Source organism: Acipenser ruthenus, chromosome 18 (assembly GCF_902713425.1).
Source record: "Acipenser ruthenus chromosome 18, fAciRut3.2 maternal haplotype, whole genome shotgun sequence".
In the NCBI taxonomy this organism is placed as follows: domain Eukaryota; kingdom Metazoa; phylum Chordata; class Actinopteri; order Acipenseriformes; family Acipenseridae; genus Acipenser; species Acipenser ruthenus.
Window position 1 is genome coordinate 766053 of NC_081206.1, and position 71126 is coordinate 837178.

General features: G+C 44.6%; 3 protein-coding genes and 1 long non-coding RNA gene across 4 annotated transcripts; 2 read left to right on the forward strand and 2 right to left on the reverse strand.

Moving 5' to 3' along the window:
• Positions 1-14779: 14779 nt before the first annotated feature.
• Positions 14780-18160, reverse strand: LOC131698554 (uncharacterized). Its single transcript, XR_009307632.1, has 3 exons — positions 18029-18160; positions 16978-17144; positions 14780-15375 (listed from the first exon to the last, which is right to left on the reverse strand). It is a non-coding gene; the product is annotated as an uncharacterized LOC131698554 (long non-coding RNA).
• LOC117432310 (ubiquinol-cytochrome-c reductase complex assembly factor 1-like) lies at positions 18160-35696 on the forward strand. Its single transcript, XM_058990665.1, has 9 exons — positions 18160-18417; positions 19726-19830; positions 20197-20304; positions 21123-21195; positions 21912-21969; positions 24322-24430; positions 29077-29154; positions 29823-29936; positions 32973-35696. Exons 1-9 carry the CDS (start codon positions 18340-18342, stop codon positions 33105-33107), a joined length of 858 nt encoding a protein of 285 aa, XP_058846648.1. The 5' UTR covers positions 18160-18339; the 3' UTR covers positions 33108-35696.
• Positions 35697-39251: 3555 nt separating this feature from the next.
• On the forward strand, positions 39252-45683 carry LOC117431586 (protein FAM83A-like). Its single transcript, XM_058990666.1, has 4 exons — positions 39252-40061; positions 41784-41951; positions 42356-42480; positions 44056-45683. The coding sequence occupies exons 1-4, from the start codon at positions 39534-39536 to the stop codon at positions 44990-44992; spliced, it is 1758 nt and encodes a 585-aa protein (XP_058846649.1). The 5' UTR covers positions 39252-39533; the 3' UTR covers positions 44993-45683.
• Positions 45684-47122: 1439 nt separating this feature from the next.
• LOC117431593 (annexin A13-like) lies at positions 47123-55039 on the reverse strand. The gene is made up of 11 exons (XM_058990667.1): positions 54881-55039; positions 51917-51992; positions 51574-51668; positions 50942-51112; positions 50613-50646; positions 50261-50340; positions 49756-49824; positions 49382-49483; positions 49172-49247; positions 48387-48499; positions 47123-48176 (listed from the first exon to the last, which is right to left on the reverse strand). The coding sequence occupies exons 1-11, from the start codon at positions 54893-54895 to the stop codon at positions 48057-48059; spliced, it is 951 nt and encodes a 316-aa protein (XP_058846650.1). The 5' UTR covers positions 54896-55039; the 3' UTR covers positions 47123-48056.
• Between the last annotated feature and the right edge of the window lie 16087 nt (positions 55040-71126).

Genomic DNA, 71126 nt, shown 5'->3' on the forward strand with positions numbered 1-71126 from the left:
TTTTATCATGGCGCACCACAGCATGTTTAAGTACTCTGTATTAAAGGAGCCTCTTTAACAGAGAAAAACTACAATGTGTTACCATTTTATTTTGCATGGCATAAGTATTTCATTGATATGCAATCACCCATTCGCTGAAGGTCAGGCACATGTTAATGAGCCATCATTAGCCATGCAAATACTGTCATCACAATCCTGGAGCTGTCGTCCACATGTAGGGTAAATGTGTTTCAAGCTCCAGCAATTATTTAGGACATCAAAAACAGCTATTTAAAATATTGGTTAGTAAGCTCTGAAACAATAGTCTACTGCTATCTTATCATTTCTTTATACAGTAACATTTCCCTATTTCATATCTATTGACTGATTAAGAATATGTAAAGCTGAGGAACATGAAGTCACTTTGAGACTTGAACTTGGTTTCAGGAGACTAGGTTTCAGGCCAGTGCATGGCGCACCAGGGGGGACTTGGGGTTTGATACATCAACGTTGTCTCAAACTAGGTCTCCCGGTCTCCTGGAACCAGGTTTCAAGCCACTGTTCCTGAAAAAGTGGCTTGGTGTTCCCTCAGCTTCACTGAACTTCTGATAATGGGTATTGAATATCAATGAAATGCCATGCAATAGAAAGCGTTGCCAGAGGGGCTTGTTAGGGAGTGATCCGAAGCGCCTGCTTGGACTCCTCCTCACACTCAGTCCCGGAGGGCTCTTCTCTCCAGGTAAACGAGAACTCATTTGAAGTCCTGTTTCCTTGGGCTCTTACATCATTTCTATACACATGCCTGTATTAGCGAATTCCTGCAGTACTAAACAGGTTAATAAATGAGCTGTTTCCTCGCTGCCCAAACAGAGCCTGTGCAAACACACATAAAAGGCGCACTGTGCCTTTAAGTGAAAAGATTTTCTTTGCCATCGAATGATGTCATTGTCCCTCTACTTGTTTTAACCTATCGGCTCGGCTGTTATTGCCCAATAGAGGCTAAGAAGGCTTAGCCTGCTCCAATAAATCTTGACCAGCTACGCATAATAATTTTTTATTAGACTTTTTTTTTTTCACTTTATAACTATTTTTCTGCCACCTACTGCCTCAAACTCCCCGGAGTTTAACAAAACCCGTATCATTTACAAAAGGTCAGGTGAAAGGGTTAGAAAGTGGGGGCTTTTTAAACGATGTGCCCACCCGGGAGACGTTCTGAATGCTGTAGCCTTGACTCACGCTTCAAGCACTGGGGTCATTTCTCTGAGAGAGCCGATTCAATGCCAGAAGGTTTCAAACCCCGCTCTGCCTTACTGCTCCCTGCATGCTCGCTCCAGCAAGACATGCCTGTGTGTGCAACTGCTGCTGCTGCAACCAAAGAAGAAGCCAAGCTGAGCAGAAAACCAAAGAGCAGCCGAATGGCAACTGGGTTTATTTAGCCTAAACAGTCATGAGATCCGGGGCTTCAGTGTTAGGCCTTCTTGAGCGAGCTCATTATGCAGGTATGTCATTGAATTATGTATTTATTTCATATAAATAGCTTTCCAGGAAAGAAACACCCTGAGCGCACACACACACACACACACACACACATATATATACTAGATGGAGAGACCTGCAAGACATGGCTCCCATTAGGACATTACTCCACATCGGAAAAGGACACACCATGGTATGGTTTGACTTCATGAAGGACATTAAGGTTTCCTGAAATGCTTTGCAGATTCTTTTCAGGTCGACCACAGTACTTAGTGCAAAACCAAAGTGAAACATTTATTCCCAGAACTATTAAACTGCTTCCTCAATAAGACTTGGTGCTGCGCGTTGTTTCTCACAGCATTCCACTGCTCCCAGTAAAACGGCCCTAGGAAGCTGGACTGACTCTGCCATTCTGTAATACCTTGAACATGTTGTTGTAATTTTTAATTTATGAGCTGCTTGACCCTTGAACCGTCTGTGCTGACATCACTCATCTAGCACACTTTATTGCACCTTGGACTTGTTTACATGGCTGGGTATACATTTTATCATTGACACTAATGTTGGACGATACAGAGACCTCTGTTTGGGATCCTGGACCAGCTCAGTTCAATGATGAAAGTTCTGCGCAGAGGCAGAGAGGACCCAGACACTGGAACACCATGAGCGGGCATTTCCATAAGTATGGGGGAGTTTGTTTGAGGCGCAGATGGGACGTCCCGCCCAATCTGAGTGCAGTAACACTTACTGAAAGAGGGGGCTGGAATATTCACTGCCCCCTGCAAGGTTTTAAATAAACATGCAGTCCTGCTCCCAGGACCAGCCCCCCTGTGTAACACTGTAAATAAACATGCAGTCCTGCTCCCAGGACCAGCCCCCCTGTGTAACACTGTAAATAAACATGCAGTCCTGCTCCCAGGACCAGCCCCCCTGTGTAACACTGTAAATAAACATGCAGTCCTGCTCCCAGGACCAGCCCCCCTGTGTAACACTGTAAATAAACATGCAGTCCTGCTCCCAGGACCAGCCCCCCTGTGTAACACTGTAAATAAACATGCAGTCCTGCTCCCAGGACCAGCCCCCCCTGTGTAACACTGTAAATAAACATGCAGTCCTGCTCCCAGGACCAGCCCGCCTGTGTAACACTGTAAATAAACATGCAGTCCTGCTCCCAGGACCAGCCCGCCTGTGTAACACTGTAAATAAACATGCAGTCCTGCTCCCAGGGCCAGCCCGCCTGTGTAACACTGTAAATAAACATGCAGTCCTGCTCCCAGGACCAGCCCCCCTGTGTAACACTGTAAATAAACATGCAGTCCTGCTCCCAGGACCAGCCCCCCTGTGTAACACTGTAAATAAACATGCAGTCCTGCTCCCAGGACCAGCCCCCCTGTGTAACACTGTAAATAAACATGCAGTCCTGCTCCCAGGACCAGCCCCCCTGTGTAACACTGTAAATAAACATGCAGTCCTGCTCCCAGGACCAGCCCCCCTGTGTAACACTGTAAATAAACATGCAGTCCTGCTCCCAGGGCCAGCCCGCCTGTGTAACACTGTAAATAAACATGCAGTCCTGCTCCCAGGACCAGCCCCCCTGTGTAACACTGTAAATAAACATGCAGTCCTGCTCCCAGGGCCAGCCCGCCTGTGTAACACTGTAAATAAACATGCAGTCCTGCTCCCAGGACCAGCCCCCCTGTGTAACACTGTAAATAAACATGCAGTCCTGCTCCCAGGACCAGCCCCCCTGTGTAACACTGTAAATAAATAATTTGATGTCAAGTCATGTCCTCATGAATTTTCACTCACGTTGGGATTAGAACAACATATCTGATCCTTTCATTGAAATATCCAGCTGTTGAAATCAATATAAATAGAGTAAGTGTAAGCATTCCAGACAGCGAGGCGCACGGGGGCGCAGGGTATACTTGTGGTGCCAGCACATTCTTATCAATCCTGCCCTGCTTGGGACACTACATACGTATCACTGCTGCACTGAAACTCTGGTGGAAGAACTAATCACAACTACACCCCCTAGTGGATGTACGGAACACTACAAGGAAATGAAAAAACTGCTTTTCAATTGAATACAAGTTTGAAGACTAAAAAAAGGCGCAGTGTCCTATCTGGGTAAATAAAAAAAATTTTTAAAAAAAGTTTCATTATCTAAACAAATACCCTGATGGATTTAAACGTCCCCAAACAGCAAAGTGCCAGACTGGGCAAACGTAGGGTACCTTCCTCGTCAGGGAAGTGAGGATACTCACCTTCAAATGGAATATTTCTAATTACCTGGACAGCCTCATTCTACTGGGCAGGAAATCCATACAGCAGGTCTCCCGTAGCTCGGCGATCGCCCGGGTGTTTGGTGGGTTCAAATCTCTGGGGAGTGATTACAGCTTCAGAAACGTTAAAGATCTGATGTCAGTTTTGCATCGTGTGTGATGGTCCAGCACCCACTGCCAACACAAGCAATACCTCATGCTCACCCTCAGCACCGAAACACACACACACTGAACTACACTAATCACACACACGCACACACAAGCACACACACAGTGTACTACACTAATCACACACACGTACGCACACACACACACACACACTGTACTACACTAATCACACACACGTACACACACACACACACATGCACACACACAGTGTACTACACTAATCACACACACGTACGCACACACACACACACACACTGTACTACACTAATCACACACACGTACGCACATACACACACACACACACACACAGTGTACTACACTAATCACACACACGTACGCACATACACACACACACACAGTGTACTACACTAATCACACACACGTACGCACATACACACACACACACACAGTGTACTACACTAATCACACACACGCACACACACACACACGCACACACACACACGCACACACACAGTGTACTACACTAATCACACACACGTACGCACACACACACACACACACAGTGTACTACACTAATCACACACACGCACACACACACACACGCACACACACAGTGTACTACACTAATCTACTCCAACATTGCACTACATGTTTTTTCTTTACTAGTTGCTTAAGCGTGGCATGGAGAGGACGAGGAGATCGTAGTCTGAGACGGGACACAATCTGTCAGTCAAGGGTTTTATACTAACCAGAGCATCTCATGTAATCTCAATTAGTTATAACTATTATGTCACCGGTGATTTCAGACTTTCTTTTTTTTTTTTTTTTGCAGTCCTGGATTTTAATAAAAAGTCAGTTATTATGTTGCTTTTGGACTTCAGCGAAATCAGTTATTCAGCGACGTGCTGTGAATGGGAGCCTTTGTGACGTGCTTATTTAAACCGCTATCGCAGGACGAGCGCAGTTCTGACCCCAGCCAGGCTCAAACTCAGGTGGAAAGCTGCGGTGTTAACTGGCTGTGGAACTAAGCTCTCTGATTAAGCTCAGTTTGACCCAGTCAGAATCTTATCTGAACAGGCTGGAACGGCCAGCCCAATCCTAGCCTGTCCGGTTTGAGTACCCTCCTCTTCACCCCCCTGTATCAGCGCTGAGACACATCACAGACACCCTAGAAGAGATCTAAATCAAAGTCAGAAAAAAAACACAAAACCAACACAGAACAGAAAACAAAGAGCTCTAGCTGTGAGCAGCTCTGAAGGCGTCTGGGTTGATCTGATTTATTTACTTGATTTATTGCAGCATGATGAGGAAAGCTGATAAAAGTACCAAGAGTCCGAGCTTCAATCGCATGTATAACCTGCTTGGATATACGTCATCAGTTTTACCTGTTTTTTTTCTTGGCAAGCAGCTGCAACTAAGGGGCCAGAGGAACTGTCCAGGCGTGCCGCTGCGGCTATCCACGGCTGTCCGTCCTGTTTCTACTCCCCATTATTTAGGACTTGAGATAAGTCACAATTTCCCCTCTGCAGTGACCCACCCCAGGCAAGGAAACGCTGAACAAATGAAGACAGGCTCAAACGAATCCATCAAGCTGAAGTCCGATGGCAATGCCAGCCAGTCAGGGAGCCAGGCGGCGTGGAGTTAACCAATGACTCATATTTTCTCCAAGTAATTACCGCAGCTCCTGTCCGCTTACCTAACCACACAACAATCTATCAACCTTATAATGAGCCAGACAAGAGCTCTCTTTCAAGGCCTGTTCGCCTGGACTCCTTGCAGGGAGGAAAGCAGTCACAGGGGCAAAACAGGAGCATTCAAACGCCGTGTGCAAACAAGCGGGGCTTTTGTTCTGTTAAAAAAAGCTCCTACAGCATGCAGGTCTGTATGTACTGTAGGACACACAAGCTGTTTGTTCCAGGACAGAATGCAATGTATCCGTGCTGTCTCTCTTTCTCGTTTCTCACCGAGCATGCAATACGATCTGTACTGAACCTCCTGATGGAGACATGCTTCAACACAACCCTGCAGAAACCCCGCAGAGCTCGATTTAACACGCTAGCAACACATACAGAGTGGCCCTGCCATGCACCGTGCACCGGCCTCTCTTCAACACATGGACAGCATAAGCCCATGCGTTTTGTCCATGTTTTAGAATCTGCTATTCAAAGCAGCTACAGAGAAGCAGGTCTTCCTTTAGGGTTTAATGCCTGTTTAATTTAGGCATGTCATTTCTGATGTGATCAGAATGCACTCAGCTTCCACTGAGTGAAAAGCTCAAGCAGGTGTCAGAAAGCACAGGTGTGACTATTCAGCATCTTATCCACCCCAGTACTGTGTCAGATACATTCTAATCTAAATCCCACAGTGATTTTACATAGCACATTTCTTTACTGAACAGCGAATAGCAAACCCCCCAAACTGTGTTGCGTTTTCAATCAGACAGCACTGTGCTAAGAGAGGACTTTTCTTATCCCATACTAGACTATATCTCCTGTTTCTTAAGAATAACTGACTGGAACAGAGCTAAAGCATTAGAAAAAGGCTTTAAAGCAATTCTGTTGAATAAAATCTACTTTGGTTACTGGTCTCATCTAATCTAGTTACCCAACAGCCTTCAAATTCAGTTGTGCTTGACTAATGCATTCAATTCAATCAAAGCGAAGATACTGACAAGAGTGCCACTTACTGACACACAATGATCTCAAATACTGCAACCTAATTGGCTGAGGCAGTATTATTATAATCGGTCTGCTGTACTTAAGGTATAAGCTGCTTATTAGTCCTCCAGAACCCTTTTCACATGTTACACTTCACGTAAAACTTAACAGAGAACAGAGACGTATTTGTGGTTTTCCTTCCCAAACATCGTTTTAAGCCGAGGACATTCCACTTTTGAAATCTTCAGGTTTACCAGCTTAGCCATCTCTTAGGTGGTTACGCGGATTTCCATTAAATAAAATAAATCTGTGCTCCACGCAGCAAGCTCTCTCTAACCTCTGGAGAGCGGCTATCATGCCAGAGCGCTGCAGAAACTTCTCAGAGCATTAAATCATGGAAGGTGTGATGGGATTGTTCATACAATCCTTAACGATCCTAACGAGGAGTAACGTGTGCATGCAAAAACAAAAACAAAGTACCTTTCTACTACGGGAAGGAATCCGTCATTCGTCACGCTTAACGACTCTGCTCTTAAGCAAAGGAGGAAAGCAGGCATTTCCCATTGGCACTGAAGACAATGATACTGTTTATTTTCAACTCTGTGGTTCTGGACACCTTTGTGTTCAAAGTGACTGAAGCTATTTCAGACTGGGGTCTATGGGAATTTCAAAGCAGTTTTATACCACTAGAACCCATAGAGTTTTAGCAACACTGTATCAGCCATTTATGTGTGCAGAAAAAGTGTGTTTCTTTACATGCACGAAATAGATTGCAGCATCAAGCAAATGCATACTCTGGTCTAGAGTCAGGAACGAGGAAATCAAAGAACGTGCTGTCGAAAAAATAGCTTTCTGATTGCATTAGCAGGCCAGCGTTTGCCTGGGATAGTAACTGAAGACAGCAGCAGCAGCAGCAGGAGTTCTTCCATTTAGTCTTCAGCTCTCGGCTCTAGTTTGACCACCTAAGGAATGACAGCCTCGTTAGTGGGTTTGTTTCATGGCACTTCGTTTCTTTAGCTTTTAGTGGAGCTCTGGGGCGTATTCAATGCACTGTTCCGCTGATCACAGGCTCCTCTCAGCCTTCTTCACGAGCACTTAAAGTAAATGTTCACATAAGATCAGGTATCCGTCTATTACAGAGTCACAGCAGCAATTCAAAGGAAATCTATTATGTGTCTTCCAAATTCTGGCTCCTCTAAAATCCATCCATCTTCCATAATCCTTCCACTGGTGGAAGAAAAGAAAACATGTCAGGAAACCTCTGCTTTTATCAGCAGCCTGTTGCAGTTAGGAGCTCGTTCAAGGCCAATTAGAGTCAGCATTTCTGCGAGACCCTGACATATTTCAAACGGAGACACTGAACTTCTTTTTCAGCGTAAAAGGCTGTGGTGCAGCATCTGAGGTTGCTCTTGGCAGGTGCTGCACACCAGTACACTGAGAGCGATCAAACAATAAAGGAAAGCGTTGGAAATGATGAGGTCTGTAGTAATAACACACAGAGCACCACAAAGCTAGCAAGTGCCAGAGCATGGAAGTGCTCTTGTGCTGGTACAACGAGCCTCAGAACTGTGCCTACACAGCAGAGTATTGTCCCAGTCTCAACCAGTCTGTAATAGTGATTCAGAAGCAGGGGAACTCAACTCTGTAATCTTCCTCTCTGTGCTCTCACTCTGTGCAGTTTCACAAATCCGCACTGCAGTTTTACTGTGTGGGGGTTTTGTTTTTTTAAATCAAAGCAGTTAGTTTAATGTCCAGAGGGCAAATGAATCATTCCCTCTGAGCTTTTGAGAAATACATAGTGTGTGTAGTCGTTAATTACTCATTATTTATTCAGTAATTACTCAAGTTAACAGAGTTCATATTCCCAAACACCGCTTTAGTACTGGGCTCCTTATGTTTCAGTAACAACTACGACTGCTTACTATTATTATTATTATTATTATTATTATTATTATTATTATTATTATTATTATTATTATTATTATTATTATTATTAATGCAGAATTAATGAATACCCTGTGACACTAACGTTCACAATAACGAAGTGACTTCAGTGAAATGGGGGCATTGTTTCAGTGATCCGATTTTCAACTTGCGAAACAAAGTAAGCACTTAAACAGTTTATTTTTCAAGTTGTGTTTAGAAACAGCCGGCATAGCTCTTGGAATGATCAGATTTAACTTTGATCCAAATCTGCCCAGACTGAGCTGTGTGCCAATCAAACAGCTGCATTAAGAGGGCAGACTCCTCTGCTATCAAATATTTGTTAAATTGAATAAATAATATCTTTTTTTTGTTTTCATTATTAGGGGTTATGGAACATGCAAAATAAATAGAGAAATAAATAAAAGGTTTCTTTTTGGTCAACCCATTTCTTTTTCACTTCAAATATTGATACATGAACTATTGCACGCTGGCAATGCATCAGCACACTATTCCAGGACAGTGTAACTACAGTCTTTCTATTGTAGCGTCTAGCTATGGAGCTGTGGTGGTGTCTCTTTCCGTTGTCTAGTCTCGTCACTGTTTGGAATTCAGTTCACACAAAACAGACACATATAACTGTTATTTAGCGGTGTTGTAAATGATGAAGAAGAAACCCTAATTTGATTCACTGGCGATGATAGCCTTTGCATTGAGTTTAGGTCATTTTAGCTTCCACGTTTAATTCTGATTGATGCATTTTTTATTTGGTGAAACAGCCTTCTCGAACAGGCCATGCCAAATTTAGATTCGATAGCCCGACTGACTAATGTGAAACCATTTTTTTTTCCTTTGCCCGTTATCGGTGGTGAAAGCCAGGTCTAGCTGTAGGCTCTGGTTCAAATGTGGTGGAGTTCTGAATACGACAAAGTTGGCCAGCCAGAAAGAAAAAAAAGATATGCCAAGTCATCTCACTTCGAGTCACTGAAACTGTAGCAACAGCGCAGGTTGACAGGAACACATATTGGCAGAAGGCTCTGGAAATGAGGAGCATCCAGATGTTCCTGCAGCCTCAGACTGCGCTCGTTGAAAACCTAGAAAGAAAGTGATGGTTGGCTGAACTTCCGACAGCAAAACAGAAACGCCCCTCCATGGGCAGCCAGGTGGCACTGATGTGACCCGGTGAGTCTGCCAGAAAGTCCAACTGAAGGGTTGTTCTGACCATTCTTGAATGATTACCACGCCATCCTCAGTTAATAACCAACGTGGACTTAGAAGAGAACTTGCAGGCAGCAGCTGTGACTTGAATAGTTCGGTGGCCGATCTCTCTGTTTACGCTGGACTACAATACCTTAGCTAAACTGTTTGAATTTAGATCTTGGGAACCAGGATTGAGAACTATGTGTCTTCCCCTTCTCTGTTACCACATTGAAATGAACGGAAGGAACGCAGACATTCTCACTAATGAGAATCAGATCACACAGAGCCCATTTACTGTCTTGTTGTCCGGTGTGTCAGCTGGAAGAAATGCTCTAGCCCCGAGCTCTAAAACACACGTCTCTGGAAGCCATATCTAGATAGTCCAGCCCTGCCAAGTTTCAGACGACTGGAAGCATATTTCAAATAAAGAATGAAATGCTGTTGCTTCTACAGACAATTGTCATTTCCATGTGTTTTCAGTTGAAATGTTTTGTTCCGCATGTTGGAAACAGTTCATATTTAAATGTCGTCACGCATTTTTTGAATCGTTTAAACTTTGAGCCGTCCCTGGCAAAATCTACCACTTTAAAACAATCATGGATTTCTGGTGATGTTAATCTGGGTATATATTTTTGGGCTCCATTTAATGCTCTGCTATTAAAACGTTTTTATTTCAATATAAATAATACAGAAACTTTATTTCATGGCTTTGTTTCTTTCCTCTGCGTAAAAGCTTGTCAACAGTTACAGTAAACAGCTGCATCTGCTAATCGGAGGAAGTTCGGAAAGCAGTGGCATCTCTTTATTCATTTATTCATTTATTTCCCCATACACTTCAATTAAGGTAGGCATCAGCAAGTACAGCTATGCAGTCAATTCACTGTTTTGGTGTATTCTTGACTTTGATGCATGTTGAATTTAAAGTTTACAAAGTGCTCAAGTTTGGTAAAACCACATCCCGTATATTATGTGACTCTTTAGCTTGGCTGTGTTTGTCTCGGCCGACACAGAAATATGCAGAGATGGCACACAGGCTGTTTAAAGGTGTTTTCCGGGTCAGTCTCCTCTGAGATTATTGCAGTTTTTTCTACAGTGACACATTTGTGTGCTACCTCAAGGAACTCAACAACAACAAACCGAGGCTTTAATGGGAGCGTTCCCCAGACTAAACGGAGCTGTGTAATTTATGACTGCTTTCTTACTCAGGCTTTCTCACAGAAACAGGAGTGGATCTAGGGAAGCTTTGTGTTTGCTCTCCGGTCTTCATCAATCACTGTTTATTAATCAAACACAGTCGTGTAAGTGATAGCGGGGTTCGCACAGGGAAAGAGGCTGGGAGGTGCAGAACAATGCACTTCATCTTGGTACAACTGGACTCACTAAGTTATGAAGCCACTGCCAGATCTTTGATTAATTCCATTCGGGTTGTTTTCCCTCGTAACAGTTTGTGTTTATGCAGTAACTATTGCTTTAAAATTCCCATTCGTCTTTCATAAAGATCCTTCTGTATCGGTTATTTGCTGAAACCCTTATGATTGTTTACCTCAGCTTCACTGTAGTGATTTCACACTCGTCAAGGAAGTACCAGGCTGCAGCGTGTGTGAGTGTGCTGCACACAGTCCTTCACAGCTGGGGCAGGCTCATAGCAAGGAGGTCTTCTCCACATCAGTCGGGACAGAGAAACAGCACTGTGGGTAAAATGAAACGTAGTCTGATCTAACTGGAAGGTCTCATCTCAGCAAAGTTGTTAAAAAGTAGCAGCCACAGGTTACTCTAGAGCACACGGACAGAATGATGTGTTTCTTCCATAATTCAACGCAGGTCCTGCTGGATACAGGAGATGAACCCTGCCACACCTGTGCGGCTTGCAGAATCCATATGATTAATGGCAGCGTGATTGGAATTTTAAATATTTATTGGTTCCAGACTGCTGAAATATAACAGAGGCGTGCTGAGCTCAAATCCTGTGCCCCTGGAGAATTTCCCTTTCATTTGTTTTTATTTCCTAAGTTCTCCCATCAGAAGCTTTCTTCACCCTTTTCTGAACACAATTTGAAACTTCTCTTTTTCTTGACGACAGCCATGACAAACAGAAGGATCTGCAGGATGCCCAGTGCTCACAGCTGTTGTCTGGCGGAGGCACAATGCTGTATATTACCGTCAAATTGGCTTTTCTTCGAGAAGCAGGGCTGGGGTGCTTTTGACGAGGGCTGTTTCGCCCTTGGCCTTGAAACGTGGCTGTGTGGAGACCCGCACCTGTATGATATTCATCATCACCCCCAGCCCCTGTCTTGTAATTGAGCTGTTCTTAAATCTCTTTCAAGCTGACTTCATATTCCACCACACGTTCATGGTTTCAGGATGAAAACGGAAAGCTGCTGTACAGAAGGGAAAGAAAATCTCTCCCAAAAAGACACTTGAGGCGTGTGCCACGGCCAGCTCAATCCTCGGATCCCGATCACATTCACTAACTTTGGGATGAACCTGCGCAACGCATATCATCATTGTGACGACCATTAGCATAGTTTTGAAATGATCAGGAGTCTGAAGCTGAATATATTGTTCCTCCTTTTTAGCTGCATGAACAACTACTGTTAGTAAACCTACAGACTCAGGTGTGACTCCTGGCACCTGCACGGTCACTTCAATAATATAACTGAGCAAGGGAAGTTCTGAAAAACCAGGGCTGGGTGCAGCAGGGCTGGTCCGAGCTTCTAACCCGTCAGAATCTGTACCAAAAGAGATCTTCTAGCACACTGTTACCTGAGCCTTTGGTATAACCTGAATCTGGATCCTGTAGTTATTCAATGCAGCTCAGTCTCTTAAAAATGGAACTGCTGCAAAATCTTAAGACTCTCCCCTCTCCCCTCTCCCATCTCCCAGCTCTCCTCGCTCTCTTCTCCCCTCTCCCCACTCTACTCTCCTCTTTCTCTCCACTCTCATCTCTCCTCTACCCGCTCCCCTCTCCCCTCTCCCCTCTCTCTGCACTCCTCTCTCCTCTCTTGGCTCTCCTGTCTCCTCTCCCCTCTCCCCTCTCATGTCTCCTCTCCCCCTCTCCCCCTCTCTTTAAGCTCTGAACAAACAGCAATTTTCAAAAGAAAATCAACAACATGGAGGAAGTTTCTCACCTACCATAAACAGCCTTTTAAGATCAGCTCGCACAGACAACTCAAACATTACCTTCCCCTGTCCCCCTCTGTGAAAACATCCCCGCTTCAAAGCCCCAAGTGTTTTCAGTGCTTTTACGTGTGCATGCTGTGTGGTACATGTGTTATTTTTCTCAATCTTTCATGCAGAAGTGCATTACATATTTTGTGATTTTTGGACAGGGCTAGGTCAGGAAAGCACCCCATGCTTGGATACCTTTGAACAATTTGTAGAGGCAGCGATGCACAGCTTTGCTTATTTTACAGCGTGGGAGCTGTGAAATGAGGTACTTATCCAGCATTCATCTCACGCGGGGCTCCTGCCAGTTAGCTGTCAGTTCCAGGGTTTCTTTTTTAATCTGCATTGATATTAGCATCACTTTTGGAACACTTGTCTTTCACTGTTCTGCTTTGCAGCTGGTGGTCCAAATTAAGGAGCGAATGAGAAATTGTTCCACTTATTCCATTGATAGTTTGACTGATTGCATTGTTACGGTGTATGAAAATCCAAAAATTCATATGGGGGGGGGGGGGGTTTGCACGCTGAAGCGGAACATTTAAAAATGCAGGTGTTTCTTTCATGTATGCTTTTATAATTCTTTCCAGATTAATTTGCTTTTACTATTCACGATATTAAGAATGAACTGGGAGGTCGGGGGGTATTCACAAAGCATTAACATGCCAGTAAATGCAATGCAGTCACACTTAATTAACACCCGAGTAATGCTTTCTGAATACAGAACGTGCCTATCTGCCTATGTGAATGGAAGGCCTTTGCTCATCTCTGTGAATTCCCGTTCCAACACTGTCCACTGGAATCCTATGAAATCCTAAACACCACTTCAACTTAGAGATCAGTGTGAAGCATGAAAGAAATAAAGGAAGAAAGGAAGAATGAAATAATGTGATTGAACTACAAAATCAAACAATCAATACATCTTCCAGTCTGTGATTGAACTACAAAATCAATCAACCAATACATCTTCCAGTCTGTGATTGAACTACAAAATCAATCAACCAATACATCTTCCAGTCTGTGATTGAACTACAAAATCAATCAATCAATCAACCAAAACACCTTCCAGTCTGTGATTGAACTACAAAATCAATCAATCAATACACCTTCCAGTCTGTGATTGAACTACAAAATCAATCAATCAATACATCTTCCAGTCTGTGATTGAACTACAAAATCAATCAATCAATACATCTTCCAGTCTGTGATTGAACTACAAAATCAATCAACCAATACATCTTCCAGTCTGTGATTGAACTACAAAATCAATCAATCAATCAACCAAAACACCTTCCAGTCTGTGATTGAACTACAAAATCAATCAATCAATACATCTTCCAGTCTGTGATTGAACTACAAAATCAATCAATCAATACATCTTCCAGTCTGTGATTGAACTACAAAATCAATCAATCAATACATCTTCCAGTCTGTGATTGAACTACAAAATCAATCAATCAATCAACCAAAACACCTTCCAGTCTGTGATTGAACTACAAAATCAATCAATCAATACATCTTCCAGTCTGTGATTGAACTACAAAATCAATCAATCAATACATCTTCCAGTCTGTGATTGAACTACAAAATCAATCAATCAATACATCTTCCAGTCTGTGATTGAACTACAAAATCAATCAATCAATCAACCAATACATCTTCCAGTCTGTGATTGAACTACAAAATCAATCAATCAATACATCTTCCAGTCTGTGATTGAACTACAAAATCAATCAATCAATACATCTTCCAGTCTGTGATTGAACTACAAAATCAATCAATCAATCAACCAAAACACCTTCCAGTCTGTGATTGAACTACAAAATCAATCAATCAATACATCTTCCAGTCTGTGATTGAACTACAAAATCAATCAATCAATACATCTTCCAGTCTGTGATTGAACTACAAAATCAATCAATCAATACATCTTCCAGTCTGTGATTGAACTACAAAATCAATCAATCAATCAACCAATACATCTTCCAGTCTGTGATTGAACTACAAAATCAATCAATCAATATGTCTTCCAGTCTGTGATTGAACTACAAAATCAATCAACCAATATATCTTCCAGTCTGTGAGTTGCAAATATCATGCTTTGTTGGAATGGCTGAAGCAATAATTAGAAAAGTTCAATGGAAAGGGACTAGTGTCTAAACAGAGCTCATTCAATGAGACGAGTAGGGAGGACTTCCGAACAGCGTGGTAGAGAGGCGAGGCTTTTCAACTCTGAGAAGGGGAGGCAGAAGAACACCATTACTGAAAGGAGCATTCCTGCTACGATTCTCCAGGAACTGTAAAGAAACTGAAACGGTCCCATCCAGGCACATGTTTGCATACAAAGTCTTTTTCCACATTTTGCAAGCGTAACAGACTGAAGCCGTGATGACAGAGGCCAGCCCCCGCTGGGAAGCGCAGTCTGGACTCTGTTACAGTTGCAACCCGTTTGTTTAACAATCCAAGCGGCAAAGGCCCTCTCTGTGCAGTCCGATAGAGCGGTGTGCAGCGGCGAGCCAGACGGCGCTGGAACAACTTTCACAATGTGCTTTTCACAATACGCTCTGGAATACAGATGACACGGGTTCAACAATCCTGCTGCTTGTCGTGTCCGTCACAATCATTTACTGGATTTCCCTTTTGGACACCACTTTATTTTCATTTTTAAACATTTTTAAACAGTTTGTGTGAGTCTGAGAAGCTGCCCTGCCAAAACTTGGAAAAAAAAAAACAATAAGATAGATACACAGATAGGAAACTTAACATGGTACAATTATACACACAGCGACTGAAGGGGATTATAAACAGACAGACTTTCCTTTCACTCTGGGTGCAAGCAGAAATAGAAAACAAAATGCACCTGAAATAACTCAACTTGAGACATACATTATTGTGAGAGAACATATTCTGAGCCATACATTATTGTACTTTATATATATATGTAACTCGAGTGGAAAATGTTAGCAAGTACTCCCAAGTTCGGATAAGGGAGCAATCAATTAAGGGGCTCAGGTTAAAGGCTGGCACAAACATACACACACTTACAATTTCAAAAGAAATACGAACCCCACACTGTTTCAATACACTCTTCTACATGTAAAGCAAGCCTTGTAGCTGCTGTTTATAAAACAATCTGCAAAAGGTACATGGAATGTGTCTCTAAAAGTGTATTTATTTGAAAAAGCATTACGAACATGAAGACACCCATCGCAGTACTTGATCTAATGAAGTAAGCCTGCTGTATTTTTTTTTTCTTTAAAGCTAAACATAATGATTATTCAGGGAATCTCAGGGGGGTGGACGGGGGGGGGGGGGGGGGGGCTGGTGATTTAGGAGTTTAAGAGAAAGAGAAAAATAAACAGAGTTCAATCAAAGTGAAGCAGGGGGGGTGGAAACATGACATCATGCTTCTAACACCCTCCTATCTGAGAAAGTCTGCTTCCCAGCACTTTGCTTTTTCAGGTGCCTAATTTCATGCAAGTGACAATTCATCAGAAACTGTTTCCAGGACCACTCTGGGATAAAAAATTTTAAAAAAAAAGTGAAGTCCTAAAATCCCAACAGGGATGTTAGGAATCCTTTAAAAAGAGATTTCACTTCACATCTGTCAAGGGAGGCCGAACTTACCCCACAAATCAACACATGCAGGGCAGTTTATAATAATGACCGGAGTTCCTCTGTCTGTCGTGGGCACCTGTGACACGGGGTGACAGTTCAGGGAGCACAGACTCTCCCTGGTAACCCGTGGTACGCCACGGTAAATGCATGGTACAATCCTAGTGAACTGTAACGAGGGCTGGAACATTAAGAGTCTCTGAGACGTATTTCTTCTAGTGGATCGGGGGGTGCAGTGATTTATCCACACATAGTACACTGTGTGTGAACGAGGCCGTACCCCGCTGTTATTTCCTTTGTATTTTCCATACGCCGATATTTAATGAAGGCTATTGGGAGGGGTTGGGGGGGGGGTTCCTGAAGTTGCGTAATCGTTTCATCAGCATGGGGCTCTGCTACCCTGTCTGCAACTCCACATCAATCACCATCTGTAAACAATCAACTGCATCTCTCCTTACTACCAACACAAGGCTGGGCCGTCAATCAGTCAATGCGGTGCCGCGGGGGAGTTCTGTTTAAGTCTCAGGTTTGTGTTTTTTCCACTACCTTACCTGGCACTCCCGCGGGTTAGGGAGTCAAAACCAGCAGGGACTGCTTCTCCTCATCTCGCTACAGCAGACCCTGCCAGCCACGTGGCTAGTGAGCTCAGGCGGACACCTGCAGGGCTGACCTGTGTCCTCCAGAGGCCGGTAGCTCGCTGACATCCGCTCTCAGGTTCCTGGGTGTAGAAGAGGAAAGTGGCTTGGCCGTGGGATCACAGACATTTTCCCTTATAGAGGTAGGACTAGCCAGAACACAGAGTGTAATCAATGCAGTGGCAGGCAGGGTTCCTCTACCCTTTAGAAAGCAACGAGCAGTAGCACAGAGAGTGCCTGGACAAGCACAGGCCAGCACAGAGAATCACAGAGAACTATGGCAAAGTATTGAAAAGCGTATATATAGAAAACAGCTGGAAAGGCTTTGTGGATGTGTTTGACAAAGCCTCAGCTGGATATTAGACTTAGGTCAGAGAAAGACGTTTTTGTTTGCTTTTCTGTTGTAGATCAAAATATGTTTTTGATTTTGACTCCGGCAATAAAAATGTGCAAAGCAGAGCGTGACCCTAAAACCACTTGCGTCCCGGGCCTGTGAAAAGACCAAAACACACCTGATTACCTTGACCTTCCGCGGTGTGCATTACCATGCAACTGTCAGGACCACCATTAGCCTGGATTTACCACTGCCACACACAGCTCGCGGGGAATCATATTGAACCCTGAGGCTGAACCCCTGCCTGGCTTGTTTGTTAACCCTGCCCATTTAGTAACATTACCGGTCTGTGTTTCATTTTGAAAAAGAGGATACAAAATGAAGCGAATTGCATTGGAACGTAGATACCTAAATACAACATACGACGATGACTTTATATATCATCATTATTCACTTAATTATTATGTCTGATATTCCACCAGTACTACCTAAACAAACGGAGAGATCCGTCGGTTGAGTCTGTTTGGTTTTTTCAATGGTACTGCACCCTAGTAAACACGTTGTATGTAAAGGGGTGATCATAGATTTCTTGGACTTAAACGTAAACAGCACACTCTACTTTAAACCACTTACTTTGAACTAAAGCCTGACACGGAACTAGCCTTTCCACCCGAAACGGTACCGTGCTAGCCGTGTGAGCGCTGTTGTGTGCATGTACCGGTACTGTGTCTGTGTGCCTGTGTTGCAGCCGGACTCGTTACTCCGCGGTTCCGTGCGCAGTCAGTGCCGTTATTAACGTAGGACGGATTCCTGTGACATTGCTAGGAGGAGGGGCAGGAGCAGGAATGTGTTATACAACGCTTGCATAATTGTGATTCAAATATATATTTTTCCCCCCTCTGACCGTGTTCCCCTGTAAATGACATAAAGTCTTGCGGACGGCAATGTATCGGCGAGCTGTGCATTGTGCTCTTAGGAGCGCTGCCAGTCTGGCAGCTTCGTCAAACCGATGGTTACAGAAGGTAATGTGTGCGTGTCTGTGTCTGTGTGTCTGTGTCTGTGTGTCTGTCTGTGTGTGTGTGTGTGTGTCTGCGTGTCTGTGTGCGTGTCTGTGTGTGTGTGTGTGTGTGTCTGCGTGTCTGTGTCTGTGTGTCTGTCTGTGTGTGTGTGTGTGTGTGTGTGTCTGTCTGTGTGTGTGTGTGTGTGTGTGTCTGTGTGTGTGTGTCTGTGTGTGTGTGTGTGTGTGTGTGTGTGTGTCTGCGTGTCTGTGTGCGTGTCTGTGTGTGTGTGTGTGTGTGTCTGCGTGTCTGTGTGCGTGTCTGTGTGTGTGTGTGTGTGTGTCTGCGTGTCTGTGTCTGTGTGTCTGTCTGTGTGTGTGTGTGTGTGTGTGTCTGTCTGTGTGTGTCTGTGTGTGTGTGTGTGTGTGTGTGTCTGTGTGTGTGTGTGTGTGTGTGTGTGTGTGTCTGCGTGTCTGTGTGCGTGTCTGTGTGTGTGTGTGTGTGTGTCTGCGTGTCTGTGTGCGTGTCTGTGGGAGTGTCTGTGTGGATATGCAGGTCTGTCTGCACCAGCCACGCGTGTCTTGTTGTTTTCAGCATGCTTATAAAATATGTTTCAAATGGACACGCTCGCGGTCTTGTCAGTGTTCATAAGTTGTACTAGCTTGAGAGAAAAAATCCCCTAGCAAAACATGACTGTGTTTACAGTTATATGTTTTACAGTCAAACTAAAAACAGACTTCGAATACGAAGCTTTGAGAAATAATATACGCACAGGCACAATCGAAGATATTTGTACTGGGAATGGTCTGCTGGTTCTAGTCTCTCCGCGCAAATATAATCTTTATATATTGAAAGAAAGAAGGGTGCGTGCCTGCTGTGTAAAGGGAAGCAGTTACACCGTGTATCTCCTGACTGCACTGTTAGTGTTGGAAGTAGAGTTATTTATGGTAAGGGTTGGGGCTGAGGTTAAGTTAGAGTTATGGTAAGGGTTAGAGTTAGTGTTGCGCCTGGCTAGGGTTAGGATTGGCGCTGGGTTTCCTTGTGTCCCCTGATTCACTCGCGGTCATTGGGAGTGGTTTTGAATTGACAGATGTAATTATCCAACAGATCTTCATCAACCTTCAATAAAACATTAGTTATTTTTATACTTTTTAGACAACAGTGCTGGAAATAAGACTCCCATTCCATCGCAGTGTGAGCTGTCAGTTTAAGGAGACACACCTGAGCTTGTTACCTGTGCACTGTGGCTAGCTCCAAGTAAAACCTGCGTTCAGGCCGGCCTGCAGAATGGAAACGTTGCTCTTTGTTTGATAAGCTGCTTTGTTGTTTCAGGCTCGTCTGCCAGGTGTTTCCAGGCTCCTTTCGGTTTGCACGAGGACAGAATTGCCTTTCCATTCGCTGCCTCATCAGTGCAGGGCACTACATAGCACTAACCAGGTAAGTCATGTGATGGGCAGTGTGGTGGGGTGCTCTGCCGTTACAGGTAAACCTGTGATCAAGTCATTGTGAGAGACCCGTTTTCTTCTTGTGATCATTACTCTTTTACTCCGTGATTCTTTGAGTGCAGCACTCTATCGCTCCTGAGCATCCAAGACCTTAGAACCAATGCTTTTAAAGTCTGATGGAATGTTGAGCACTGCCTCAGCCAATCAGGATGCAGTCTTTATTTAGGTCAAAGCAGCATTTTTCTCCGGGTCACAAAACAGTTTCCATTCTTGCATATTGCAGTTATTGACTGCTTATGTATGTAAATGTGTATATTTATATATCATGGTTTATTAAAACCGTTCTTGCTCCCTACAGCTTTCCACAGCAAAAGAAACTCTGCAAACAGCAGAAGAAGAAGTGGGGGCCTTCACCAAGCTAATAGAAGCAATGGGCTTCACAGGACCGCTGAAATACAACAAATGGGTGAGCTGGTCTCTCTCCTGTACTGTGGCTGGCTTTGGTACTTGTGATGTTTGCGATCCTTCGTGTTTTTGTTTGATTTCTTCGGTTTTCAGTGTTAATTCAGACACACCTGAGCTGGTGGCGATTCAGCACACAGTAAAACCTGGAATGGCTCAGTCCGCTATGCTGTGAGAGTCTCCTGTACTGTGCTGTGTTTTTGTAACTGAGACAGCGTGTACAGGATCGCCTGTTTTTCCGTGACTCAGGCAGTTCGCCAGGGTTGTGTTTTCCCTTCTTCCAGATACATGATAAAACGCACATCTGTGTTTACAAAGCGAGATGGTAGCAGTGGGCTACAGTTTCTGAGTTCCTGAAATAACACCACGCAAAGCAGCTGTGGCTGGGCCAAGAGAAGCACAGCCAAGTGCTTTATTTGCCCACTGGCCTTGAGAGTCATTTATTCATGATGCACATTCCACCCTTATTATAGCATTGTGTGAGCCAGCCAGAATCCTAGCTTTTTATAATGTGTGAATTTGAATGATGTATTTGAAAAGTCTGCAGTGTAACAAAGGTGACACAAACATAAAATAAATCTATAAAGCCAATGAAAGCGAGAGACTCGGCTTTGCTTTGGTATTTATCTTAAGTTACGATTGCATTGCTTATTATAATGAGGGCAGTAAAAAAAAATATATATATATATATATATGTGTGTGTGTTGCTTCAGACGAGAAACACTGGGGGGACGTACATTAGTAGTATTATTATTATTATTATTATTATTATTATTATTATTATTATTATTATGATGAATACAGTGTTTTTTTTTCCTGCAGAAAATTAAGATTGCTGCTTTGCGCATGTATACCTGCTGTGTGGAGAGGATTAACTACGATGATTTCTTTGAAAGTAAGTGCACGTTTGCTTCAGCTTCGGATAGTACACAGAAATCAAGCAATTGTCGATTCTTTCGCATGCAGAAACACGCGCTTCGAAAGTTCTGCTGGCAAGCTTGTTATCCCGAATAACCTGAGCTTTCAAACCAATTGAAAGAGAACTTCTCAGTCATTATGTACTGATACAGCAACCCTCTGCACTGGAGTGAGTGAACGATCCGTTTCCAGTCAGAAGAGAGTCAAGTGGAGTTCAGTCACGTGAAACGACAGCGTCGAGTTATCCACTAGTCTTTTTAATAGTTTTCATCCCTTCAGTACCGAAAAGAAGTGTCGAGTTACAAGTAAAGCCTTGTGTCGAATTAAAAAGTATTTTTTTATATGGAGAAAATCTGTCGAATTAAGCGAAGGTGTCGAGTTATCCACCAGTCGAGTTAACCGAGGCTGACTCTAATTTTTTTTAGTTTTTAAATGCCAGTTTAGAGCACAGCGGACACAACAGCTGTTTTGTGGGCAGCGTAACTCGGCAGTGCACAGTCGTTCTTATTCCTGCAGGACTATGAGCCTCATCGTTTCTCAAGAATGAAATAACCTGGACATGAATTGCGTTGTCATTTTGTGCCCTTGTGGTTTGATGAGTATGCAATTCCAGAACAAAATAAGCAAACAAAACAACTGTCGCAGTGTATTCTCATTGCCTGTGGTTTCTAAAGCGGAGTGTTCTGTTTGCAGAGTTCTCCCTGCCGGATACACTGAACTCCTGGTTTCTTGTGGCACAGCTCCATGTCTGGTGAGTATTGATCTGAGAGAGTACAGCGCTTTCCTGTTCCGCAGCAGTCACGCTGGTCGCTACACTGATGACTTGATGAGGCGTTTGGAACATGTCAAGCCTTCTGTTATGCAAACTCTCTCATTTTCAGTTAGATCAGTGCGGTTTCTAGCTCTGACCTGCAGTTCGCAGTTCCCACAGGATCATTACTGCATTTGCTCTTAACCTCTATTTGCCTGGGCACAACTTCCATTTTTAAAAAAAAAATTTTTATTTGAAATATACTTCTTTCTATATCTTGCTTTCTGATCTACTGGATCCCTAAAAATATATATATTTTTTTAGCCTTCTGGTAAATCCTGAAACAAATTCATGGAAGTTACTAAAGGCATTATCATTTCTTCCTGTGATTTATTACTGTCCAGCATTTCAAGCCTTATACAATGAACCAATTTACTAAAAATAGACACAAAGCCATTTGAAGGAAGATGTCGGACTTTCCCCGGTTCCATCTGCAGATATAACCTTGCCTGAGGCTTCCATATTTATACAGCTTAACCTCAAATAACTCTGAATGATCTTTCAGAAGCATTTTTAACAGTCCTGTAAATCTGCATTTGAAAGATACGTACATTTGGTTTGGTTTTATAAAGGCTAGGTTGGGCTCCCGAGTGGCGCATCCAGTAAAAGCACTCACTAGTGCAGGATGCGCTCTATAGCCTGGACGTCGCGAGTTCGAGTCAAGGCTATTCCACAGCCGACCGTGGACGGGAGCTCCCAGGGGGCGGCGCTCAATTGGCCGAGCGTCGCCCAGGGGGAGGGAGGGGTTAGGTCGGCCAGGGTGTTCTCGGCTCACCGCGCACCAGCGACCCCTGTAGTCTGGCCGGGCGCCTGCGGGCTTGCCTGTAAGCTGCACAGAGCTGCGTTGTCCTCCGACGCTGTAGCTCTGAGGCGGCTGCACGGTGAGTCTGCAGAGTGTAAAGAAGCGGGCGGCTAACGGCACACGCTTCGGAGGACAGCGTGTGTTCATCTTCGTCCCTCCCGAGTCAGCGCAGGGGTGGTAGCGGTGGGCTGAGCCTAAAAATAATTGGGCATTTCAAATTGGGGAGAAAATAATAATAAAAAAAAAAAACTAATTGTCAACGACTAAATTTAAAAAAAAATATTTATATATATATATAAAGGCTAGGTTGCATCTTTTTAATTTATGATTTTAGCCACCTGGATGGAAAGGTTAAGGTACGGTAAGGATAAACATGCATTTGTCATGGACTGCAAGTGCTGTCGAAGGTGGAAAATGTAGGGTAGGGATTTCCACATCTACGTGTAAGTGGTTGGAGCGCGAGGCTGCATAGTGATTTTGGCTGACAGCGATCTCAATCCTTTAACCGAGTGACGATATTAACATTCTTCCATAGCTCGGGTGTGACCTTAATCTTGGGCAAAGCTCAATGCTCTCCTATTCATTTATTGTGTTTGTCCTCTATAAACCTCAGGGCTCTGCTCAAAACCCTGTTAAACCCAGTCTGTGCAGCTTTAAATTACAACTGCATGTGGGTAACGCTTGCCAAATTGTATGCAGGTTCTCTTTTAAAACTGTCCATTGTCAATAAACACTGATCTTTAGCTCCTTTCACTCACCCCGAGGAGAAAAAAGCAACTCCTTTATGCTGCCAATAAGACCAGTGTATAGCAAATTGAATGTACAGCTGTGTGATTCTAATTTACTTTAGACCTCATGCAATGAATGGCTCAGTAATACTGAATGTAAAATAAAAAACGGACCCAGTTTTCCTGCTCGAGGAGGTAGATCAGATTATCCGGATTCAGAGGTAGAATTCAGGCACAGTGTTGGCAGAAAGCAAACACATGAAAGGGATTCCATTGGTCCTTATGCTTCAGTAGATAAATATACTGATATACAAACACATAGTCATTTTTGGAGTGTCACTCTTTTACAAATGCAATATAAGTTTAGCCTTGTGTGCTGTATACTGCACATGAGGCTAAACAGTGCTTGTACAGTGAACAGGTTCAGAATCTGAAGAGCTTCTGTTGGGACCAGCTGTTTTATTTTGTGCAGAATTGGTTATAGACACCATCCAATTTAAAATATCACCCCAAAGCCTCCAACACATTGTGAATTCTCCAGTCTTACAAGATCGGTGTCCATTTTCATGCGGTTTGTCACTTAAATCCTGTCTTTTTAGAATGTTTGTCAAGTAAGAACTAGAATCTACAGGCGCTGCTCAGAACTTTGTAAACTACGGCTCTCTGATTGGCTGAACATTGTTCCCTGATTGATGCGTAAGCATTGCAGACTAATCCACTGTGGCGGGAGGCTTTACATGCGTTTCATTCTGTTTTGTTAAGGATGTGCCTGGTTCGAATGAGGCAAGAGGGCAGAGCTGGGAAGTATCTGTGTCGCTACGTCGTGCATTCCATGTGGGAGGATGTGGAGCAGCGTGGCAAGATCATGGGGGTAAGTGATCCCCTTCCTTTCTCTTACTGCACTCAGGACTGCCCTTCAGTCACATGTTCTGCAGCTGTTTTTGTAACCACAGCAGTGCCCCGGGGCCAGGTACCGCTAGTCTGCATGTTTCCTGTTTCCCGGGTTCTCTTTTAAATCAGCAGCATTCTTGGTCTGTTTTGCTGAATTCGCTCAGAGTCATTTGAATTAAAAGCGATGTGTGATCTGACTTTCTTTGATAGACTGAAGTATGGGGGCTTTGCAGGAGCAGGACTAAATTCACCCCTTCTCCAAGTTTCAAATCTTAGTTTATTATAAATCTGGCACACCTATGAAACATTGAGATGCCTCCAACTTCCATCAACAAGACAGATCTGACAGACAAAAAGGATTAAATGCACTTAAGCCAGTCAGACGTATCCGCAAAAGCTCAGCTGATTTCTCTGGGAAGACGACTGCAAGGTCAGCATCTTTAAAACTGTTGAAGGTCCACCAATAAAACAAGCCGCACATGTTGCTAATCAACACTTTCAACTGAGTTGTGATTCTGTGCCCTTGTGATCGGACTCTCTGATATCTCACAGATTAACAGCGTTTTAAACTAAATGGATATAGTTTGTCACGTCTGTGACTCTGATGTCGAGCACTCTGAGAGGCAGTATGAAAGGAGTGCTCTTTTTTCACACGTCCACCAGCTTAACTACCCAGCGCTGCTCGCCAACACGTCAGCCAGGGCGAGGGCTTGAAAACTGACACAGCTGTGAAAACAGAGCGGAGATCTTCTGGCCTCAGCATTTCTGCTGCTTCAGACGTGTTTCCCGGTGAGAAGTTGAGAATGACGGGAGCGGGGTTCTCTGCCGCTGCCTTTATTACTTCGGCATCCCAAAGCGACATGTGCTATATATCTTTCCAAGCCCCAAGCCAAACTCTTACCCTGGTGCACGTGCAGTACATGGAGCTGGAGAGGAAACTGAACTGTACAAAAAAACTTTGCATAGACTCTCTTGACATGTTTTCGCAACTTTTGTATTTGCGTTGGTTGCACATGCTTTTCTCAGCAGCAGGGCTGTGAGGGGAGAAACGTCTTGAGTGAGCCAGACAACGCCAGCTGGAGACCAGGCCCCGCGTCTCCAGGGTTCAGCAGCTTTGTAACATCTGCTGCTTGGGTTCGTTGGGTCAAAAGTTTAGTGAGACAGTACATGGGTTGAAGTGGCGTTGAAAGTGGGCAATTCAAATTAGGAGTATATGAATTGCTTGATTAGGCAATACAAAATATAATATAATGTATATGTATTTATATATAATGTATATGTATGTTGACACCTTTACTGTGCCTATTTACAGTACAGATCTGCAGTTAACTAAACCAGGCTTGGCTGGATGTGTATTCAGTTGAACAGTTTACTGTACAAGGAAGATGAGGGTGGTGTTCCTGTACACAGGGCAAGCCCCCCCCCCCCCCCCCCCCCCCGAGTGCCTGATGTTTGAGACGCAATGTGTGTTGGTGAAGTGCGGTCATGGCAACAGCAGAACTAGCGTCACAGACGTGTCACAGTGAGTGCAAGCAGAGGCTTGGAGATGTAAACAGCGGAACTGACAGGAATGAGCATTCTCACAATTCTACTTCTTTATAACTCTGGTGGTGTTTGTGATGATGGCATATTTCAGCTACCTTCCTGCACTACTCTGTGTGTTTTCTGCACCACCTGTATCCACGCTACATTCAGAGCCTTCCTTTACAGGTGTTTTGCCCATTGAGCCCTAGATCTCATTTACAAGGGGGTCCTGTCAACAAACTTATACAATAAAACAACACAATATCACTTGTGGTACTGTCTTCATCATTTTAGGAGTCATAAAGCAAAGGACATTCACCCGAACATGTGCGGATCTTAAAGCATTTAAAAGAGAGACTCTCAAATGTACTCCTTATATCCTGGTTGAAAGAGTTCAACGTTTTTGGAAGCCGATAGGCAAAGGACAGTTTACCCAAGCCTTGGAAGGACCAGGCTGGCAGAATCACAGGAAGGCAGATTATAGTTGGTTTCATACCTATTAAGCAGAGCAGTTAAATAATGAGGCACCAGTCCTTTGCTCAAGGGCACAGCCAGGGCAAACCTATAATTCCTCTGACTTGGGAGCAGTTACTATAATAAAGAGCCCCTTGTTAACAGCAGAGAGCATGGCAGGCTGCAGTTTTCACAGCCCTGTCGCTGTTTATTTTACCCAGAATTTGGAGCCTTCTGTGCTCTTAAAGCTTTTGGCTCTTCCCCGTGTTAACCGTTAGGAGTCCTGCATGTTCTCAGTCCTGTGTGTACCTGCAGATCCCTCCTCGGGCTTGTTTTATTACTGCCAGGTGCGTGACTTCTTCTTCGTCATCGCCGCCTTCTTCATCTTTAACAATAAATAATAATTCCGAAGATTAAGCTGAATTACGCTTCTAAGACTCCTAAATGTAAATAAATCTTAAAGGTGACGTTTTACATTTTACTGTTTCGTTAAGAAAAGAAAAAACACATGACAAGCGAATCATAAATCACGGGTGGCTGTGTTTATTTTCAGAAGGAGAATAATGTATTGCCTGTGGTACGTGAGACCCGGTCTCCCCCACTGGGGCAGTGGCACTGCTCAGAGTTTAAATTGCAGTTCAGTGTTTACAGCTGAGGGAGAGAAGAGGGATCTCTGGCCTGTAACGAAAGTATGTTTTCAGTGGACTTGGAGGCAGCATTGGGAGTTCTGTGCATAGCTTAAATGTGCTTTACTGTCAAAACTGAAATCACCGTTTTAAATGTTATTAACTTGTCAATTTGCCTAATATTTAGTTGTCATGTTTTTGTTTTCGCCTCACTTGATGACAATCTCATTAGCAGGTTGCTATGGTAAACTTTGTCACCATTGCACTATTAAAACCCTTCTGAAAGTTTCCCATAGTAAAAGCACACCCAAATAGTAAAGCATAGGTAAGCAGAGAAAGGTATGGTAAAGCATGTTAAAAGACATGGCAAACCATGCTAAACTATGGTACATTCATAGTGTAACCATGGGAAAGGTATGGAGGGGGGGGGGGGGGTACATTGCAAAATGACTGAACACATTTACTGTGGTAAACTTTTATAAGAGAGAGTAGCTTTGTATGGGCCTGCTACCCTAGCAATAGCACCTTAGTATACTATAGAATCCTGAGCCTGAGTATACTGTGTGAGTTTACCTGATCGATAGCACACAGCACACAGTCCCTGCTGGGGTTGACCTGCGTGTGCGTGTGTGTGTGTGTGTGTGCGCACACAGAGAGCTGTGGGAAAGCCATGCCAGGTATATTGCATTGCTTTGTTGGCACCAGTACAATGGCACCAATGTGATACGACACTGCTACCGCGTGAAGAGGAGGTATTGGCTCTTGCGTACAGTTTTTCTGTGTGTGATCGCGGGAGTATATTAAATATCTCCCTGGATCGGGCTGCCTCAGTCTTTCCCCTGTGAAACAGCCCCACATGGTTGTAATCACGCACAGGTTCCTAATTACGTACAGGTGCTTTGAAGAGATATCGAGCACAGCGCTGTGACAGAGACCTCCACTGATTTTAGGATAAACAAGCTGATTATCAAAAATAAGCAAAAGAACGAGGGGTCCCGCTCTGGGGCGTGTGGGGTCTGATCTGATTACGGTTCTGCTTTCAGAGTAATGGGATTTGCTCGCTATCTTTTGTAACTTCGCCTCTTAATTATTACACTTCATAGTCATGTCAGCCTGCGTTGCCAGACACCGTCGTTATCGAGGGAGATGTTGGGCAAGCAACCCACGAGACTCCTGCCCCCTGAAGGCCTCTTCCAGGTTGTTCAGTATAGACACATGCAGAACGCAGATTGCGTGTCAGCATTCGTATGCATCGCTGTTAAATGAGCTGCTAGTCACGCCAGATGAGTCTCCAGAACTATGGGATAAGAATGGTGCTGATGGGTGTCTCTCAAATACAGCTGAAATAACTGGAAACTCCTGCAGTTGTGTTATAAGGGAAGTCTGCGTTCGAGATCCTGTACCTCTGCGTTTGCTTCACCCGGTGTGGTCGCTTCGTTAAGCATTGCTGTGCTGAAATACGGTTCCAGCGCAGATCTGGGCTGGAGACGTACTGAGACTCTCTGTTTGAATTGTGTCACCATTAGAAAACGCTGGATATTTAGTTGGGGTGTATCTGTGCAGATGCAGTGTGTTTAGGGGTTCACTGGGAAGAGCGAGCCGCGGTCATGCCTCTTTGCCTCTCTGAGGACGCTCATGTAAGTGGGCGTGCTGCACAGCTCTCCTGAACCTCTTCTATTAAATACATACTTAACCAGGACTGAACTTTGAGTGGCATTGGTGTTGCATCAGCCTTGGACTGGAAACAGGGCTAAGCAGCACAAGGTTAGATTTGCCAGAAAACTGTGGCTGTGTAACGGCATTTGTTTTACACACGCACACCCAGAAATGCATACAGTTGACATGGAAAATGTGATTGAAGGTGAGCAGTGAATTATGATACCACTTGTGTTTATTCATAATACTTGGTGTAACCAACACACAGAGTCAGGCAGCACCAGATGCACACTGCGTTCGCTCTGTGTTGGGATTGATTTTAATTGGAGTGATGAACGCTGGTGATCCGCTCTTTCCTTTGTTCCAGATTGAATCCGTTGCCCTGAAGGCGAGCATGAAGGTAATGACAGAGAATTTCTACGCAGCTATTTTTGGATTTGATGAGGTAAGGAAGTTTATCTTGTATACAAAAAAGTATCGTACTGTAAAGCATGGAAAAAAAAAAAACATGCAAAAAATTAGCATTACGTAACCCGAATGGACAAAACTGTTTTTTTTGTAATGCCTGTCGTTGGTTTGTTTAAATGAAATAAATAAATGTACAAAAAAACGGGAATGCTTGGAAACGAGCTAAGTGCGCTCGCTTTGCTTTGTTTGAGTCCTGCTTGGATTTCCGTTTCTCTGCCAGACCCAGCACACCGGGGCTTGCATTTCAGAGGTGCTCTTCATCTGTTTGCAGAGCAGAATCCTGGGATACACGTATATATAAATATACAGCGTGTTCATAAGCCAGGCATGATGTGCAGCATCAGGGACCTGCAATTATTTCATTATTCCCATTCAGTTAAGGTATTGCAGACCTGAAATCTTGTGCTGCCAACGGCAATAAAAGATCAATATGGAAAGCTGATTAGAAAAAATGGAATAGATTGAAAAATCGATTTAATCGTAGCAGCCCTAATATATATATATATATATTTTTTTTTAATAGCACTTAGTGGTTTAAAATGATGCGTTGTGTGTGTGCGTGCTTGCTTGCTTGCGTGTGTGTGCGAGCGAGTATATCACCCCCACATGCACAGTCTACACAGTCTCTCTTTCTCTTGATATCAGGGAGTCCTGTCAGATGATCGGGTCCTGGCCGCGGCGCTGTGGAGGAACCTGTTTAATCGGCAGTGTGAAGACCCTCGGCAGCTGGAGCTCGCTGTGGAATACGTTCGCAAGCAGGTACGAGTCACACAGGAGTGCAGCGTGCAGTGCAGGGTCTCCGGGTCTCGCAGGTATCGTTCATGAATGAACTGGTTCAGGGAGAGGGTGAATTGCTTCAGGTACAGCTGGAGCTCGCTGTGGAATGCGTTCGCAAGCAGGTACAGGTGACTGTACAGAACAGTATTTGCCACAGCATACAGTATTTCCATTAATAAGTGGGGATCTAGTTTACTGAAGAATAGCGATCTTAAAAAGGGCCTTTGCTTGAGAAGGTGTCTCTCTCTCTGCCTCTTTCTCTCTCTCTCTCTCTCTCTCTCTCTCTCTTTCTCTATCCCTCTCTCTCTCTCTCTCTCTCTCCTTCTGTGCCCAGGTCTCCCTGAGGAAGAGTTTTTTTTAATTTCTGATTCCCAGAAGTCGTCCCCTTTTATATTGTATATTTTCATGTTCGCTTTGATTGAAAACATCAGCTGTGCAGAAACACCTGCAGGCAGCCTGAGCCTGTCCCACATGTTCCACATGTTTCTAAAGATTCCACAGGAATGCTTTCCTAGAACCTTTTTTTTTCTGCTCGCCCCAGAGGTTTCCAGCGAGGTAAACTCAACCAAACCGCACGTCACAAAGGATCGGGCATTCAGACCGTGACAGGCGGCAAAGCACGTCAGCCGTGATTAAAACATTTCAAAACAACGCAAAACCAGCAGGGGAAAGTTTAAGGTTTTACATTCAGTATGAATTTATTTTGAGGAAACCAAAAGAAGAGGTCTGCGTGGCAACATTTCACTTTCTGGAGTTTCAAAGACCGCTGGGTTTTGGTAAACAGGCTTGACTGGTTGGAAGATAACGGCAGAGGCTGGACTCTTGTTTGCTGTCCTGCCTGAAGGCAGATCTTGGTTCGTGACGTGACGTGACGTGACACGACGTGCCTCCAGTTTGAGAGAGAAGTCTGATCCTGTACTTTTCAAGTGTTGTTGGGCCTTAACGAATCAGGGGGAGAGTAATGCACGGGAAACCACGAAGATTAGCAACTCACCACATGGTTTGCAGTTCGTCTTCTGTTGAGATTCAAATTGGAAATGTACTAAGCTTGCGTGTAATGGTCAACCTTTAGGACTAAGGTAGTTGGGAGGTTTAAATTCGGAGGAGGCATGGCTTGTGATAAACTGTTGTTTGTTTGCTGTTAAATACTTTTCTTTTGCTGTTCTTATCTGCTTGGGGGCTGCCAGGGCTCCAGTGTCCTTTCTGGGGGCAGGTAACAGGCAGTGGGAGTGCAGAGACATTTTATTAGAATTAATAAGATACAGGGGGTCTGCTTTTTTCCATGTGCGTTTGCAGCGTCTTAATTTAAAAAATACAAAGGGCAAGAACCGAGGGGAAAAAACGAGCATTTAATCAAAGTCGGAGCTCATTCGCTTGCAGGTGCACCACATAAAATATTGCTGTGCCTGATGACAGACCCCAGAGCGGGGGAATCACATCGCTGGCCACAGCAATGAAATCACGTACTGAGGCCCGCATGCTGGCAGCGCTCTGCATCATTACTCACACTAATTACTTTCATCAAACACTCCTTCCATGAGCTAACACAAGCTCTTTAATTAACACTTCAGGACTCTTAAAGGGCTGAGCTTCGTGCAGCCCAGTCCACGAGAACGATGATCTCACCAGTGCAGCGGCTCCCAGAGGGGACTCCGAGGGAATGCGCAGGGAAGCCAGAGCGATGGATTAATAATAATAATAATAATAATAATAATAATAATAAAAATAATAATAATCCTATACAAAGGTATTTAGACGATACACAAATGCTGCTCCTCCCCTGTAACTGGAAGCTCACCCCCACTGCAACGTAAGCAGTTAAACGCCAGCACCTCTGCAAAGAACACGTTTAACTGGGTGCCGGTGCGGGGAATCTGAAACGCATGGCAAGGACTTGCAGATAAAATAACACCATTGCTGTTCAGGAAAAACAAGATCAAGGGCCGGATTTATTGTGCTCTTTACACCAAAATGCAAATTGCTTCATTTTTTCGTTCCTGTAAAACAGGGCTGTCCACTCCCGATCCTGGAGGGCCATGCCTCTCCAGGTTTAACAGGTCAAATGATATGAGTAATGCTCCAGGGACTGGATGGAGGCTTCATTGCTTCAATGAATCAGTTTAGAACAGGATCGGAACAAAGGAGTGGAAGGGACAGGTCTTGTCCACCTCTGCTGTAAAAAAGGACTTCCAAAGTAGAAAACAAACTACGTAGTTAAATAGGTCACATGACATTTTAAGAGGTTCTGACACATTTATTAACACTGGCTGAAAAAACAGTAATAAGACAACTGCCTTCCTGTTAGGCGTTTTTCTTATTTCTGTTCATTTTTATTTTTTTGTTTAACCACACCAGTTGGCCCCAGCCGGGGGTCTGTTTCCTCGCTGCCTGGGTTAGTGCCCGCCCCCCCCCCCCGCCCCCCCCCCCCCCGCCCCCGCAGGGCAGGAGCTGGCAAGCTAGCACGTTCAGACACAGACTTAACCTCAAAAACCCACTTTCATTTGACAAAATTAAAAAACAAACGGCCTCGAAGTACTCCACAGAGCTGAAAGACATCACCCTGAGCCTTGTTTTAACCAACAGTCCCGTCCCGCTCTGCTGTGGCATCATTTCCATCGTCAGGGAGAATGCCCCTGCCCCTGGAGAGGTCACATGACAGTGCTGACCCTGATAAGAACTCAGATGGGCCCCAGTTAAAATCACTGAGACGCAGTCGCTTTGTCAGACGAAGATATCATTGTTCTGTTTAGGTCACAAGAAAAAAAAAAACACACATTGGCTGCACTGTAGAGGAAAAGCATGCAAACGCGTTTACCGACAGGAACTTCATTTGTCATCCGCTGGTAGAGTGCTGTCCCATTTGTATATAGTTTTAACCACGTGGGTGATGCTAAGATAGCAGAATCTGTAGTCAAACAGGTTTTACAAGCCAGGCGGTATGTACAGCGCAGCAGTTTAAAAATGCAAACCTCCTAAATAACTTGTTTCTTTTCTTCTGTGGCCTCCTCTTGACCTCAGATGCAGTACATCGATTTGCTTGATGGAGAAGACCTGCTGCTCACAGGAGAAGTGAAATGGCGCCCTCTGGTGGAAGAGAATGCACAGAGCATCCTGAAGCCCACATCGCCCCAGTATAATGATGCCGGTCTCTGAGCTCCCTTGAGCTGAGCTGAGCTGAGCCGTCCTCCCCAGACTCCTCCTTCACAGACTGGGCTGAGATGCTGCAGTAGAACACATCACAGGTGAAAGCAAAGCAAACAGGTGATGCTCTGTCAACGCTGCAGTGCTTACCATGAAACCTTTTCTCAAATAAAACAAACAATACAAAAGCACTCCCAAGATGAGCACGAAGTGGTGTGAAGTTGAAGAACGAGTTTTAAAAGCATGAGGGTTATTGGTGTTGTGTGCGTTTCACATGCTATATACTGTGATAGATGACTAGAGCCTTGTTTATAATACTGTAGCTTGATAGAGTTTCAATGGAAGTGGAACCGGCCGGTGATAAAGGGCCTGCCTTCTTCTTCGTTAAGGAAGGTGTGCAATACAATAAAGACGTGTTGTGCGTCAGGTGCGTAGATGTTTCCAGTTCTTTCTGCAAGTACAGTAGTTGTGTGGGTTTAACCTTTCAAATGTGATCCCTCTCCCCAGAACGGCAGGTAACAGATTCTAATGGTCACTTCTGAGCCCGAGCTCCTGTGTTGAGTTACAGCCCTCAGCAGGTCTACAGAGCAGAGAGCACCAGCAGCTTCGGACCGCTCCACTGCCGTATCAGGGGATCTGCAACGTTTAAGAAGTGTTCAGATTTCATTCTGACTTTTTGGTTTAGCGTACTGTACGAAAGCAGCCCTGTGTCTTTAAACCCATTGCTCAAATGCTTTGCTGATCTTTAAGTTGGTTTGCTTAAGCACTGTGTGCCGTACTTCTCTCAATGCAGACACCTCGGGACAAAGCCAGCGCACCACCAACAAAAGGAAATGATGTATCACTTAGCAGCACATACAAAGCAACCTTTCTTTTCAGTCAAAAACACCCACACACTGCCCCTCAGCAGTCCTCTATCACAACACACTGTACTGCACAGGCGTAACACACTGTGTGTAACTCAGTGAGAGGTTAGGAACCCTGTTCATGCTCTGTGTTGCTGCAGGGGTTTTAATAAAGCACAGTGATTGCTGTTCTCTATCCTAGCACGGTAACAAATCTCTCACTCCCAAGCTGAATAGTTTTTTGAGTCCTTGTAAATTAATCCTCTGCTCTGATCATGTCCTTGAACTGTGCCCCAGGTTAATATGTGCTGTATGTTCAGCTGACATAAGCGTCTACGCATAGACATACTTTAGCACTCCCTAATACTTCAGTTTCACAGTTAAGCTGGCAAATCTAGAGAAGGAAAGCATTCAGAAATCCTCCTTCTGTAAAGGTTTCCCACAGTAAAAGCATAGCAAAGTGTAATACAGCATAGGTAAGCATTGTAAAGCCCTGATAGGTATGGTAAATTACTGTGCAAATTTACCTAGGAAAACTTTTTATAAGTTCCTGCCCACACAGATCCAAGTTATAAATTGACTTCACAGAAACAGACATGAAGTGTTTGCATCAGCGTTTTAAAAAAAACTATGCAAATGACGCCTCTCACCCTTGTCTTCCCAACAATGGCTGGCATTTACATGCGTTCCCCTTTCACCAGAAAGATGAATACAAAAACATTCAAAACAAGACGAGTGCCATGGGAGTTGAAACAGTGCTTAATGGATTCAGCTTATTCACTTCTGCATCCTCTACCTTCTAATAGTGTGCTTTGTGAAGCTTTGCAGGACTCCATCCTTCTTACTGCTGTAGCGTCCAGTGTACTACACACTGGGCATTGATTTGGCTTTGCTTTTCTGTTGCTGAATGTCTTGCGATTGAGTGTTTTAAAGTTATATCGCTGATATTTGGGTCATCAGTCATCTAGGGGATTGCTCCTGAAGCAGTCTCTGCTCCCAGCAGTGTCTGGTACACAGGAGCTGTAGGGAGAATGAAACGAAAGGCAAGCGGAGTTAGCTATGCTTCTAGTCTTCCACTACTCAAGTGTACTCGTTTGGGAAGCACAGCTCACTTGTTTTTCTGTGTTGAAGACTTTCCAAAGTGATATGTATTTATTAATGCTTGAAACAGTAAGATTTACCTTGAGATTTTTTTTTGTTTGTAAGCTACATTTTAAAATGCAGGACTTTTTAAAATCTGTTGTTAAGTGTAACTTTGATTCAGTGATACAATCCAAGTGCTACAGGAAGCCGCTTAACAGTATTTTATCCTTATTGAAACACACACAACAGTAAAACAGCACTGCGTATTTACGAGTTGTGAATTCGTATGCCAACCGTAACAGTATCTCATATATACAGTGGTTTGCATCCTGAGTAAATGCACCTCATTCTTTCCTTTGTTCAAAACTCCTTCATAAATGCTACGGTATGTTCTCTGGCTTTCTCGGTTCCTTGTAAATGTGTTCCTCGCTGTGTGTGTGTGTGTGAGACTCTGAATCTGCTGTTCTGCCATTCATCCAGAAGAGGGCAGTTTGCCAAAGTTATAAAATATTGTTGGGGTCAATGTGTGCTTTTGTATTCTTTTCCAGCTCTAAGTGCAAGCTGGTAATTCACACATACAGAGTTAGTTATGTATGGAACATGTTCTCCTAATTGGAGTATCTGTTATTGAATCTTTTACCAGAGTAAAAAGCCATCCCTGTTTTAACCCTTACACTGCTCGACTGAGTTCTGTTTGTTGTTAGTGTTTTAAAGGCTGGGTTCCACACTAGGACGTATGCACAGCTCAATCAATGTGGCCAGCAGCCAATAAGTGACAAGGTGCAAATAAGTGACAAGGTGCAAATGTGCAGGAAGACCTTCCTGAGAAGGGAGGAGGAGCTCTGCTTTCTGCTGTCCCTTTTGTTCAAAGTTCTGCTGTATTATAATATTCATTGTGCAGTACCAGGAATTAGATGTTCAACACAGAAGTAAATTCAAATTTCTGATTGGTTCAGATCTGTCACATGAGACAACTGGCATCACATGCACGTCAGATATGAGGGGTGAGGAAAGCTTCCCGGATCATGAAGGCAAGCTTACTGTGTGTGCAGGTGGTTTGTTCTAAACGGCATGTACAGGAATACATCGCAATACACACATTTACACATAGTCTACTGCCAATGGAAACAAACAGGACTGGAACACAAACCATTTTCAACCCAGGGCGAGGGGCAGGTGCAAACCTACTTGCCTTTTGGGTAAATATGTTTTGAAAGCTTATCTCAAGCTGTATTGTCATTAGCAGCACATCTCCATGTGACATCAATAAAAATGATTCTAATTGCCATGCATTATTGCAGACAATAAAACATGTTTTCAACCAACATGCAAAGCAGGTAGAAAATGAATGAACACTGCAGTGTCTGGGATCCAAAGCGAGAACGCCCCGAAAGAGATTCGGAGGCACGGTGTCCCGGTTCAAACTCTGCAGAGTCTGGGATCCAAAGCGAGAACACCCCGAAAGAGATTCAGAGGCACGGTGTCCCGGTTCAAACTCTGCAGAGTCTGGGAGCCAAAGCGAGAACGCCCCAAAAGAGATTCAGAGGCACGGTGTCCCGGTTCAAACTCTGCAGAGTCTGGGATCCAAAGCGAGAACGCCCCGAAAGAGATTCGGAGGCACGGTGTCCCGGTTCAAACTCTGCAGAGTCTGGGATCCAAAGCGAGAACGCCCCGAAAGAGATTCAGAGGCACGGTGTCCCGGTTCAAACTCTGCAGCGTCTGGGAGCCAAAGCGAGAACGCCCCGAAAGAGATTCAGAGGCACGGTGTCCCGGTTCAAACTCTGCAGAGTCTGGGAGCCAAAGCGAGAACGCCCCAAAAGAGATTCAGAGGCACGGTGTCCCGGTTCAAACTCTGCAGAGTCTGGGAGCCAAAGCGAGAACGCCCCGAAAGAGATTCAGAGGCACGGTGTCCCGGTTCAAACTCTGCAGAGTCTGGGAGCCAAAGCGAGAACGCCCCGAAAGAGATTCAGAGGCACGGTGTCCCGGTTCAAACTCTGCAGAGTCTGGGAGCCAAAGCGAGAACGCCCCGAAAGAGATTCAGAGGCACGGTGTCCCGGTTCAAACTCTGCAGAGTCTGGGATCCAAAGTGAGAATGCCCCGAAAGAGATTCGGAGGTACAGTGGAAGCGATCCACACAAGAACAAGGTGGTCAGCCGCACAGCTTGGGGTAGAGGTTGGATAAGTCAGCTGATTTCTTTGAGGGTTTTGTAATGTTAAACTGTGCCCTTCTGTGTGCGATTATGGAATTAGTAAATGTGTCCAAGACAGGCCATCAGCCGGCACCACGCCTGAAGAGTTCCTTGCCGTTTTGAAATGTACTTCCCAGTGGCAGGACAGAATGTGTGATCAAGGTGTTTATCCACCTCAGTGGGTGGCAAGTCATATATTATCATCAGTGCCGTGTACTGTGTTGAAATGCATGTGTTTGTATAGGACTGCCTTGCCCTTGGTGAAATACCTTTGAAATGACTTGATCAAATATAAATAGACTCCACAACAGGAAAACATACCAAATGCATTTCATTTGCATTCAGTTAGGATGACTGTCAATGGTTCTTTTACACAAACGCATGGGATGTTGGTTCAGGCCATGGGAAGCTGCAGTCATTGTACAGCATAATGGACATACTGTTGTTTCATTTTCTATTTCAGACATCACATGCTGGGGAATCTTTATTAAGAACTCTTAGGATCATGTCTAATCTCCAAGTACATCTGGTACTCCTAAGTAGCTGTAAGAACTGCATCAGTAGGAGGGTGCAGGGGGGCTCTGTATTGAATCCAGGGCAAAGGCAACTTTCCTGAAGCTGCAGAACTGCATAAAACTAGCAAGTGCCAAAATAGGGTCCTGAGACTAGCTTAGCTCTTGCAGTGAAACCTGCTCCCCGAGACGAGACAGGACACCATTTCAGCACATGAGGTTCCGCTACTCTTTACAAAAGGGTGCAAGCCGCAGGAAAACCCCAGCAAAGATAACAGATAGAGCGTCAGTCCTGGCGTGCTGCTGCTGCAATGACTGAGTGATAAAGGGAGCGCCACACTGGTGAGGTAGCAATGAAACGCTCCATTTCAGTGCAGGGCTGCCCCCTGAGCCCTGCTCCCTCTCTTCAAGAAGAGCACCCAGGATTCCCAGGCAGACACTCCTGAAAGAAAAGGTCTTTCCACTTCGAAATCCACGCCCCTGCTTGTCAGGACTAGTCAATAAGCTGGCTCCCAGCTTCCCAGGCTGGCTGCATGCACTGTGGATGAGCAATGTGCAAGTGTTCTGTGTAATAACTCTGCAGCCTCGGGCTCCATTCCTATCATAGCGCTCCCAGTACAGCAGGTATTACAGTTGACAGCATGCCAATTACACATCCAACCAGTTATGAGGCAGTGTGGCGTGCACTGGCATGATCTACTGTATGGAAAAATACATTCAGTGATATTTTATTGAATTACTAATTATACCAACTATTGGAGCCGATCTGTGCCTGTGTGTATTATTACAATGCGGCATGTATGTGTCTGTCAGCAAGGCAAATAGGACGCTAACCTCAACCTTAAACACAAATCATAATACTAAACTCCTCTGCCGAAAGTAAAACAGTTTTACCTGAATCCCTGGCAGTTAAATAATGTCGTGTTTGATGCTGTTGCATTCATTGCTGGGATATCTGTCAAACACAGAGTGTAAGGTGTGGTGGAAGCGAGGGAGATTCCTCTCTCTCTCTGTAATGGGGACGTTCTTTGATAGGGTTTCTGTAGAAAGATAAGTGCTCGAAACTGTCATGATGCCTGGGTCCTGTGATTGCTCCAGGCAGCGTTTCGGAGCTATGACGTCACTAGCTGAGGATTGGGTTTGGAATGTCTGGGTTTGGAATGTCAGGACCCTTCCTCGAGCGCAACCTCGATAAATCACCATACTGTATTACTGCAATAGATGCACAATATGAATGGACTGTCAATACCATAGCGTATCAGTGTTTACTAATGGATGACGTATTGTTTATGGGTACACTATATTTTGAAAATACATATTTAAAAAAAAAAACAGCAATCATATTTAGGCAGTCACACTTACAGGTACCATGTTTCATTTTAATTACGGGAACTTCCGATTCATCACGCGCTCTGTGAAGTTGTTAACTAACACCTGACTCAGAAAGGGGCGTGTTTCGCACAGGTAAGGGGCGTGGCCACGCTGTTCCATGGAGTGACAGGTGAGCGCAGGTAAGAGGAGGCGGGCCGGAACAGTCAGCCAATAAGAAAAAATCACCCGGAGCACAACTGACAACAACAATTTAAAAAATAATCATATGACAAGCAGGACCTGGAGTTTGAAAACCTGGACTGAGAAGACAGCGGGATGCGGTGCCTGAGTTTAGAAAGCAATGCGACAGGGAATACTGACTTATTATTTTCAAATATAATTTAGGGATATTTCATAATTGAATTAAACTAACAAACACACACAGAAAAAACTTTAAGATAAAGAAGCCGGCGATTCAAGGTCAATTTCCATTACAAAATGACAAGCTCAGACGCTTTGCGCCCGACCTCGACTAATTCAGGACGGAAGCCGCTGGGAAAGCTCGCTGCCCGGCTGGAAGATGTGAAGAACCCGTGGAGACAGGGCATGACATTGGAGCTCAGCCACAACGAAGCGGCCAGGCTAGCGACAGACGCGCTGCTAGACTCGGGGGAACTCGAATACAAGCGAGTGCTGGACGAGGAGAGGGAGCTGTCGTTCCTGTCGGCTTTAGACATCAAGTACATCGCGGAAAGCGCTTCCAAGGACAGCAGCGCGGACAGCGGCAGCGTCGCTGGCTCAGGCGGAGAGCTGTGCGGGGAGGGGTACGCGGGCTCGGAGCTCACCTCCGGGACCTACTTCCCCATGATGTCGGATGAAGAGCCGCCCGTGCTGGAGCTGGGCTGGCCGGAGATGACAGACCAGCTGCCTAAATATGGTGCTTCAGAAACGCAAATCTTCTTTCAGAGAGACAAAACGCAGAACATGAAAGATATCATTCGTTCACTTATTAACAAGGCGAGCAAAGTAAGTAGCTTGTGTTTGCTTGTTTTGTTTTAGGGAAAGGGTGGTTCAGTGGTGTTGTTATGACGAGCAGCTTTGAGCAGTTCAAAATGATGTGGACCTTTTTAAATGTATCCACGATATTTATTATAAGAATGTGTTGCATGAATGTAAGGCCCACCTGCTTGACCAGGTGACGCGGGTGGAGTGAAGCCTCCTGTTGCATGTCAGTTTCACCCATTCCAGGTTTTACTATGTGCTTGACTAGCCGCAGTGTTTAATAACGAGCTCGGGTGCGTCTTATTAAAACCTGGAGTGGATCAAACCGCTATGCAATGGGAGTGTTATTCCCATCCCCGGGTAACCGCGTGCTTTCAAAGACATATTAACCAAGCTCTTCCGCTTTAAACACCTTGGTTTAATGCCTTGCGCGCTTTTCGGACGATCAGTGATGTCACCGCACCCCCTTTTCTTCAGTGTAAGCGCTTTTGATTGTCTGCTAAGAAATACATAATAATAATAATAATAATAATAATTTTGATTGTTTGATTTTTCTGCCTCACTTTGAGATTAGCTCAAAGATCACACCATCCTGCTGATAAAAAGGTGCTGCTCCTGCTTCCTTATAGGTCCCTTCAAGTCTTGCAGTTCACACGTGACCTACAGCCCAGGAACCAGGATGCAGTCACTTAACACACGTTGTATTTTTTTTTTTTTTGCATATCCTGAATTAAAATGATTCAAAATACTTCATCAAATGAAGAAACAAAAGATTCTCCGAACAATTAAAGGGGGGGCAGTAATAAAGTCAGTAACTCTAATAAGATGTATGCTAATGCAGGCTGATCATCCAGGGAGTTTGTAAAGAGCCATGTCAAAACATGAAAAAACACCTATGAAAACTAAAATAACACTCATTTCAAATAAGTTTAATAAACTAAACAAAAAAAACTGCTGACTAAATAGTATAAAATATATATATATATTTTTTATTTGCCCTGTGACACCGCTTCCGTAGTTTTGTATTTGTTAAACATGTTATACAATGCAGTGTTTTTAAACACAGCATTGGTTTAGATGGCATGTCCCTCCAGGACCGTGTTTGGACAGCCCTGTACAGTTTGTTTAAGCACAGCATTGGTTTAGATGGCATGTCCCTCCAGGACCGTGTTTGGACAGCCCTGTACAGTTTGTTTAAGCACAGCATTGGTTTAGATGGCATGTCCCTCCAGGACCGTGTTTGGACAGCCCTGTACAGTTTGTTTAAACACAGCATTGGTTTAGATGGCATGTCCCTCCAGGACCGTGTTTGGACAGCCCTGTACAGTTTGTTTAAACACAGCATTGGTTTAGATGGCATGTCCCTCCAGGACCGTGTTTGGACAGCCCTGTACAGTTTGTTTAAACACAGCAGAGCCCTGTTCTGGGCACGTCCTTCCCTCCAGCAAACACTCGAATTGTTTCTTATTGTGCCGGTGTCTGTGACTGACCCAGACGCCTGGAATAAGCAGCATTTCCGCCTGTCTCTCTGAGGGTTCATTCAGATACAATCTGAACATGCTGAAACATGTTCAAAATGACACTGGCTGTTATCCAAACGCCAGCCAAGAAAACAATAATGTAAGTGCACAGTAATTCAACACTAAAAATAATCAGATAAATCAATCTCTATTCAGAGGGGAGGGGGTGCATTGAGAGAGCATTGAGTGTCTCGCTTGTATTGATTGGTGTATTTTTGCTTTCCAGGTAATAGCATTAGTGATGGACCTCTTCACAGACGTGGATCTGTTTTGCGACTTGCTGGAAGCTGCAAATAAACGCAAAGTTCCAGTTTACATTCTACTGGACAAGAGGAACCTGAAGTATTTTACTGAAATGTGCAACACCTTGGACGTCCAGACGATCCATCTCAGCGTAAGCTCGTTACAAACCTCACACATTGAGGGAGAAGGAGGGGAGGGGAGGGGAGAAGAGAGGAGGGGAGGGGAGGGGAGGGGAGGGGAGGGGAGGGGGGAGGGGAGGGGGGCGGAGGGGAGGGCGGACAAAAGGCAAAGAGTGACTGTAAAATGACATCCAAACAGGTAGAAGCAAATACAGCTAGGAGGTAGAGGCTTCGCGTTTGTGTTGGAGATCTAAAGACATTATAAATCATATTATTGTGAGCTTCAATTTGATCTGTTTATTTCATTATTTATTTCTCAACAATGGTTGTGTTTATCCCCAGTAAATCTGAGGTTGTTGTTTACACCTGTTTATTATTATTATTATTATTATTATTATTATTATTATTATTATTATTATTATTATTATTTCCCTAGAACATGAGAGTCCGCAGTGTTTGTGGAGATACCTATTGCACAAAGCATGGCAAGAAGTTTACTGGCCAGGTCCTGGAGAAGTTTCTTATAATCGACTGTGAAGAAGTGATTGCCGGGTCTTACAGGTATGAAGCTATTCCATGTTCAAATGAACATTACGGCAGTCCTGTAAATGAACGACCAGCTCCCCTTGTGTCTGGATTTCCATTCGGAGAATGAGAAGCCTTTATCAGTGTGCAGGACCTGGGTTCAGGGCTGTTTGTTCAAACTCTTTCTTCAGAGCCATCTCTTGCCCGTCCGAGGATAACCACACCGTTGAGGAGTTATAGAAATTGGAATAGCCAGCCTGTGCGCTTCCTGGTTTCAGGAGAGTTTGGAACGCAGCTCAGTGCAGAAGTGGGTTGTGAAGCTGAGCAAATAAATGCTGTCATTTGAGCATGTTCCTTTGAACTTGTCAGTAGAAAAGCTTTAGCAGAGAGAGAGAGAGAGAGAGAGAGAGAGAGAGAGAGAGAGAGAGAGAGAGAGAGAGAGAGAGAGAGAGAGAGAGAGAGAGGTGGAGGGTCACAACAGCTGCTAATAAGAGAGATTGCTTGATGTTTATTTAATTCAGGTGGGGCTGTGGTTTAAGTCAGTACACTGTAGGGTTATCATTTACCCTATCAATTATTTTATAATTAAAAAAAAAAGACTAATTACTGTGCATCATACAAGTAGCCCATCAAGGAACATTAAATGTACAGTGATCCGCATCATACCGTCACATCAGAGTATCGCTGCACAGTGTCTCCTATGACTAGCCTCATGACGTTACCTAATTCTCTTCCAAACTGTACGGTGGGTGAGTCTGAGTGATTCTGTAGCAGCAGTGGTTACTTGAACACTTTTATAGACGTAGAAACCTAAAAAATAACAAGAATACAAAGAAACCCAGCATTGCACCTGCTGGCATCAAAGCTGCTTGTTTATTTCACTGTTTTACACTTCATATTACATCCTGTAAGTCCTTGCGTCTTGCCTCGCGCTGTGCCTTCGGCTGCCCCTCAGAGGTCTCAAACGCCTCAGTTTGTAGGCTGAAGTTCCAACAGCCGCTGCTGTTATTACGAGAAACGCTGCCTTTCACAATATTTAAAACTGGTTTTGCAGTTGTGCTTTTGTCTTGTTTTAGGGAGGGGAAATGTTTGTTAAGTGGAGCAGATCTGTGCAAACGTGGCACTTATTAGGTGCTGTGAGGAGGCTGTTTGTTTTATTTAGTGTCTGAATTAAAAGGAATTTGTTATTTTGGTATCAACCTGCATGATTAGATCAACACATGGAGGTGCAGGACAAACTCCAACTGGAAAGTTGAACATTTACATGAAATTCAAAGCTCACTTGGCTTTGTCAAAGATCTCAGTTGATAACAAAACACTTCCTCAAGTAAAGAACAAGAAACTGTTTTCATAAGCATTACAGATTCCCAGTCCAGAAATCCCCATTCCAGTTAAAGGACATTGGTGTTTAGAAATTGTTACAATTCGTTTTTTGCCGTAAAGAAATTTTCCACCTCTCTGTAACTCTCTTGAAATGTTGTGCGTTCATTTCTTCCGTTTTTTTCAGTTTGCATATTTAAATGAAGTCTTAGTTCAAAGGGATCAAGGGGGAACATAAGGACACTGCTGCTAATCTTGAACTCTGTCTCTGTTTTTTTTTTTTTTTTCCAGTTTCACTTGGCTCTCTTCTCAGGTTCACAGCAACATGCTGATGCACTTCACCGGACGAATCGTCGAGAGCTTCGACAGGGAGTTCCGATGCCTCTACGCAGATTCCCAAATCATCGATAGCTTACACGACCCAGACGAAGACGGAATTCCCTGTTACTCCTTCGGGAAACGCCTTCCGGAGTTCATGCAAGAAAAGCCAAAGGAACGTGTCTGCTCCGACCCTTCCAGCAGCTGCTCCAGCAACAGCTTCTCCAGCATCAAGAAGAGTCCAGGCATGGGCTCCCCGGCATACAAACTGAATTACACAAACGCTTACCTCAGTCCGGACAAGAAAGCCCCAAGTCCAGGCTTGTACAACCCCAGCAACCAAGGGAGAAAAGGGTCTGGCACCAGCGGTGCTGTGGAGCAGTCCAGCTCCGACTCGCAAGCATTCAACCCTAGTGCACTCAGAAATGGAGGAGGAGCTGTACCCAAGATCTCAGGGCTGGGTCTTTATGAGACCAAGCAGAACTACACTCCGCTGAACCCCTCACTGGGGAAGGAGCAAAGGAGCCCCCCTTACACTGAACCAGAGCAGCCTGGCAAACAGAAGACAGCCCCGCTCTTCAGCAAACTCACTAATATCTTAACCCCTGGTGCAAAAGAATGCTTTACCAAACCTTCAACCCGAAACAATGTCGCCGCCGTGTCGCATTTCAAAGACCTCAGCCTGTCGGAATCGACAAAGACGAACGAAAACAAACCCGGGTATCCCGTGGTGCCGGCACCCCTGCCCGCGGACGTGCTGCCAGCGGTGAGACGAGGAGAAATCAGCAGGAACGATGTCAAGAGGATGACCCTCGGACACAGCCAGCTGGACCTAGTAAACCACTACAACAAGATGAAATCCAAAAACATATACAGCAGGTTCGAGGTAAAAGACACTCCGCACATGTGAACCAGGTTATCCTGTCGGCCGAAAAGAGACACGGATGGGTGGAAGTTGAATAATTAAGCAAAATTGAAGTCATCTTGCAAGTGTACCTGCTCCGTGCCTTGGCAGTGCCACTTCCTGCATGTTCGAGGTGTGACTGCTCCACTGTATGGTATATTCCTCATGGCGATATCTTCAGTATATACAAGGCCAGCATGTGTAAGGCAGCGAGTGGACTCTAAGGAATGTGCAGAGACATGTCATAAGTAAATAAGACTCCCCCTTCTCGTTCCTTCTGAAAGTGTCAGTTTACTTCGGAGCAGCCTGCTGTTTATTCAGGACTCGGTGGACAGTGTTACTCTTTGGCACTTCGGACCTTTGTTCCTGCATCCTGCTGGTTTTGGTTTGCTGTATTTCTTGTGTTCCTGCAATGCAAGTGCTTGGTGTGATTCTTTTTGTGAGGGGGAGGGTTGCGCTGTGTAGAGATGAGTTGAGAAATCCAGATTTTCAGAGGACCTGGTTACCCAAAGGGCTTGTGGATTTTATGTTGTTCTAGCACACGTTACTGTTTCTGCAGATGTGTAATCACCTACATTTGCCGTTTTCAAAAAACGTGTTTTTTGTGGATGACACGATAAAGGTGTTTTGATAAATCTCTAAAAAAAAAAAGCAACAAAATGTGCCGCTTATTATCATGTATAAATATTTTGCCATACACTGTGTGTGTTTTTTTAATTGATGATGATGATGATGATGATTATTTTCATTGTACACATTGTTAAATTGCAGTATGCAGAACAAACCAAGTTTCTGCTTCATTGCAACACAAACCCTCTGCTGCATTGCATCCAGGATACTGGCTTAAAATAACACTAGTCTGAGACTATGATATATGGAATGGACTATGGGTTCAATGCTAGTGCAAGATAAATGGAATTAGGAGGAACATAAGAAGTCAGGGCTGTACTGTCTTGGAACAGGCTGTGCGCTCTGAAGGGTTTTATTAAACGAGGGAGTGCTTCACTATGGAATGTAAAAGAATGCTTGCATTAGCTGTCACTGTTTTTATTAATCTTGATTCTCGAAATGTATTTGTTTACGACTGCAAGTTGCCCTGGATAAGGGCGTCTGCTAAGAAATAAATAATAATAATAATAATAATAATAATAATAATAATGATGAATTATCCCATGCACGAGTGGAGGCACTGCACTGTACCATAGCAACATTCCAAACACGGAACTCTGGCAGCACAGGAAATGTAATGCGTTCTCATGTCAGTCTGGAAGCATTAAGAAAGATTGCCTATTTAGTTTGAGCTGGTGCACTGTATTAGAGCACAGTGCACTTCTCTTTAGAGGGGCAGGAGGCTGATAAATAACATTACTGTATGAAAAAAGAAAGAGAATTTAGTATGCGGTTTTTATTTCTAAGACTGGAGGAGATGTAACACGTTTTCAAGACTTAACTAAGCAATGGAAAAATGTATATACAGTGTCTTCCTGCAGCATGTTTGGATTCAGGTAATGTTAAGACGTCGAGGGTGGGGCTTGCCTCTCTGTTTGATTGAGGTGTGCTAAAGTCTACTAACCCATCTGCCAGCCTTCTGTGTGCTGTTGTTCAGAACTGGCCCTTTGCCTCCTTGTTGTAATGAAGCTGCTTGTGGAAACGCTGTATCCAGTAAAGCGGGTTAACCTCTTGCCTCAAAATGTGACCTACATTATTTTCTGTTTCTTTTCTTTTTTTTTTTTTGTCCATAGCTTTCTGCAAACATGCTGAAAAGCCTGCTCGCCTCCTCCACCCTCTGGCATGCCTAGCAGGAATCTAGTAATGCAGCACTGTGACACAGTGCTAGCCGTGGCTTTAGAAGCAATAAAATTACACAGCAGCTGCCTTTTATTGTTGTTGTTTTAATGTTTTTTGTATTGAATGTCATGACAATACAATAGGTCTGATTTACCACAATGAGAGATGTTTACCACGATGCCTCCAGCAATACTAGATTCATTAAGGGGAGATTTTGACATGTTAGCAACTATGTATGACATATTGTTATTTCATACTTTGTAAAAGCCTTGATCACTAATGTATTGAAACACACATACTATAAAAATAAATAATGCATGTTAAGAGGAATGAGTCCAGCTACACAAGTTGTTCGTTACAGTTTTTATTGATTAATACATAGGGACATCATTGGAGGGTTTACCCATTTTGATTTGGTCCATCATTTAGTCCTCCATTTAGACGCTGGGCTGTAGTTCTTGCACATGTAGTCTAAACACTAACTAACTGAATACGCTTTTGACCTCAAAGACTTGCACACAAACAGAAAGGCAGCTGTGTTGCTCCTAAACACAGTGACAACAGGATCACAATCCTAGCCTGTGCTGCATTGCCCTCATAAACAGAGGCATGTATGAGAGATGGGAGGTTTCCAAATGACAGAGCAGTGGAGACACTGTGCCTTAAATGCTTCCTGTTCAGTGGGTCAGGTGTGCTTGAATATCTGTTAGTGCCTCCTTGAGTGTAATATTCAATGTGAATGTTCTATTGGGCATCTACAGTGAGGTAGTATCCCACGATGCAGCTCCCTGATAGGCTGAAGAGAGTTCTGAGGTCAGCAATCGATTGTTACATCATAATTAGGGGTAGAGGGTTTCTGAAGTTACGTTAGAATCCAATTGTACTACAATTACTAGCATTGCTTAATGAATTAAAAAGCCATCGAGAATGTAAAAGTGATGCTTAAAGAAGGGTCTACAATAGCTGTCAACATTTCTAATACTTCTATATTAATATGTATTATTTTTTTTAGAATATATTATTTTAGTAATTAATAAAAAATGTAAAATCCTACGGTATTAGAGCCCCAGAAGCATTAGTCCTCCAATGCTATCCTGCATTCAGAAAGCCCTCCACGTGTGTGCACTTGCTAAACTAGAGTGAGGCAGATAGACCGGAATATCAAAACTGGTTACATGCCAGAGAAACACTGCAGAGGACTTGATAAGACAAGAATACTGCTCTGAAGATGCCACGCAGGACAGCTGGTGCTGTGGCATGGTGGGCTCCCCTCCTAGGCAGTTCAGTGCAGGATTGCCAGAAGCATCCGTTTGAAATCCCCTCCGCACTCGGAGCTCACTGCCTCCTTCAGGGGCACGTCGTATTTCTCCGAGTACATATCCTTTATCGTCTCCAGATCAATCTGGAAAACAGGCACACATGTCTGCTAGTCCTGCTGGTTCTGCTGGTTCTTCCACAGTTTTTGGCATCGTTAAGGATGCTTTTCAGGTGAGAAAGGGGGTGAAAGTTGTAATGTTAAAGACAAAACGAAAGCATTTCAAAATGCTGGTTCACAGTCCTTGAACACATGTGTGTGGAGGGGGGGGGGTGTGTGTATTTGTTTAATCTCTACCTCAGCACGCCCCACGATGATCCTGATCAGCGTATCCTCATCAGTTCCAATGCCTTTGATACCGTGCTTCAAGCGCCTTGCAAAGTACAGCTGCAGGTTCTTTGCACACCTCACTGTGGACAAGAGAGAGAGGGGGAGAGAGAGAGAGAGATCTACTGCCTGCCTCGCATTTCTCACCCTAACCTGACACTCACAACTCCTGATAATGATCTCATTGTTCACTGATTTTTCAAACTGCAAGCTGGTAACCACACAACAGGCAGAGCGTCACAGTGCAGTGTCAGCGTCACAGTGCAGTGTGACTGAAATAGAAACAGTAGACTCGGGTCACAGCTCCGCTTTGTGGATATTTTACATCCCCTAGGTATGAGGCAGGATTCAGAAACATCTGCGTTAGAAAAGTGTGAAAATAAAGCTCACTACATGTCGCCCCGTGTCCCTCAGTGGGTTTGCAAACACAAAGCTGCTTGTAGAACTGCAGTGACATCTGGTGGTGCTTCAGCGAGACACTACCAGGACTGAACGGTAAGTAGGGCAGGTTTCATTTCTTGTCCCAATTCATTATTTTACAAAAGTAAAACCAAACCGCGCAGACTGGAGCTGGATTCAAAGCCTCCTGAGCACTCGCAAGCCGTTCTTTTCTCATGTGATGACATGAACAGAAATGTACAGCCTTTCAAAACAAAGAGGACTGAGCACCATGCTTTGGGAATGTGTCCCAATACTTGTTGGAGGGCATTCTATATGCTTTATAAAACTGAGCATTGAAAATAAAATGCAATTACCAATTGTAATGTAGCACTTCTGCAGAGTGCCCGAGGCCTCGTTTTTAATGGCATCCTTGATATCCGAATCTGCAAGCTGCAATCAGAAATGCAAACTGAGAAGTGAGTAAGACAGCCAGGGCAAGGGAATCTCACAGCAGCAGCATGGAATACATATACATATACATATATATATGTATATATATATATATATATACATATATAGCTTACCTGCTCATAGATTTTAAAAGTGGCCTGCAACTGCATGTAGTTCCTTTTGACCAGAATAGTTGTAAAAACAGACTCATCGGTGCCAAATCGCCCCTCTCCAGCCTGAAATAACAAGAAGCAATGCTAAAGATCAGTATTACAGCACCGTAGCAGAGTCCCTGACCCTGTGATAGCTGACCGCAGCCCTGCGATAGCTGAAGGGGAGCGTGTTGTATAGAGAGCATGCTTTACCGTGGGAAGCGCTGGATATAATCATGGGAAATTGCAGTATTACTGTTTGCTGAGCACTAGGTTCTCTCTTCTGCTGGCGAGGACGGGGGTTAAAGACTGATGCATGCCACTGACATGTACTAGCACAGTATCTGCTTCATTACCTCAAAGAGCTCCGTGGCATCAGCTTCTGCCTGCTCCTCATCCACGTCAAAGCCTTCGTCTCTTTGAGCCTGTGAAGGACAGACACTGGTGAAGCAGGAAGCACCTCCCTGTGCAGTACGGGGCCACTCTGACCTGTCACTGAGTGCATTTAAACAGGCAGGCAGGGGCCATACTGTTACACACACTGCTAATGACTTTAATGACTGCTAATCCAGTTCTGAGCACTCAATTAGATGAGAGAGCCTGCATTCACAATGCACTCGGGCTCTGTTCATTCAGGTCAGGAATCCAGACATTTAATCTCCACACAGATACCTTTTCTAAGGCGATGTAAAGGAGAGTACAGACACAGAAGTCTGCATCCCTATTCTGTAAAGTTCTTCTGAGCGTCTCTTTGCAGCCTCCCCCATACACTGATGCTACAGTGTGCATCAAAAGCATGGCAGGAATGCCAGTATGAAGCCCTGTTGAACCCGTGTCTGCACCCCCACTGTGCTGCTTTACCTGCAGTAGAGTCAGGAGCAGGTTCCTCACATCTCCACTGGTGTCCCCCGCGATGTCTTCCTCCAGGTCGCGCTCAAACACTAGGTGCAACGCGGGAGAAAGACCAGACACTTATTATTGGGCTAACAGCTCAGACACTTCACTTCCCAGGAGCTCGCATTGTAAGGCTCCCTTTCGTTACAATAGAACACATAGAAGCAAAGAACACATTTAGTGAACGTTTAAATCGAGTTATTATCGGATTGTTAAACATCTGACATTTGAACAAAAACTGCTGCTTTTTTTTTATTTATTTTTTTATAAAGAGTAAAGTGTCATGCTTTGGGCAAGTCTCCAGTGAAAGAATACTCACTCTCATTATAGGCCTGCTTCACAGCCCAGATTTCCTGTTGAGAGAGAGAGAGAGAGAGAGAGAGAGAGGAGTGTCAACACAACAGCAGCTTTTACTCAAGACTCAAGAAAACAACTTCTGGATCACAATTAAAAGAAGATATTGGTGGTTCTACAGTATTTCACAAACTGGTTTGTGCTTTACGTTGCTTTTCAGTAGGGCAGCGCTAACCCGAACCCGAACCCTAACCATATCCACATCCCTAACCCTAACCCTAACCATATCCTTAACCCTAAGCCGAACCTGAACCCGAACCTGAACCCGAACCCAAACCCGAACCTTTTACAAACCTCATTGCTCCTGCTGCAGAGAATCTCCACCAGGATGTCCTCGTCGGTTCCGGCTCCCTTCATCGCCTTCCGCAGCTCTTTGGCATCGAAGACGGTGGGTGAATCTAGGAGAGCGATAACCACCTTCTCAAAGCTGCCGGACAGCTCCTTCTTCAACACTTCCACCAGCTCCTAGCATCCAGACAGCAAGAACACAAACCATTAGCGCAGCGGAGAAAGCAGGACCAGAGGACAGCGTGGGGAAACGAAGTGGAGAGAGGGTTAGGACAGAGCGGCGAGGGGATGGAATGGGTTACCTAGTCATGCTGTTGAGGCAGAAACACAACCTGTTCTGAGATCAATCAGCTACTAGGAACTGGACAAGCTTACATGGGCTGAATGGCCTCCTCTCGTTCATAAATGTTCTCATGTTCTTGTCAGCACAGCAGACAGGCATCCATAACTTCTAAATACTCAACCAGAATAGCTAACGTAAAAACTTGACTCGGCTTCTAGTAAGTTTGCCCTTTGCATGAGAGACAGGCTGTTTTCATTTCGTTTGCACGGACCTCCCTACACTAGATTGATGCAATGCTGACTTTGCTGTAGTGTACAGCGCTGCAGTGACAGAAAGGCTTAGCGTGAGTCCTCACATCATCGTACTTGTCGAAGTACGCCTGCTTTATTTCCAGACGCTGTGGACAAGACCGGTTTGCCAGGATGTTGATGATGGCTTCCTCGTCCGTCCCTGAAAACACAAAAGAAAAACTCAAAGTTGAAATGAACCCAGAGCAATGCTCTCTGGAAAGCCACTTCCTCCACATTTAGATCATCAAGTCCTTTAATTGTTATATTTAAGAGCAGAATAATAAGGGTTATCTGAACGATTTAATTATCCCCGTCTCCCCCCCCTGGTCCCCTATCAGTCTGTATGCCAGAGGTTTTACTGTCATTAAATGAGAGAGACCAGACACCTGCCCCAGCAGAGATCCTTACCTAGGCCTTTGCAAGCTTTCCTGATTGCTTTAATGTCAGCCAGCACATCGAAGTCTGGATACGCCACAATGGTTGGCTAGGAAAATGAAAAGAGCACACAGTTTATGAGCTGGGGTGCAGTATCGGTGTGTTCAGACATGACCATGATCCCATGTGAAAGGCAGCGTGGGACTGAGCGAACGTTAAGCACACAGACGAGGATTATACTGTTACACAGTGTCAATGCAGGGCGAGGCTGGAGCACAGAGGCTCAGGGTTACACAGTGTCAATGCAGGGCGAGGCTGGAGCACAGAGGCTCAGGGTTACACCGTGTCAATGCAGGGCGAGGCTGGAGCACAGAGGCTCAGGGTTACACAGTGTCAATGCAGGGCGAGGCTGGAGCACAGAGGCTCAGGGTTACACAGTGTCAATGCAGGGCGAGGCTGGAGCACAGAGGCTCAGGGTTACACAGTGTCAATGCAGGGCGAGGCTGGAGCACAGAGGCTCAGGGTTACACAGTGTCAATGCAGGGCGAGGCTGGCGCACAGAGGCTCAGGGTTACACAGTGTCAATGCAGGGCGAGGCTGGAGCACAGAGGCTCAGGGTTACACAGTGTCAATGCAGGGCGAGGCTGGAGCACAGAGGCTCAGGGTTACACAGTGTCAATGCAGGGCGAGGCTGGAGCACAGAGGCTCAGGGTTACACAGTGTCAATGCAGGGCGAGGCTGGAGCACAGAGGCTCAGGGTTACACAGTGTCAATGCAGGGCGAGGCTGGAGCACAGAGGCTCAGGGTTACAGAGTGTCAATGCAGGGCGAGGCTGGAGCACAGAGGCTCAGGGTTACAGAGTGTCAATGCAGGGCGAGGCTGGAGCACAGAGGCTCAGGGTTACACAGTGTCAATGCAGGGCGAGGCTGGAGCACAGAGGCTCAGGGTTACACAGTGTCAATGCAGGGCGAGGCTGGAGCACAGAGGCTCAGGGTTACACAGTGTCAATGCAGGGCGAGGCTGGAGCACAGAGGCTCAGGGTTACACAGTGTCAATGCAGGGCGAGGCTGGAGCACAGAGGCTCAGGGTTACACAGTGTCAATGCAGGGCGAGGCTGGAGCACAGAGGCTCAGGGTTACACAGTGTCAATGCAGGGCGAGGCTGGAGCACAGAGGCTCAGGGTTACAGAGTGTCAATGCAGGGCGAGGCTGGAGCACAGAGGCTCAGGGTTACAGAGTGTCAATGCAGGGCGAGGCTGGAGCACAGAGGCTCAGGGTTACACAGTGTCAATGCAGGGCGAGGCTGGAGCACAGAGGCTCAGGGTTACACAGTGTCAATGCAGGGCGAGGCTGGAGCACAGAGGCTCAGGGTTACACAGTGTCAATGCAGGGCGAGGCTGGAGCACAGAGGCTCAGGGTTACACAGTGTCAATGCAGGGCGAGGCTGGAGCACAGAGGCTCAGGGTTACACAGTGTCAATGCAGGGCGAGGCTGGAGCACAGAGGCTCAGGGTTACACAGTGTCAATGCTGGGATTTGAATTCATGTTAGCACCTGCCCCACTCTACTGTGCTCATCACGAAGTAAATAAATGAACATCACTAGTCCCCATGCCATTGAGAAACTACCTGCCCCTGCTCCTCTCCCTCCTCCCTCCTCCCTCCTCCCTCCTCTCCTCCCTCCTCCCCTCCCTCTCCCTCCTCCCCTCCTCCCCTCCTCCCCTCCTCCCCTCCTCCCCTCCTCCCCTCCTCCCCTCCTCCCTGCTCTGCACCTCAGCACTCATTAAGGTAATGCATTTAGGAGGCTCCTCTGGGCTAAGAGGATAATGCTGGCAGTGTCTGTAAGGAGAGGAGGGGAGGGGAGGGGAGTGAAGAGGTTTAATCTGATTTTACAGCAAGACGACTCAAACACAGGGCATGTCTGGAGGTACAGTAATAAAAAAAAAAAAAGTATTAAGGGTGCATGTGGATGAAAACAACCGAAATATACTTTACAACACAGTACGCAGAGAACATTTAAAGTCGTTGTTTCAGATCCCTTCAACAGGTTACCTAGCGATTTGAAACGTGTCACTCCCAGGAGGAGTCTGCCCTGTACAGAACACAAAGGAGCTGCGCTGTGACTTTGAGCACCAGGGCTCTCAACGCTACAGGACTCAGCAGAAGCACTGGGGCCAAACAACGCAGGGAGTCACAGGCTGCTTTTCACTGCGTGTTGCTGTTGAACAGGGGCTGGGTCACAGAGAGAGGGCTGGTCATTCTCCAGGGACTCGGAGGAGGAGGGGGGCTAGTATGCACCCAGTATGAATAGCCGGAGCTAGTCCCATTTCCTTCCTCCCTCCCTCTGCCCTTGTCCAGAGCACACTCAGACACATCCTATTTGTACTGGCCTCTCACAGGCTTCTGGTGAATTCTACCATAAACGCCCTTCACACAAACGACCCCTGCTCATGCCTCTCGCTTTGTATGTGCAACACACAGGACTGCAGAGAAATGATGCGCGCATACAGAAAGAATCTTCAGTTTAATCTGCGTGAGTGAGTTTATATAACAAGGTACTAACGGCGCCTCTGGATAAATATAACGGAGAGAAACGAACGTGATTCATGTCATGATAGTGAAGCAGGTTTAATGCAGCCTCCACTGGAGTACAAACTAGCTTTCAAACACGTCCCGTACAGTTATATTATTTACATAACGAATACATACAGCCACGACATGACAGTAATAACAAACGCATTTTTTTAAAATGAGTATCATGTCGCGAATGTTCTATTTAAACTTATTAAAATAATGATACAGAATGCCTAAACTCGTGTGGTAGTGTCGCGCTAATCCGAGTCCGCTGCTGCTGCTGTCTGAGGTTTTCAATCGCTTACCGACTGGCAGGCAGGCTGCAGGATCAAATCCAGTGTTGGTCCAGTGCCCAAATCTGCAGCGGCGCTACTCGGCACCTGTTGCCAACAGTAAAAGAAACGCCGTATATAATAATACACTCACTTGGACGTTGCCCATTTTGCGAGTTGTTGTTTTCCAGCGGTGGTGACCGATCTGTGCTCCTGCGCTGGTCAGTGGTGAGGAATCCTATTCAGTCGGTTAGATGCAGAATAGCGAGACTTTTGCAGACGACGCCTCTGACGTCATCCCGTTAGCAGAAGGCTTGAGGGGTTCGGTTTAACAGTTTCACACGTGACCACTGGGAAATAGCAGCACAACCAACTGGATAAACATGCTGTTTATGCAATGGAGATTTCTATCTGGTTATTATTATTATTATTATTATTATTATTATTATTATTATTATTATTATTATTATTATTATTATTATTATTGTTATTATCAGAGGAGTGCACTGGTTTGAGGTGAAACACGTGGTTAGCTGTAAATGCATGACTCTCTTTCCCTGATTTCAGCAGCTCCCTCCTCAGTGCATTCCAGGAATCTGTTTGCATGCAGGAGGTCTGTAGGAACGGCACACACTGTGTTAGGACTGCTTGTATATTAAGAGGAGGTCTGTAGGAACTGCACACACTGTGTTAGGACTGCTTGTATATTAAGAGGCGGTCTGTAGGAACGGCACACACTGTGTTAGGACTGCTTGTATATTAAGAGGAGGTCTGTAGGAACTGCACACACTGTGTTAGGACTGCTTGTCTATTAAGAGGAGGTCTGTAGGAACGGCACACACTGTGTTTGCTTGTATATTAAGAGGAGGTCTGTAGGAACGGCACACACTGTGTTTGCTTGTATATTAAGAGGAGGTCTGTAGGAACGGCACACACTGTGTTTCAGCATGCTCAAGAATTCATGCAAAGACCCTGAAGATGTGTAGACTGTAAATTCTGTAGGAGCCTAAACATGTGTAGCATGTACTGAAACACTGTGCTAGATAAATGCATCATCCATAATACATTACAAAGACCACACCGCAGCCCAAACACTAATCCGGAGACACACAGCAGTGCCTTCTCAATCCTGGGATAAACAGTCTGCAAAGGGCAATGAGCCAGTCTCCTTGAGAGGTTATTGATTAGAAGGCATTGGAGGTTTGGGAAGAGGGTTCTATTTCAGGAATCCTGCTGAGTTCACAATGCAGAACACAAAGAAGAGAAGGCTGGCGGCGCCCCTTGGTCCCGCCTCACCTGCTCTGCTGGTACCACGCTGTACAGGTCACTGTCTCAGACTGGTGACAAAGAGGGCAACTGCAATCGGAACAGAAGGTATTGCATATCCATTTGCATCGCAGTTTGATCCATTGAGTTTAATAAGACACACCTGTTACCTGCACACTGTTGCTAATCAAGTTCATAGTAAAACCAGGAATGGGTGAAACAGCAAAAGGAGTCTTATTCCCATCCCAGCTCTTAAATGTATTTATGACATCACAGTGAAACAATAAGATCTAGTAAAATGAACACCCACTCGCTGCATTATAGAAATATAAATGGATAGCTGCTTTTTATGTGTTGTATATAATATAGGTATCTCAGAGCAGTCCCGGTCGATCATTAGTCAACAACAGGATGCTCAGATCCGATATTTCCTCTCGCTCGCTGCGTTTCTCTTTAAGAAGAGTCATGCACTGGTCCTGGGAAAATCCATAGAATGATTTATTAGAGAGGCTCCCCACAGCCATAAATCTTTGAGGAAATAAAAATCTCTTCCCAGAGAAAGGGGTCGGCATGATGAATTGCCAGGCTGCAGCAGCAGCAGCAGCGGCAGCGTGCTTGTGTAAGTGGCGTCCCTTTCACAGGCTGTCTGATAAAGCCCTCAAACTGGGCGCCCTGTTGAGTCCCAGCTATTTCTTTGAGATCTGAGATCATCATCATCATGCACTCAGTGCCGAACTGAATTGCCATCGAGTGTAAAGGTGAGGGAAGGACAGCTTTTCCTGCTTTGCAATCAACACGTTAATGAATGGCTCTGTGTAATCCCTGCCCATAGATACTTCTTAAAGGTGATTACAGGTGCCAGCATGAGCAGCAGTGCACCCCTAGTGCTGTCGAATCTGCAGGAATGTGAGAGTAAGCATGCAGCGACCCTCGCTATCCAGCTGTGATAATCACCCTATCTGTTCCTCCAACGCTCTCCCACGCGAGTCAAGGGGTAGTGAAAGGGTTACCTCTTCCTGAACACATTGTTTTTGTTCCTGTTCTTTTGCAGAGGGACGGGACCGGACGGGACGGGACCAGGCGGGACGGGGCGGAACAGGACTGGGAGTCACACTGCTGTTGTATCAGCACATTCACAGCACTGGATCACACAGAATGAACTGGCCTGTTTACCAGAGAGCACTCTGAATGTGGGAAGAAGATGCAACGCAACAGATTTTCAGCAAATAAAGGTTTGCATTGTATTGGAAGTAAACATGTAGAGACTGCTGTGCTTATTATTTTAGTGTGCTAACCATTCATCTCAATGCATTTTCTACAATGACTTTCTTACAGCCTCCCTTGGACTGTGAAGTTCTTATCTTTTGGGTTGAAGTCCCAGCGCTTGGCACGGAGTCCCTCAGAAGTTTCTGTATTGTTTCTGTTCAATTCGGAGACACGTATTTGGCATTCTGCTGTCCCTGTGCTGCGTGTAGTCTGTTTCTCTTTGAAACGACAGGACACAAAACGAGAAGGAACGAGTTCTTTAATAGGAAATGCGTTAGTCTGCACGTGTAATGCAGGCTGCACTCAGTTCAACAGGAGCTGGGCTGCTCTCTTCGCCTGTTTAAATATCATTTTTAACCACCAGGGGGCATGGCTACCCAATAAACATGAAGTCTTCATTTTCAGTTAAAATAGTATGTGGGTTATAAAGCATTGTTTTACAGTTTATTGATTGCTGCTTTTTTAAAAGGAAAGCCACATGTTATTGTTACAAAACTGCGAAACACACAACCCTTAGGAGACTAGCTGGCTTGTACTGCTTGGTAGTGAAGTCTAGTTTTGCAATCTGACTCTGCACAAAATACTTACCGCATCAATTCTGAGGTCAAAAATGGAAGGCTTCGACCTCGTTTTCCAAACTGCAATATAATCAGATGTTAGTCTGAAAAAATCGTTTTGTTAAGATCAATATCTGTATCTTGTTTCATTCTTACACTTGCATAATCAAGATCAATAGCGTTTGACAATCCCAGAACTTTATGAGCAGATTAATAAGAGCGCAGAGCATCGCTTAAAAAATAAATATTCAAGTTAACCAAATAACTGAGGCAAGATCTGAAAGAACAAACTGTAAACTTAGCAACGTAAATCAATTGTGACAGCGCTGGGGAAAGCTATAGATCAACAGCCACGCTCGTTGCGTCGATATTTAATTGTGCATTCCACTCCTTGTTAATGAGAATGTGTCTTTTTTGATATATGTGTCCAGGATTAGTCATCTGAAATTCTCTTCCCATCCTCTAAGTTTTATTTTGTGCTGTACAAAACTACACAAGAGGGTGGGGGGGAGCAGCTCCATGTACAGAATATAATCAAATCTGACCAGTACAATGTAGCATCATTCCCAGCCAGTCCTTGTCAATGTGGAAACTTCCTCCATTGGGACAGGTTTGTTCCCTTTCTGTTAGTCCTGTGATAACATACTGGCTAGAGAACGTCACAAATGCTCCCATTCACTGCATGGCACATCACGACTGATTCTGTTGAAGTCGGAGCACATAACTGATTTTAATTTTCATTAAACTAAAATCCAGAAACGTGTAAAGCATACATCACATCCATAGCTATAACAGGAGGACACATGAAGTGCATTTGTACTGTCTCCCTTGCAAGGGTATACAGCTAGAATCCCACTTCCTGAGCGTGTGAGGCGCTATATAACAGCACTGATACTGGTAATCAATCAGAAAGCAAGCGGACAAAGCTCCTCCCTTACACAGCACCTTCACAAACCCATCCCAGCGTGTCCTTAAACTGGCTCATTCCCGGTCTTTGCTGTGCACCATGTCATTAAACTGCATAGCTCCTTGCAATAGCCCTGCTGCACACCCTGTGCACCTCGCTCCAGTTAGGCTTTTGCAATGAACAAGCAATCGCCCGAGATGTCAACAAATGAAACAAAGGGTGTATTTGTATTTCATTTTGAAGGCCTGGCACACCGTGAACGGGACTCAAATCTAAAGTCAAAACACGAAGGAAATGTTCCTTCGCTTTCTCCTGCCGTGCCGAGGCTGTGGATGAGCTCTGCGGGGAGTCTCTCTCTCTCTCTCTCTCTCTCTCTCTCTCTCTCTCTCTCTCTCTCTCTCTCTCTCTCTCTCTCTCTCTCTCTCTCTCTCAATCTCAATCTCCCTTCACAGGATGAACGAGTAAGAGGAGCCCCACAGGGACAGGCTGGGAGCTCAGAGGCACACAGAGAGCCAGCTACAATATCCAGGTTTTGCTTTTATATGTTTCTATAGCCAAAGCGTGGTAAAGTCCACTAAAAGCATATAAAACATTTCTAAGACATGGTAAACTAACCCTTATACAAGTCTCCCATAGTGAAAGCATGGCAAATCATAGGCAAGCATTGTAAAGCACACAGGTATGGTAAAGCAAATAGAAAATAAAACTGCAGAATTGCATTCTATACTAATTTGAGAAAAATGAGCCCTCAGGTCCCTAGGGACGCCAAAACAATGCAGTCTCAGCTTAGTGTGGGTCTAGATAGACACATACCGTACTGTAGCATGCATCACTTTAAAATATCAAAGCCAGAGTGCTGAAGTAGTAAAAAGACCAAAGACTGAAAAAAACTAAAAACAAAATAAAGACCGTGCACTGTAAAGACGAAGCTCATGAATGGAGCAGGGTTATTAAACCCTTCAAAGAGCCCCACATGAAGATGGGTGACAGGTGCATTATTTATAATGTTAATTACAGCTTCAGAACTCCAGTTGCTTGGCCGGATTAGACAGGTCCACTGGCTCAGCCTCGCGCGCTGCGATTCTTCAGAGACTCCGCTGTGTGTGCGCTCGTCGCTGAATAATTCACTCCCAGAGACTGCAATATCAAATATTAAAACACGCCTCTGTTTGTTTTTATCGTGAGTTCAGAAAGGGCACGTGCTTGTCAGCTGGTAGGGTAGGATGGTTACGGTGGGGAGGGGAGGGGAGGGTGGGATGGTTACAGTGGGGAGGGTAGGATGGGGTTGGTAGGGTAGGATGGTTACAGTGGGGAGGGTAGGATGGGGTTGGTAGGGTAGGATGGTTACAGTGGGGAGGGTAGGATGGTTACGGTGGGGAGGGGTCTGAATGAGAAACAAAGAGGACAGCAGAAGAAGCAGGAGTGTGCATGAGAAACGGCACTGTGCTCATTTCCTTTCTGTGCAGGTTATAGGGAAGGTTATTTTTGGAAGCCTGCGTTGTGTAAGAAGTGTTAGACTCCAAGGAGTCATTCTGCTGCACAATCTCAAAATCTCCCAATTAGAGTGCCAGCACCTCCCCACCCACCCACCACACATTTCAAAGGCTGTCTGCTTTTTGATTAAAGATGAATCGCACTTAAGATGAATGGTTATTAAGTGTGTGCTTTGGAGCTCAAACAGAGGGGCTGTTTCGAGGGAGAGTTTGAGAGAAAATTACGCTAACGGCATCTCACATGTTACTGACGATGCCCAACACATGCTATCTTTAATACATATTGCCATTGTTCTGTTTGCTATATTAACTAAAATCATTTCAATTATTCATGTACATACGTCACCAGTGGCCCCAAAATTAGTTCATTCATTGTGAATTAAATGAAAACCAAACTAAACTCGCACACACCTTAACCTGTGTAATGTGACTATTTATAAACCTGTGTAATTAACATTACAAAACACAATCAATGAAAACGAGTTTGCTCAACTGTGCCAGATCTCTATTATTGATTTACTTCTCTGGTCCACTTTCTTCCTTTCTATCCTTTCACTCACACTTCTTACACACTGTGTGTACGAAAACAAGAGCTCACTTTTTAAAAGTGGAACAACGAGATGGATTGCAATAATGCAATTATAAATGACAAGTGGCCTTCACAAATGTGAATATCTAATCAATTAACCATAGATCTGATAACTCAAGGCTATGATAGTGTCTCACTCACCACCCACGTACTACCTGAGCCTGGAAAAAACAGCATAAGCAGTATAATAAGATTATCCCACCCACACACCCCTAGCTCCCAGCTCCCAGCTCAGCTCTCAGCTTCCAGTTCCCAGCTCCCAGCTCCCAGCCCCCAGCTCCCAGCCCTCAGCCCTCAGCTCTCAGCTCCCAGCTCCCAGCTTCCAGCTCCCATCCCCCAGCCCCCAGCTCCCACCCACACACCCCCAGCTCCCAGCTCCCACCCACACACCCCCAGCTCCCACCCACACACCCCTAGCTCCCATCTCCCACCCACACACCCCCAGCCCCCAGCTCCCACCCACACACCCCCAGCTCCCACCCACACACCCTCAGCTCCCAGCTCCCACCCACACACCCCCAGCTCCCAGCTCCCACCCACACATCCCCAGCTCCCACCCACACACCCTCAGCTCCCAGCTCCCACCCACACACCCCCAGCTCCCAGCTCCCACCCACACACCCCCAGCTCCCACCCACACACCCCCAGCTCCCAGCTCCCAGCTCCCAGCTCGCACCCACACACCCCCAGAGCAGCACTTGCCCACACAGAGTGTTAATAGAAATTGGATTGAGTTGAATTGGGAGATTATCTGTCAGACAGATAGACAGCAGCAGCTGTTTCTGGTTTCAGCTGCAATCTGCTATGTTCATGTTTGCACCGCTTGCATTCCTTGAAAAGTTCCTTGTAATCAAAATCCTATCTGATAAGTATGTCCAGGGCGGCTGTCTCCAAGCGCTGGATACAAAACCTAAAACAGTGGCATTAACCATATCATATACTGTGGCTATCATCGTGCTCTGGGATTCCAGCCTCTTCCCTTACTGTTCTGCTCAAGAGATTTGCAGGCAAGTAGCACTGGGAGTTAATAAAACTCATCACGCCTTGTGAAAGTTTAGCAATGGCTGTGCCATACTTTCCTAAGTTTATACTATGCATTTACGGTAGACATTGAGAAAGACTCCTCCACGTAAGCTATATCGTGCTTTCCCATACTGTACCTGTGCATGCATTCCCATGCTTTTTCACTTTGCTGTGCTGCCCTTTGCTACACTAGGCTCTTACCCACAGATCACTAGAGAGGACCCCCTGGCCTGCGTGTGGAACTGACTCCACCACATTTCAAACAGTGGCTGAACGGGAGCAGTCATTGAAAGCACACACTGTTACTGCTTTCCATCACCTGGCTCCAATGTGTGCGCAGGTGTCTTTTTAAACTCCCTTCTTTGTGTGTAAATGCTCCTGTGACAGCATTGCGGAAAAATGCAAGTGTGAAAATGGGTTTACATGCTTCATGTGAAGCTAGATACCGGGAGAATTAAAGTGGAAAGAAAAGGGAGAAAGTGATCGAGCAGCGCAAAGGGATGATTCATCCGCGTCGATCTGTGTTTGGAAAGGCTTTGGGTCTCTAATACAGAGTGGTGCTGCTTCATCATACCTCAGGCAGGTGACTTTTACTGAAGTAAAAAAAAAAAAACACAACAGGGATATGAAATTGACTTTTGAGTTCCATTAAAAGATAACATTTAATGAATGCAAAGTCGACCGCAGTTGTCCTTAAAGATGGGATGAGTCACGTGACATTTAATAAAGAGAAGCCCTCCCCCACTTCTCCCCCCTTTCTCCCAATCTATGGAGGATTTGCATTTTGAAAAATCATATTGCTTTTGGTGCGATACAGCAGTTAATCCCTGTCTGCATTAGCTTTTTTTTTTTTTATTTAAATTTGAATAGAACTTCAAAAAGAAGTTAAAGAAAAAAACTCTGCAGCGAATCACTCCGGCAATCCATGAAAAACATGCAACACAAGAGTAGAAGAGAAATCCGGATTCTTTCTTGAATGTGCCAGACGCACTGCAGCTAAAACAGCACAGATTACCAGACATCAAAAGGCTTCAATTGGAATGATCTAAGCAGTGGCAGATCTTAATCCCGCTGTTTAGTAAAATCTCTATTAATCCTGCTGGGGTTTTCCCAGAGGCCAGATTTATTGACTATCAATAAAACAAATATAATTAATACCAAAGCATTTTTTAGTGGCTGGATTAAGACCAGCCACTATTTAGATTGTTAATAGACGTGGATTTGTTAAAATACAGAGTTCAGTACATGGAAGTAGAGGGGAGCGTTGGACTCTGTTGCACTTAATTAAAGGGGGGGAGAGAGGTCAGCCAGGGTGTCCTCGGATCACTGCGCACCAGCGACCCCTGTGGTCTGGCCGGGCGCCTGCAGGCTTGCCTGTAAGCTGCCCAGGGCTATATTGTCCTCAGACGCTGTAGCTCTGTGTGGCTGCATGGTGAGTCTGCAGTGCGTAAAGACGCGGGCGGCTGACGGCACACGCTTCGGAGGACAGCGTGTGTTCATCTTCGTCCCTCCTGAGTCAGCGCAGGGGTGGTAGCGGTGAGCTGAGCCTAAAAATAATTGGACTACTAAATTGGGGAGAAAACAATAAAAATAATTGACGACCACTGTATTTTTAGAAAAAACAAAAAAAACACCTTCAAGGTCTGAAGCATCTACATTGACTCGTTTTATAAGCGTATTTTAAGTAACTGGGCTCTGCCGTATTTATTACTATTGAGTGCTGAAGCTTCCGACAGAATCACAAAAGCCCCTTGATTTGAGAAGAGAATACTCACAATTCAGCAGTGTGGAGTAGTGGTTAGGGCTCTGGACTCTGGACCGGAGGGTTGTGGGTTCAATCCCCAGTGGGGGACACTGCTGTTGTACCCTTGAGCAGGGTACTTTGCCTAGATTGCTCCAGTGGAAACCCAACTGTATATATGGGTAATTGTATGTAAAATAATGTGATATCTGTATAATGTGAAATAATGTATAATGTGATATCTTGTAACAATTGTAAGTCGCCCTGGATAAGGGCGTCTGCTAAGAAATAAATAATAATAATAATAATATCTCTCGCCCCACGGCATTGTACCATTACAAACGCAGAGCCAACAAAGCAGCATGTAGTTCTGAACTGTGCATTGTCTGCTGTCTGCAGCTAAGAGGAAGGGAAGTATTACTGACTGGAGTATACCTGTCAAACAGGAGGCTAATGATCCAGGACGGCACTCAGTCTGTGCTACCCAGCCTGTTACCTGACTTAATTGTAGTGGCATTTGAAACCACATCATCTCCTGCAGTTTTTTTCACACTGTGCTAGCTTTCTCATGCTTCACGAGGTATACATCATCTTAATACCTCCAGGCTTCGTGCGGGAGTGAAGGCTTGGCAATCACATTAAGAAGTGAATGCTTTAGAAACACGTGAAACGCGTTTAATGCGTGAAATAAATATTTCAGGACCTGAGATGCACAGGGTTACACTGCAGTTTGAAGGGTACGTTTTTAACAGATCTTGTGTTATTGTGATAAAAGACAATGCACTTGAAACATTCTGTATATGCTCATCCGGTTCCTAGCAGCTGACTGATCTCAAAACTTAAAGGATCCAAGTGATTCAGCATCAACAACGTGGCTGGGTAAGATTAAAGAAATCTTTTGAGATTATGGATTATGGATTAGCCTGTTTATCGTTACCACTTTGGGCCTTGACATTTTACATATATACAAAAATAATAGTAAAATATTTAAAAAATGTTGTTTTTCTTCTGGACGCTCAATCCAACTGTTTATGACTTTACAGCTGGGCTGTCCGGAGACACTTTGCTGTTTTGATTTCTAAAGAAACCGTGAACCGTGGAATGGAGGCATGTGTCATATCCAGAATGCTGCAGTTACAAATAGTCAATGATATATCTATGCATCTGTTATAAATAATATTAATAATACTAATAATAATGACACGCTATACGTATCTATTATAAACAGTCAATAGTACCTCTGTTATAAAGGTGTTATAAATAATAATCACTTTGCTTTTCAGGGAGCTGGTCCTATGGGTTCAGACGAGAGAGGGTGTGCTCTTTAAGGACAGGGGGGTTGGAGAGGGAGCACCTCCAGAGAAGACTTGCAGCATGTTCTTCATTACATGCTGCTTGCTAGCGCAGATGGAAGGTCTGCTGTGTAGGTTTTCTTCATGATGGTGCCGCTGAATCTCAGCCAAGCACTAAGAGCAGAACACTGTGTATCAAACAAAATAGAAGATTAGCACACAGCTCTGTGCCAGCACCATTCTGCATGCACTTCAGTTTGCTTGAAGGACAAAACAGTCTTGAATGTCAATACTCTTCGAAACATTGAAGAAGAAACACAAACGGTTGCTCTTAGAAACAGCACTGCGTCTTGGTCCATGCTAGCTCTATTAAATGGCTGCATGCTTTATTGATTTGTCACAAACAGGAAGCACAGTGCTCAACCTGCTTTGTATCAGCCCATTCATTGGTGTGTGTGTGCGGTATAGCAGTACAGACCCTGCGACCCTTCCCCAAGGCTGGCTGAACACTTCAGTCTCCCAGTTACAAGCCGTGCTCCCTGATGTGTGACGCACTGAGCTGTGGAGAGTGGAGACCTTGTTTATACTTCAGAACTGCACTGCAGCCCAATTCCACTGGTAAAGAAATACAGGCTTCAACACTTTCAATCTGATTTCAATACCGAAGGACGCCTGGAAAGCAGACAAAAGGTCACCTTATATCTCACTGCTACATGACATGAATATATATGTATATATATATACCAGTATATATGTACAGAGAGAGAAAGAGAGAGGGAGGGAGGGAGGGAGGGAGAGAGAGAGTTTTGTTTTTCCTTTTTACAGTGGAATTGACTGAACCAGTGTTATAATATAATATGTGTCATGAATGAGAAATCTTTCAGGTGCATCGTTACATTTCTTCCCATCTTGTTTGCAGTTTGTCATCAGTAAGGATACACATTCTCTCCTGTCTTTTCACCCATCGTTGTGTGTGTGTGCAGCACGCCAGGAAGTCCTCTCACAGTCAGAACACTGCTGTCTCCCAGTCACTGCAGAGCATACTGCCTGTCTGCCAGAGTGTCTGAAGACTGACTCATCGCTGTCCTCAACCAGACTCGCTGCACCGCTATTAACATGCACATGAATCCATGGATACAATTACAAGAGTGTCATTTTCAAAAAGAGCAGGATTCAAATTAACATGCACATGAATCCATGGATACAATTACAAGAGTGTCATTTTCAAAAAGAGCAGGATTCAAATCTGCTGTCAAGTTAAATATACACTGTGTCTGTTCCAATGTTCACACAGTATTATTGGTTCAACATATTTATCTGACATTACTTTTTTTTCAAGCTTATTATTATTATTATTATTATTATTATTATTATTATTATTATTATTATTATTATTTTTAAACTCTCTCTTATTCCAAGCTGGAACATGAACAATATCTCATAACAATGAGCTAAAATGACAGAATGCATCCTAGCAATAATACACTTACCAAAACGACAGCTCAATCTGACACACACACTGCCCTGTCTAACAGCCCCCCCTGTGTTGGCTGTGATTGCTTTCTGATAAGCACATGTCTGCAAGCAGTGCCAGATGATATTACTGAGGAGAGGTCTATGGGAGAGACGTCCTCCCTAAGAAGGATGTACAAGATAAACATGCCCTGCGTATCTCTGCAATTCTATTGTGTTACTGGAGGCAAGAAATACCATTGAGTACCCTGGCATTGGAGGAAAACATCCCTTTGAAAAGTACTAGAACCAGATGAAAAAAAAACATTCCAAACCATTTTCTATAAGACTGCACCAGCTTCATGGAACTGAATGCAAATCACAGTGTTCAAAAGAGGCTCTGGGAATCAGACCTACCTTCTAGCTTTAGTACCATGTGTTCTCTGTGTGATAAATACATCGGACTGACCTACTTCCAGAGAGAGCACCACTGCAAAATACCAAGAGGTGAAGAGAAAAGGGACTGGGCTCATACATGAATGTAGAATAACGCATCAGCAGCACTGTACCAAGCATCATGTTATAAGGTTAGAAATAACAGCCTGTTACTGTGCTAGCAGTAGTAGTCTAATATTGTTTCTAACATCCTTTATAACACAATCATGGATGCATTATTAACTGTTTATTAGAGACCCTTTATCTACACTGTTCCCATGAAAGTTTCCAATGAAAGCTGGGTTTGATTCTGCAGCTGTGGCTGCATGAACAGTACAGTAGGTGCCCAACTCTGCTGTTAATTGACTAGAACAGAGCCGGACAGAAGGGCTCTTCCAGGGGGTAGAGCTTCCGGACCAGATTCCCAGAGCCCAGAGAGAGGCAGTGTGAGCGAGTCTCTGTGCCGCGCCTGTCAATGCTCCCGTCGCTGTGCTTGAGAACAAACAACAAGGGCTTCAGTGTCAAGTAGGGTGAACTAGAAACCGCAGCCCATGACTGAATTCATCAGCACAAAAAGGAACAATTTGTGCAACACAATCTCCTATTACATCTGAAGAGCTCCCGGTCTTAGCGCACTTGTAGTTTGCAAATGAAAGGTTTCTTTTTATTCTCTGTGAGTTACTAGAGCAGCCCCATCCTGCAGACAATGCAGCCTGCAAGCTCTCTGTGCGTTCTGGCTCGAAAAAAAGGGATCAGCCAAATCAATTCAGAAGCTAATTAAAGAATCTTTTGAACAGAAGCGAGAAGCTCTGAAATTCTGCTTAATTAAAGGGTCCCTATACTTTCCCTGCCTAATTAAAACCATGCAAGATCTCCAAGGTGTTGTTGTTTCATCTGGCTGTGTGTCCTCGTGTTGTGATAAGCCAGCGCACCTCACCCCCACTCCACCCACCAGTAAAGACCAGCTCGGGAACAGCAAGTTATACTCTTAAATCCAGAACACTTCAAGAACGTCAGCACTGCCGTGCATTCTGGTGCTCATGGCTCTCAATTCGTACAATTAAAACAGACCTTTTTTTAAAAAGTATTTTGTGCCCATAGTGTTAAACTGCATGTTTCATTATTTTCAGATGTACTGATATAAAGAAATAAATAAATAAGCATATAATAATGTCCATAGACAAAACTAAAACAGCCAAATCACAAATGCCTGATCTAACATGGGCAGCAGTGTGGAGCAGTGGTTAGGGCTCTGGACTCTTGACCGGAGGGTCATGGGTTCAATCCCCGGTGGGGGACACTGCTGTTGTACCCTTGAGCAAGGTACTTTACCTAGATTGCTCCAGTAAAAACCCAACTGTATAAATGGGTAATTAATTGTATGTAAAATTAATGTGGTATCTTCTAACAATTGTAAGTCGCCCTGGATAAGGGCGTCTGCTAAGAAATAAATAATAATAAAAAATAATACTACTGTAGATTTGCAGAGTACAATGTGAATTATTATTAACCCTTGACTGACACCCATACGTACTTATGTCACGCTTCAAACATTGTTCAGTCTATCTAAAGAACTGCTTGTGCAGTTACCAGGAAACTTGAGCTGTGTGTGAGATGCTGGGCTGCCTTGGCCGTGGTGCTGCTCCAGATGGACGGGGTGTGAGTTCAGGCATTCCCTGCTGCTCTCCTGGAGCCGATCAGAACGGCCCGCTGCCTTCACAGCCTGCAATGGAATTATCTGCATCCCAAAGAGTGGAGCTGCACAGATTGTGACCCACTTACAACAAGAATGAGTGAGGGACTAGAATCGCTTCCTCGCTCAACCCCCAATTCAAAGAACCGCATTTATTCTATTTGTGCATCGCTATGCCTGGTGCATTTAAACACTGCACAGAATCTTCAATAGGTTCCAGGATTGAAGATAATGGGTCTGTTCTAATGATCTGAACAGCGTATAATGTTATTATACATAGTTACAGTGTACTTAACGTGTAAATCTTTTTGCACAATATAGTTAAGTGCACAATTGTGTCAGAAAAGGGGTCGGGTTAGAGTTAGGATTGGGGTTCTATCATGCAAACAGATTTACACATTGAGTACATTGTAACTCTGCATAATAACATTGCAATTCTGTGGAAGTACACATGTATTTACTAAGTAGCTACTATGTAAATACACCGTAATTAGAGACACAATGTAAAGTGTTACCAGGAAACATTTGCAAAATGATCAACTGCTGTAAATTAGACTGAAATATGTTTGCACCAATCACAAGATGATGATCACTTAACCAAGCTACAACAAAAACTAAATGTTTACTTCACTTCTTTAAACAAATTAGTCAAGTGTAATTCTAGAGTCATCCATCACAAGTACAGAGCTGAGGCACAGAGCTTTAAAAATATATAGTGATCTTAATGTGACTTGATCTGCCATATGTGTGAAAAGATAAGGACTGTGGTGTGTCTTTGTACCTGTGAGATGCTCCAGAGATAGACCAGCTGTCTCCTCCGAATGAGGCATCGATGTGGCGACAGCAACGCATGGCTTGCTGAGGTTAAAGCTCTGACTATTGAAAAGACGGCGCACGCTCCTGCATGCTGTACGGCCTCATTATTATCCAGGGTTTAGATGACCTCTGTTTGATCAGCCCTATTGTCTGGTCAGATCGGTTGATGTGTCATGACTTGTGACTCCACATGCCTTCAGTACTGCATTGATCTCACGTCTCTGAGCCTTTCCAGGATCTCATGCTGAGGAATTTCTGCAACACCTGCCTGCTTATATTTCTTATTATTAAGGTAAGCCCCATCGTGGTCTTTTAAGCAACAGCATTAACCATGTCACCAACACAGCTAACACATCTGCAGTAAGAATAAATGAAGTGTAACTAATGAAGCCAGGCTCAGCCACTGTTTCCCCAATGGCAGCACCAGCTTTGGTTGCTCAGCCTGAGGACAGATGGACACATGAAAATACAATGTATTTCCATCGTAAGGGTGTATCATAGACCCTGCAATCCAATGCATATCCAGTATAGGCGGATCTGTGCAGTCAACAGGACTGTGGTAACGTACAGGAAAGCTGTGGCTGACCGTGTAATTATGAAGGTCATTGTGCACACTGGCTGATGCTCTTTCAGATGTCTGGGGCACTCGCCATGTCTAAAAGACACGTGACAGTGGCCAGAAACTCACATTCATGAACTTTGAAAATCACGGCTTCTACCCAAACAGCTGACTGTTCTTGGACTTATAATGCTCTTCCGACCACATGACATCATTTGGCTGCTGCGATCACATGACATAATTTGGCTGCTGCGATCACATGACATCATTTGGCTGCTGCACTTGCATTTCTACGCTTTGCAAGGAACGTACCCTGGACAGTCTTTCAGGAGAATGTGTAAGCAGTGTGTACTGTAGTTTTACATTGCACTGATCGAATGGGTTTCATTTCTTCATGGCAACACATCTAGTGACACACTCTAGTGCTCAAATGAGCTTCCACCATGTCTGTGAACGGCAGTGCAGACTTCCTTAATGAAACAGCTGCACTCCTAATCCATGTGTGACTCCTCGGGAGTCTTCTGATTCATTAATAAGCCCCACCAGGATCTCATGAAGTTAACGAACCGATGGCATTTCCACACGGGAGCCGCGTTTTAAAGACGGTGTTGCTATGGGAGTGTGTGTGTGTGTGTGTGTGACGTGTGGGGTATATGGGTAAGCAGTTAATCAGTGTCACTGAGAGTGTGCACACGTTTAAAGGAACTTTTCAGGGGTTCTGATCATTCCAGTATTGTGCACCATCATCACAGAACATATCCTATTAAACAACACAGTGCTCACTGTCATTGTTCCACAGTGCGTCTGCAGAACAACACGCTACTGTTACATAGTTTATTGTCTGGAGATCATTTGTATTCTTGTGACCAGACAACAACTCCCTTCAAACTACAGAGCCCCATCTTTTCATTTGAAAAGGGAGCTGTTGTCCATCGCATGTACAAAAAGACTGAAGCCACCAAGAATCGGGCAAGCCTAGAACTAAACCGAGCTATTCCCCCGCCCCACCCCCCAGGTTTGCATTTCATTCACAGCAGCCTTTAAAAAAGTACTTGATTGCAAAAGCTGCGATAACTGCGTGCCATTCTTTAACACCAATGCAATTTCTTATTTGGTGCTACAAGGATAACCGTGCTGCCACAAATGACAATGTGGCTCCTGGCTGTGTACTTCAATCTGTTGCTCTGGCTGTGGCGTGGAGAGACTCTTCCCTATTGACCCAGCAGGCCCACTTCATGCAGTGCAGCTGCCAGGACAAGCGTTCTCTGTACCCGACTCTCAAAACCAGCTCGCCTTCCTCTGGGAAATCAT

Coding starts and splice junctions, on each gene's coding strand:
- LOC117431586 (XM_058990666.1), top strand. CDS start 39,534: ATGACAAGCTCAGACGCTTTGCGCCCGACCTCGACTAATTCAGGACGG. Junction 40,062..41,783: donor TTATTAACAAGGCGAGCAAA/GTAAGTAGCTTG, acceptor TTTGCTTTCCAG/GTAATAGCATTAGTGATGGA. Junction 42,481..44,055: donor GTGATTGCCGGGTCTTACAG/GTATGAAGCTAT, acceptor TTTTTTTTCCAG/TTTCACTTGGCTCTCTTCTC.
- LOC117431593 (XM_058990667.1), bottom strand. Junction 50,341..50,612: donor GAAGCAGGCCTATAATGAGA/GTGAGTATTCTT, acceptor CGTTGCACCTAG/TGTTTGAGCGCGACCTGGAG. Junction 49,484..49,755: donor ATGCCACGGAGCTCTTTGAG/GTAATGAAGCAG, acceptor TTGTTATTTCAG/GCTGGAGAGGGGCGATTTGG.
- LOC117432310 (XM_058990665.1), top strand. CDS start 18,340: ATGTATCGGCGAGCTGTGCATTGTGCTCTTAGGAGCGCTGCCAGTCTG. Junction 20,305..21,122: donor CGCTGAAATACAACAAATGG/GTGAGCTGGTCT, acceptor TTTTTCCTGCAG/AAAATTAAGATTGCTGCTTT. Junction 24,431..29,076: donor AGCGTGGCAAGATCATGGGG/GTAAGTGATCCC, acceptor CCTTTGTTCCAG/ATTGAATCCGTTGCCCTGAA.